Source organism: Lissotriton helveticus, chromosome 7 (genome assembly GCF_964261635.1).
Source record: "Lissotriton helveticus chromosome 7, aLisHel1.1, whole genome shotgun sequence".
In the NCBI taxonomy this organism is placed as follows: domain Eukaryota; kingdom Metazoa; phylum Chordata; class Amphibia; order Caudata; family Salamandridae; genus Lissotriton; species Lissotriton helveticus.
In genome coordinates this window covers 483,658,335-483,730,423 of record NC_136068.1, presented here as the reverse complement: position 1 = coordinate 483,730,423, position 72,089 = coordinate 483,658,335, and the positions used below count along the sequence as shown (strand labels likewise).

Sequence of the window (72,089 nt, the reverse complement as noted above, 5' to 3'; positions counted from 1 at the left end):
GGTCAATCCTGACCTATATGTGACAGCCGCACCCCCCAGGGGAGTTTCCCCCAGCCACTCCCCCTTAATACATCATTTTCAAAAATTACCTCATACTATTCAAGAAAAGCTCAGTTATTTCTTTGTAATAAGAGCTACTTGTTTTAAGCTTTCTGCACGATCAGATTGTATATTCCGATCCCTGTGTGTTCTTTCTTCTCGAAGAAAAGACAGATACTCTTGCGCAGTGATTTCAGAGAAGAAGACTCTAAAGTGGCCATTAAAACCTACTTTGAGGCGGGAAGGAAACAATAAGTAGACCTCACAGCCTATGTTCTGAAACGGTACTATGAGTTGCCGCATACGCCATCTTCTTTCCACTGTTGTGGAAAGAAGTGGAAAAAGTTGTGTGGCAAAAGTCTGGTCGAGCAAAAAAAGTTATGTCTTTATAAGTTCGCTTCTTCATAGGTTTAGCCTTCATTATCACTTCCTCTCTTAATAGATAGTTTCCGACGTACACAAGGATTGCCCTTGCTCTTATGCCCACACTACCCTTTTTCTGTGTGAGGGGAAATCTGTGCGCGCGTTGCACCTCTTTGTCCCAGTCCCATGCGTCCATCTCTGGGAATGCGCCTTTCAGCAAATCTACAACAAAAGCTCTTGTATCTCCTCCTTCCTTGCCTTCCTCCACTCCAAGCAGTCTTATATTGTTTCTCCTCTGCCAATTTTCGAAGTCTTCTAACTTCCAGAGTATGTCAGATTCTGTTTTCTCCTGAGTCTGCCTAAATTCCTGCATCTTTGCCATATCGTCTTCGATTTTGCCAGTCCTCTGTTCAACCTCGGTCAATCTGCCTGTGGCTTCAGCACACATTTCCTGAACTTTGTGGAGAGATCTCTGTATTTTCTTGTTTGCCCGCTTGGCTCTTTGGCTCTCCTGCCGGGCTTCCCCTTGGATCTGTTGCATTGTGGAGAGTATAAGATCAAATCTGTCCCTCTGTGGCTCTGTACCCAACTTATCCTGCTCAGGTTTCTTAGATATCCCCCTTTGTGGCAGAATTCCTAACTTGTTATTTCTTACACGGGATCTTCCCCTGGTCTTTTGAGTTTTGATTAAGGGTTTCGTGTTTGTTTTTGTTACTTTCACCGCACTGCTCTGCCCTTTCCCTAGACACATGGAGCCAGTCTCATACTCTTCGGATTCGCTCATTGAGAAATTCTCTGAATCCGGTTCTGATTCTTCCGAAGAGATAATCGATGACTCCATAATTGATGACTCCCACTCATCCTCTTCGCCCTTCTCCTTCTCCTCGCGCTCTGCCAATACACTATCATTACTGTCAGTATCAGTGTCATTGCTATATAGTAGCTTTTTAGTCGAGGTATTGTTGAAAAAAGAGCGTCTTGGGCTATTTAGCATAGTTACCTTTTTTTCCTGCTTTTTCCTATAAAAGTCTGATGTTGTAGCCGCGCCAGGTATTTTAAAGAGTTTAGTTTCATCCTTACCCTTACCCTTACCCTTACCCTTATCTTTAGGAACTGCTCCCTGATTTAATACTGGTATTTTTTTAACTCCAGTTGCTGCAGGGTTTGGTATTATAGGTTGCGGGCTATCAGCTTTACCGGCATTCAGACCCTCTCCTATACTAATGGTGGTTTCAGTAAATTTAGTTGAACGCCCAACACCAACTTTCACAATTTCAGGATCCGGGTCTGGACCAGAAACAGTTGCAGCCTCCCTTGTAATTTTACATGAGCTACCCCCCTCTGCGGGTTCTTGTTGCATACTCTGCTGTTCAGTGCGCCCTATACTTAAAGTTTGCACTTCCCCCACAAGTGTATACTCATCCAATATTTTGGGCAATGCAACTACCAGGGTTTTGCTCATACTTTTGCTCAAAGTTACTGGATCTTGCACCCCTGAATTCTCCGCATTTCCCTCATTTCCCGCATTTCCTGCATTTCCTGCATTTTCCACGTTACCGTTACTTATTTTTCTACTTTGTTGCCCGGTACATTCAGCCTCTTCAGCTCCAGTTCCAGATCCAGCTCCTCCTCCATCCTCGTCTCCATGAGACCTCTCCCCCTCCACCCACTCCATGACCTCGACTCCGCCTCCGCCTACACTTCCGCCTTTGCCTCCGCCTCCATTGGACCCCCCGCCTACTAATGAGCCTTGCGGAGTGCGTTCTGTAACCTCCGATGAAGCTGCATGCTGGATCAGGACGGCTCCCGTCTCCGCTCCAGCCACTTTGCATGGCCCAACATTTTTCAACCCGCCCTCTACGCCTTCTGCATCTCCCGCGTTCTCCTCCGCCGCCGCCGCTGCCGAGCCCTCAGCGGCCACCGGCGGCAATACTCCCGCCACAGGTTCAGAAGGCGGTACCGATTCAGGCAATAACAACTCCAGTCCTGGATCCATAACAGCGGGTACACTCATTACTGCTGCTGCAGTTTCAGAAGGCGGTACAGGTTCAGGCAACAACAAGTCCAGTCCTAAGTCCGTGACAGCGGGTGCACTCTCTGCTGCCTCTCGCGGCGGCGGGTCCATCGAAGATCCTGATCTCGATCCTGAGTCGGAACCCCCGGCAAGTGCAGGTGCAGGTGCAGGAGCCGGGTTAGCCTCGCCTCTCATCGTGCCCCTCGCCGCAAAAGAGGAAGAGGGTGATAGTCCACGCGCCTGAAACGACTCGAAGATCAGGGGCTGTCGCAGGATCGCTTCCCTCAAAGACTCTGCGGCCAGGTCTGATGCAGGTAATTCCATATGCCTCTCTCCCCTCCTCTTCTGACTTGCCAGTAATCGCTCCTCTTCGCGCTTCCTAGCTGCTTCTTTACGGGCCTGTGCCCTTTGCTGTGCCTTAGTTCTCACACTTGCCGCCGGGACTTCAGGCTCGCTGGATGTCTCTGCTTCTTCGTGCCTTCGGGTGCTCTTGGTAGTCCTCACCACCTTAGGGGCCATGGCACACTTCACAGCCAGCCACCACAGGTTAATCCTCCTCTTGGCCTCAGACACCGCTTCTCGCAGGAGACTACTTGACACCCTCGAGGACCCTTGCTTCCTGCTATGCCATGCGAGTGCCTCAGCGAGTATCTCAGCCTCCGTCGTCGCTAATGCCCAAATAGATGCGATGACCAGCATTTCATGCCATGTAGCAGGATAATGGTACTGTAGAACAGCTCTGAGCCATACCAACAAGCATTAAGCAGTAATGTGGAGAGTAGCTAGAGGGCTGCTACCCCCTACGGACTGTCGGTGGCCATCTTGCCAAGTGTGTCGCTCCTTCCTTTTTGGATTCCACCGTCTATGCCTCTGTGCTTCACGTTTCTCACTGAAGTTATGTCACTTATCACAGACAGTCATCGTGCAGCACTATGTTTGCATATCGTCTGTAATATGACATAGCTTATGTGGTGAACGACTTATCTATCTGGTCCAGCACACAGAGGCTAGCTGTCAGCATTTGTTGACATCATGCCCCATCAAAGTTTATGTCAAACACACAAAAGGTGATGGGAGGAATGCTTGCAATAAGTCCTAACCACTGGCAATTGCTTGGGTAGCATTTCAACTCATCGCTCTTTTGCACACTAAGCTACCTTTGGACCCAGCTATATGAAAATTAGCCTTGACCCTGCTTCAATAGGAACAGCCCATCCCAAGTTGCCAGGCCAAGTTCTCCTTGAACCGGAACACTGGAAACCCAAGATGGGTTTTGTCCTGATTGAGGCTCATCAGTCAGGAGTAGCTTGGTTCTAGTGGCACAGCGAGCATGGGATTCACCTATGAGCATAGCCTTGCCACTTAGGGCAGTACACCAAACACACAAAAGGGGATGTGAGGAATGTTTGCAACAAGTCTAAACACTGGAATTTGCTCTGGGTAGCACTCTCACCCATTGTTATTTTGCCCTCCAAGCCACCTCAGTTAAATGTAAATGTAAATGTACCGGTATTTATAGAGCGCACAGCTACTTCCCTGAGGTAGTGTCCCGGCGCTGTCCGTATACCGCTTAGGAACCCTTCCTGGTTTTCCCTGTGAGTGTCCACTCCTGGGCATCCCCAGGGTGAAACCAGGTATCCCAGCGCTTTTGGGGCGGTTGTGGAGATTAAGCAAGCTATTGCCCAGAGTCGCAGAGTGGGACCCATGATTAGAATAGGCACCGACACGAGAATTATCAGGTCCAAGGAAGTTGAGCCCAAGACCAGCCAAGGCGGGTATTGAACCATGGTCCCGGGCCAGACCTCTGCATTAGGGTCTGCCGCTCTAACCATTGAGCCACACTTCTCCACCTCAGTTGGCAACTGGTCTCGAATTGCTTGTGTTCTAGTTCAGGGAGGATCTGGCCTGGCAGCGCAGGCTGGCCTAGTCCTATGGAAGCAAGGTCAAAACTGGTTTGCAAATAGCTGGGTTTCAAACTGAGGTGGCAAGGTGAGCGTACTAAAGAAGGACTGGGAGTCGCCACTAGTAATTACCAGTGGCAGAGATTAATTCAAGCATTCTATCCATCCCTTTTTTTTCATACTTGAGTGTGACACCCTTAGTGGGACGGATATGCACAGACGTGTGTCCCGTTTGCACTGAGCAACTGGAACCAAGCAATACCCGACTAATGACCCCTAAAAGGTGAAACCAATTTTAAGCTTCTTGTGTTCCTGTTCAATGACGACCTGGCCTGGGAGTCCGGGCTGCACTGTTCCTAATGGAGCATGAGAAGACTGATTTACATATGGCAGGGTTCAAATTGAGGTGGTTAGGTGCACAAAATAATGATGGACTGACATGCTACCCAAGTACTTAGTAATGTCTGAAATTAATTCACGCATTCCAGCATCATATTTTGATACTTTATCAAAATTTATGAGCAGGATTTGTTCTGCTATTTTTTGTGCCCTGCTGAAATTGGAGAAATGGAGGCCTGCAAGGAGTAGCACTACATTCGTGAAGTTGCGTTTGCGAAATGTGGGTTTTTCAACCCATGCTGATATAATGACCAAAAAAGTTGCACCCGTTTCTACCGACCCACAGACAATATATGCACAGTAGAAGCTGCTCACGTGGACTGCTTCTACTCTGCACATTTACCTACTGACAAGGTATTCTTTCAATGCTTTGTGACCGCAGATACAGTTAGTTGTCAACAGCAATGAGCACTCTTGGATCTTGAGCGATGGGCAGGCAACATAGTCTAGTATTAATGCACAGAAGCCGTGGTATAAGTAAAACAAACCTATGTGCTCTTAAACATTGCCCTCCCACGTCCCACCTTTGTTTGGATTCTTTTCCTACCAGACCCTTGGTCCTGGATTATCAAGCTTGTTCCGGGTAATAAATATGGCTACCACTCACTCATCGCTCACTTTTGGGCCCTGATACCACTTTTACATCTTTAATTAACAGTGACTAACTTAACTCATGCAGTCTAGATGAAATGTTCCAACCTGACAGCTTTTTATATGCCTCTGCCACAAAATTGATGGATTACTTACCGGTACTTACCGGTCATTTTCATTACTCCAACTCTTCTTTACTTGTCCCAGTACCTACAAATCGAGTTTGTCCACTCACCCTTCTCTAAGCGGTCTTCTCTTTAGATTTGCTCAATATGATCTACCTGTTAGACACTTCACTCCCCCTGTTAGCACTTTCTGTTTTCACCCTACCCAAAGCAGAGGTTGAGGAAGGAAGTAGGGAGGGAGGCAACGTTGTAAGTACTGTGAGAAGCAAGGAAGAATCAGAATAATGAAGGTTATTGGTAAATAATCCAGCCATTACTTTCTCATCTCTTTTCACGTTCCATTCCTTACGAATCGAGACTACCCAAGCAAAAATGTATCTCCAGCAGCCAAGAAGAAACAAAGAGACTATGACAGAGGTGGAAAGAATGTTATTGTCATTCTTACAAGCCTCTTAATGCACATTTATTCCAAAAAAGCAAAAATAAAAAGTAGAGGTCCTCTTCTTAGACATAGGGCCCAAGAGGGTCTGAGAAGTGAAGTAGTGTGGCTCACTGGTTAGAGGCGGCAGACCCGAGAGCAGAGGACGGCCCGGGACCAGGGTTCGATTCCCGGCACGGCAGGTTTCTGGACCAGGGTCAGCGGACTCGATAATTCTCTCGCCTCGGTGCCCACTCTGATCAGCGTTCACACTCAGCAACTCTGGGCATTAGCTTGCCTCATCTTCACTAACGGCCCCACCAGACCGCCGGGGATGCCTGGTCTCACCCTGGAGATACCCATTAAGGGACCATCTCTCAGGGAAGCCAGGAAGGGTTTCGCAGCGGTCGAAGCGCCTTGGGACCCTACGGGTAAGTAGTGCGCTATATAAATGCCTATACATTACAGAACCAAAAACCAATTCAATACCCTGAGCCATGTCTAACCTGTTAAATGTAATGAATGTAAAGCATGAGCCCAGGGGGCAGCCATACAAATATCTTCAATCAAAACATCTGCTCATTCGGTCTATGAAGCGGCCACTCCTCTGGTAGAGTGGGCCGTAACTTTACTAGGAATCTCCCTTCCCGCCTCATGGTAAGAGAACAATATGATTGAATTGATTCACTTAGCCAAGGAAAAAGAATAAGAAAGCTTTACACACCTCATGACTGGACACAAGTTGATAAATATTGAGTCAGAATTTCTGTACCCTGCTGTTCATTTGCGATAGATTGTAACTGTTCATGCTACACCCAGAAGATGGACGAGAGAATCAATCTTGTCTGCCTCAGAACATTAGGCAGGGGGAATCATTTCCTGAGTTCTGTGGACTTTAAAGGTTAAACTTTGGACGAAACTTTGAATCAAGGCAGTGGACTATTTGGTCCCCCTGAACAAGGGATTGAGAGGTGTAGACCCAATAAATCTCTGATCTTATAACAGACTGAGGGCCGCATGTTAAATTTTGAAGGAACCCTCTACCTTTTTATCATTTGGATCGGATAGAACAATGTCCTTGCAGAGTGGCAAAGGTATACAAACTAAGTTTGCCAGTAAAGGGTCTACAACCAAGAAATGGGGAAGTGCAGTTTCTTCTCTGTAATTCTTGAGACAATGGCCCCTTAACAAAAATGAAATATAGTCGTTCTGGATACAAAAATCAGTTATATAAACAGATTCAATGATCAGTGTTTTCAATTTGATTACTACAATTCGAACAAAATTTTTTATTACCGCAGCTGGAATCGTTTCAAAACCAAAGATCAAGAGAGCTAAAAACCAATGAACTAAAACAAACAATGAGCAAAAAAACAATAATGCACAGAAAACCAAGTGTTAAAAATGTACAACAAAAAACATAGACATATACAGGCAAGCAAACAGTAACCAACATCAATATAACACCTTTAGGTCACTTCTTATTAAAAGCAAAACACTACTGCACATAAAACAAAAATACTACAAAGCAAGTGTAATGGGTCAGAGTGTAAGTTGACGACGTTTCGATCCCGTAAAAATATGGTATCATCATCAGGACTGAGGGTCAGTTGTCTGGCATAGTATCAATTGATATATTACATGAAGCAACTGATTTTTCAGCAATCTGTAATTAAGCAGACAGGCTTTTTCAACACAATTAGTGCTTGTTCATAACTAAACAAACAACAGACTTTTTCAACACAATTAGTGCCTTTTCATGAGTACCATATGAAGACGAAGCACCTAAAATAAACAGGGAAAAAAGGAAGGAAAGGGAATGAGAATCAAGAGAATGAAGAAATAATTTTTTTTAAAGATATGTATATTAGGGCCATGCAGCTAGAGAGATGCGCACTGCGAAAATTTCTCTTTAAGTAGGGGAAGCAAAGGACCAAAAAGAATCTTGCATGAACGGTGAGACAAGGGCAACATGCTATCTTGTGCCCTGGCAACATATGATTACTAGTAATGCACTAATAAATAATTGTTGAATTTTTCCCAAATCCCCCACAATTTTTGGATGCAACAGTGCACTACCTTTGTAGGTATATCTGCCCTTATATTTTTCGATTCTTCACACGTGCATGGGACTGTAATCACACTCTTACCAGTCACCTTGACGCTATGGATTATTGATCAGTGAGTTACTAGTAATAATTTGTTGTTTATATTGTATCCCTCAGTCCTTAAGCTTTTGTGTTTTCCCAAAAGCCCGAAACAGTGAAAAATTCTAGCAGAGAAACACCAATATTACTATAAAGGAAGTGAAGAGGAGAGGTCTGTAACCTGCAGAGAACCAGAAAAAGACACTGGCAGCGAAAGGTAAGACGCAGATTTATAACCCCAGAAGTAGTCTTAATTCAACCCTTCTTTGCTCCCCCACCCTACCTTTCTAATTGAAGAAAGCTGATGCATAAAATCAGCACCAAGTAAGAGGGCATGAAAAATAGGGAAACAAATCCAACGTCATAGGACGCTAAAGTAGTCGCAATTTATTTTGCCCACAGTGCCCAGCTACCGAGAATAAGTACTAAAACAGTGCAGGAGACTGGAAAAATGCAGTTCTCAGCAACCACAGTGCCTAAATATAAAGATTTGCAATGGAGAAGTGTGGCTCACTGGTTAGAGGAGGCAGACCCTGAAGCAGAGGTCAGCCCGGGACCAGGGTTCAATTCCCGACTTGGCAGGGTCTTGAGTCCATACGTCCATGGACTCGATAATTCTCGCTTCGGTGCCTACTTGAATCACGAGTTCACACTCTGCAACTCTGGGCAATAGCTTGCTTAATCTCCACGACGGCCCCTCGCGGCGGGATGCCTGGCTTTCACCTTGCGGATGCCCTGTTGGGGTTATCTCACAGGGGAATACCAGGACGGGTTCCCTAAGCAAGCGCCGAGATGCCTACGGGTAGTCGTGCGCTATACAAGAGCGTAATCATTTCATTTCATCATCATCAATGTTCAATGAACTGCAGGTAGAAACGCGTTGCATCCAGCAACTGCATCCTTCATAATGAGACAACCAGCGCACAGCAGGTGAACGCAAAAAATAAAAAACAGGAAGTGCTAAAGGGAGGGGTGTCTTATAGGTGGACCCTAACCAGCAAATAGAAAGAGAAGACAGCTTTGAGAAGGATGACATAGCTAGGGGGAATGCACAAAATCACTCATTCGTAAGGAATGGGACAAGGAAGGAGATGAGGAGGTAATAAAACTGAAGCCCCCCTGATACCCAAAACAACACCAATGAGGTGTAACAAGCAAAACCAACATATTCCCTAGCAAGACAAACATTTCACACAGACCAACCCTACAAACAACGATTTGCAGCCGCGGCCTGTGCAGGTGAGAGGTAAAATTCATTATGTATTTAATTTTCTCTCATCGTCATCTGTCGAATTGGGACTGTAGCAACACCATCATCTTCAAAAACATCTTTCCATAATGTCACCTACCACAGATCATTCCTTAAAAAATAAACACAGCAAGGCAGTCACGCCTAGATAGTTTGGTGCTGTAGTTAGGAACGTTATGTTGTTTGTTTTTAGAAGTTACAAACACACCGTTGTGAGCTCCGGTTTATTATTACTGTGGTGTCCTCGTGTGTGGTTATGAGCTATAAATGCTTGTTATGACGTAGAATAGAATGAGAAAAAAACAAAACTTAATCGTTCATAAAACATATATTATGCAACATAATTGTAAATAGTAATCTTTGGAAAATGTCAAACAGCGATCTACAAAAAACAAATAGCTATTTCTAGCCTTTGTTAAGAAGCTGCTTGCATTGTGACATTTTTAAATTATATGCATGAAAGTAAAGCAACATATTACATTGAAGTTACACAGACTACTTGAGACATCTTTAAAATGTATAACTTACTTTAATGAAAAAGAGAAAATTAATTGCAAAAAATGTATGGTTACAGTAAACTTTGAATACAAAGGTACAGCAAAATAAAGTCTAGTATATAAACAGTTACAAGTACTACCTTGCAAAGTTAATTCATCCTCAAATATCGATGTTAAAAACAATGGAAAATAATTGCACCACACCCCCATTGCCTACATGAAACCGTACACCTATTCCAAATAAACAAAATGCTAAAAAATACACACCTCCAAGAACATTAGTAAGTGACCTAAAAACGACAGCTATCAATGATCAAGATGTATGTCCGTGGCATCCGTTAGCAGCGTTTGAATATAGAGTGCCACTTCTGTAACAGCCTTGGGTAGGATTGGTACCCAGGCACAAGTGCCCAGACCTCCCTGTGCCCGAGGATTCCTGCTACTTATATTAGTGACACAAGCACTGGGAATCAGGCCCTGGGGAAACAAAGGAGCATAGAATGCAACTGGAAAAAGACTGGAGTACTGATGTTCTGAGCCTCGTTCACCACCTGTAATCGAAAAGGCAACAAACAATCATATTTGAAGAGGTTCTCCAGGTATGAGCAACCTAGTTAAGGGGCCGATTATGATGGCGGTTTTCCCGCATCCTCCGGGCCGGCGTAAGCCACCGTCGGCCCGGAGGATGCGGGAAAACCGATGCAGACTGAAAAAGACCCCCCGCCAGATTAGGATGGCGGGGGGATCGTCCGCAGCTTTTCTGCCGCGGTCGCCTTCCGACCGCGGCGGAAAAGCTATAACATGACTGGCGGTGTCTATCAGACACCGCCAGCCATATTATGATAGAGTAGAATGTAAGCTTTTCCACGACGGCTTTTCCGATGTGGAAAAGCATACGGACCTTCACTGCGGGGTCCCGTTGCGGGCCCCCTGGGTGAAAGGGGGGTGTGGGGTGCACATGGGGGGTACCTATGTTACCCCCCAGCATTTGCGTGAACAAAGCAGCAGGCACCTCGCGGTGCCTGCCGCTTTGTGCACGCAAATGCGGTGCATGCATTTTTTACATTGCCGCGGGTGCAGCTTGAAGCTGCACCCGCCGTAATGTTAAAAATACAGGATGTGACCGCCAGGGTGGCGGTCACATCCTAATTTGCACGGAGGGACCGCCGCTGCCCCTGCGGACGGTCCCTCCTACTCTATGGTGGCGGACGGACTCAGGTCCGTCCGCCATCATAATCGGCCCCTATGTCTGAAAAATTCAACAGAGCATGTGTGATGCAACACACATCCTGGACGCTATTGGACAGTTTTGCCGACAGTGTGAATCCAAGAATTAATTGATGACTGGAGTTGATGGAAGAAAAGCAAGCGGTAAATAGGTAACACCAAAAGAAAATCCCGCCTAAATAGCATAAGTAAACAATAAGGTTGAAACAGGGGGTAAGCCCTCTGCAAAGTAAACAAAGAGCAAGGGAACCCACTAACACACATTTGCCATAAAATGTCCATTTGGAAGTGCAACATTATTACACTGCTCTGCTTACAGTGGCCCAGAAGGAGAAGCCGGTCGCCATATTGGATATGTGTAACTCCTATTTACTACTCAGTGAATCTCTGCCATTGGAGTGGTTAAGGTGCCTATATTTGAATGTATGTTTGCCAACCTCAATTTCCCTCGTAGCCATGGAGGTCATAATAACTTATCATTCTTCGATGTACCCCTAATTCTCGAAGCCCCCACAACCCTGGAATCAGAAACGTGAACTTTGGCGCTTGTATTAGTGTGAGGTTCGAGGGTACATCGAAGGTGACCCAACAGCAGATGATGTTTCCACTCTCTGTTGTGACTCTCCTTGTAGGGGTTACTGGCCCTAATAAAGATAGAGTAATCTGGAAAGAAGGAGAAACATAGAAAATTATCCAACACCGTTAGGGAAGGTAAGTGGTTTGCTATCTATTTCTGTTTCATTGTTGGATATTCTCAGATTTTGTTGGCGTAAGTACTGGCAATTGTACAGTTACTTGCTTGGCATTTTAACATTCTTTGTATTTTTAAAGACGTTAATCTGAAGGTGCAACTCTACTCACACCGAGATCACCGATAAATTAACTCAACTGCGATCTTGGTTTGTGAAGAAGTCAGGACTGAGGGAAGATTACCTTGAACAATGTGATTCCTTGCACACTGAGAATGGCAAACTGACGATTTTGTTTTTTAGATTACTAGTGTTCAGAGAATTGATAAACTTTACTTGCAAATATCCATTCTGTATTCAGGATACTCCTGGGAGAAAGCAGGAATTCAGTGATTAAGAAGCTCTTCATTCTAAATAAAATGATTTTCTGATTTCAAAGCTCATAGCTGGGGAATGTAATAGTGAAATAAAACAATTATATTTAACAGACATTGTTAGAAATGGTGGCTCTCGTTGGCAGAGGTAGGTACCTTTGTCCAAATAGGGACCCTTGCTCTAGACAGGGTAAGGGGGAAACACACTTTAGATAACCCCTACTCAGCCCCTTGGTAGCTTGGCACAAGCTGACAGGCTTATCCCAAAGGCAATGTGTAAAGTATTTGTACCAACACACACAGTAACACAGTGAAAACACCACAAAAGGACACCACACCAGTTTAGAAAAATAAAATATCTGTATTTGAACTAAACAAGGTCAAAATAAAAAAAATCCAATATACACCGTTACAAATATGACTTTCAAAAGGTTTCAAGAACTTGCACCATAGAAAAATATGGATGCGTGACTTTTACACAAACAAAGAGATGCGTCAACTTTTGAGACCTTGGGGAAGTGATGTGACAGTTCTGCTGCACGCAGAGGAAGAGTTGCTTCAAATCAAGTCTGTATGGAGAGTGATGTGTCGATTCTTCGTGATGGTTCCAGTCTGCCAGCGATGCGTCGGGAAAGCTGGCCGCACAGGTGCGATGCTAGGAAATCCGGGATGCGTGAGTGGTCGATGCAGTGGCGTTGAGTGGTGCTGAATTGGTCCTCTTCAACTGCAATCCCTCGATGTATCGATTCTTGCTGCGGCCACAGGTGCTGCATCGGTTTTCGCAGTGGCACGGCGACGAGTGGAAATTCTTCTTGCACCATGGAGATGCAACGTATAACAGCCGCTAGAAGAGCGATGTGTAATTGTTTGCATTTCTTCAAGTTTTTTCTTTCTACCAGCTCCCAAACAGCAACACCCACTTCCAAAGGCCCAAACTGGCACAGGCATCTCTTGGAAGCACAGAACTCATAGTATCAGAGTTGACAGTAGCTAGAGGTGAAGTTTTTGTGTCCCTGAGACTACAGAACAGGAGGCCAGCACACACAGGCCCTTGGAGCTCTTATTCAAGCAGGGGACACATTACACAGCAAAGTCCTTCTTCTTTCCTTGGCTGAAACAGCAACTGCAGGCCAACCCCACACAGCAAAGGCGCAGTACTTCTCCTCAGTCTCTCAAGCTCTTCTCCTTGGCAAAGGGTCCTCATAAATTCCAGGGATGATCTAAAGTTATGGTGTCTGGGCCCCAATATTTTACTACAAAATCGTTGTTCTCTAGTGGCAGAGAAGCCCTGTGCTCAGTCAAAACCAGTTCTGTCCTCTCTGGTGCAGCTTCCGGGCAGGAGGGGGAGACATCATTGTGGAAGGCAGATTAGGTCCATTTACGTGAAAGGAAATCTCCTCACCCTATTCTAAATGCAGCCCGGGTCTATTCAGCCCAGCCCTGAATCATCCAGACACTCTGGAGCCACTGCCCATTCCCAGCCCCTGTCTCCAAAGCTAGACAGTCAATACACATCCTAGCATTTTCAAACACAGAATGTGAAAATCACCCTCACTAATAGATGCATTTTAACATTCTGAGTTCAGGCATACCAAACTTTATTTTCCTACCTTGTTCCCAGGGGTAGTTAAGCTTATAAGATGTTATAAGCAAACTCCCCGTTCTATTCTACAGGAACAGGTAGCCTTGCAATAGTGAGAAACTAAATTGGCAGTAGTTCACTATCAGGACATGCCACACACACCAGGGCATGTCCTACCTTTCACATACACTGCACCCTGCCCACAGGGGTACCTTGGCCCTACCTTAGGGGTGACTAACATGTAGGAGAAGGGAAGGTTAGGGCCTGGCAAGTGAGTTCACTTGCCAGGTCGACATGGCAGTTAACAAACCGCGCACAAGCACTCCAGTGGCAGGCCTGGGACATCTTTTCAGGGCTACTCATGTGGGTGGCACAATCAGTGCTGCAGGCCCACTAGTAGCATGTGATTTACCAGCCCTGGCACACTTAGTGCACTTTACTAGGGACCTACTTTGTAAATCAAATATACCAATCAGGGAGAACCAATCATAATAACAATTTACACAGGGAGCACTTGCACTTTGACACTGATCACCAGTGGCAAAGTGCCCAAAGCATCTAAGCTAGCAAAAACGAAATCTAGCACAGCATCAAAAATACAGGAGGTAGAGGCAAAATGTCAGGGGAAACCACGCCAAGGATGCCAGGTCCAACAGGCAGTATTAGGAAATATTGAATGTTTTACTCCATTGCAGCATGACTCAGGAAATTGACTTATAGGAGAATTGAGGGCTGAAGAGTGAGGCTAGTTCTTGCCAAGTATTCCGGTACAAGTCTTTGCAAGCCAAGATGATGTAAATATTGTGAATGCAAATACTTTATAGCTAGTGGTGGCAGGCAACTGTGCCAAGTGGAGGGGTGGGCAAATAGGTACGTGGGTGAGTACATAAAATAATATTTTAAACTAAACCAAATAAAACATTAATTATTGTGCTTGCTGCATCCTCCTCACTCTGGTCCTGTTCTTCCATCGTGATGTCCAGGGCCCCAACCAACTCCCTTAACCAATATTGGCTTCTCTCATGCTGTCAACCAGCATGAGAGCAACACCAGGATTGGATGAAGCGGCCCCTTTCAGCCATCCCAAGAGCACTGGAGGCTTTTGCTTTCTCTAACCCAGGTGTCTCATAATAGCTGTGTTAGAAAGATTTAAAGTGTGCATGTGTGGTTGGCCCGGCAAGACGGCCGGCCAAAGTGACAAGCACACTTTAAATAAGTGCAAAGTCAGCCAACTCTCCTCCCTGCTGCTGCTAATACCATTCAGTAGGCCCCGCCCTCTCCTGCCAATCCATTAGGGACAGGGTGACAAAAAATAAAATGGTTATGAATTACCATTTTTTGTCTCTGGGGCATTTCAGTGGGGCGACGCTCTTCTGCTATAACGGAGGAGCTGCCCCGGCCAATTATAGGTCTTGTGACAGACAGGTGCAGGGAACAGAAAAGCATTAGGTTCTAATCACTGTTAGAAGACTGCATCTCACCAGCTTCTTTTTCCTTTTTCCCAATCTCCTTTACCCCAGAAGTTTAAATAGTGCACACTGTAATAGTGTTGGTTGCACTGTGAGCTTTGGTTGGGGGAAACGGATATCACATCCAGCCGCGGCAGGTGCAGGTACGAGCGGTGGGGTGGTGGGGCTGGGGTTTCGAGTGATGGCCTAGAGGAAAAATTAATTACTTACTTAATTTTCTCTCCTGGTCGTCACTCAACATCCCCCCCACCCGGCCCCACTGCTCTTACCTGCAGCAGCTGCGTCTGATCACATCAGATCTGTGACATCCTTGCGTAGATTGAAATTTATTGCACTCTCTCCCTTTGAGGTGGTTTCCAAAGCCTGCCTGCATCAGAGCTGAAAGAGGACTAATAGGGAGAAAAGGGAATAAAGGAGAGATAGAGAGAGACAGGCAGCTGCGGCCGGCACCTTCAGGAATAGCAATGGTGGATCAGCCAGGTCACACAGGTCTCATTAACACCATGTTATCTGATGGGAAAAGAGGACAATTAGTGATAAGGATACAAGAAAGGAAAGAAATACACAACTTAAAGACATATGGTTTTACCTCCAAGAGCAGTGGGCGTGGCTGTAACTGGTCTGCTACCTGCAGACCTCCGGAGAACTAAAAAGGGACTTCACATGATTGAAACAAGCTCAGCCGGAGCAGGTGCAGCACGGCCCACGCCACCAGCGAAGAGTTAAGAAAGGAGGAAGTCTTTAAGAGACACAGCCTAAGGAAACAAACATGTAGCAGTCAATACATGAATAATAAAGCCCTACCCACAAAACCGACCCAGGGTACAACAGAAAATGTGTAAGGACACAAGATGGGTGCAAACTGAGTGGCATGAGAGCAACCCTCCAATGCTTGTTGAGTTCTACAGACCTGACTTCTTATACTGAATATTCTCCAGAGGCCGCAGAAGTTTTTCTGTCCTACTCTTCCTCAGAAGTGCCCTAGTCCAGGAGAGGCCTGTGCAGATAAGAGCAGTGGGTGGGGTGGGGGTGGGGTTTCGACAGACGACACAGAGGGAAAATCAAATAATACATTTTCCCTGGTTGTCGTCTGTTGAATCCCCCATCCCACCCTGCCCCACCGCCCACCCCACCGCTCTTACCTCCATGGGCCACTCCTGCCTTAGTCTGAGCCCCTGAGGCCCCACACAGTACCTTTGACAAGTGTGGCAACTGCCATAGCCTCCTTGCTGCCTCTTGATTGACCAAATCCTCTTTGACTGCCATTTTGGCCATTGGCCAAGTCCTATTTATGATTTCTAATATATACTGGGATGGACGTTCTTATGAATCTAGACAGCGAGTCATGACATCTTTTAAAATTTAAGTTCAATTTCAATACACTTTATTGCATTTTAAGTTAAAACTGTAATACAGCAATTATATGCTTATTATCCATCATTACATATCCACATACATCTATAAACATGTATGAAAATGACTTATTGTATGTGTTGGGCTCATGTAACAGAAACTGAAGACGTTAGTCGCCAACACATAAGGAAAAATGGATTAAAAAACAAATAAATCAGTAGAAAAGTAAGTAAAGAAATATACATTTTATGATATGTGTTGGACTTGGCCCTTTTTGCAGGGTCATCCCTGAACTTTTTGCCTTCCTCCTGTATTTTGTCTGATTTGTTTTTGTCGGTTTTATGACTCTGGGCACTTTCCCACTGCTGATCAGTGCTAAAGTGCATATGCTCTCCCTATTATAAATGAATGTATGAATTAGTGATTCCATGATTGGCTGGTTTGGTTTACCTGTCAGACCCTAGAACAGTGCACCAGGAGTGCCCAGGGCTGGTAATCCAAATGCTTCTAGTGGGCTTGCAGCACTGGTTTTGCCACCCACAGAGGCAGCCTATAAAAGCGTGTCTAAGGTCTGCCATTGCAGAGCCTATGTGCAGTCTTGTACTGCCATGTTGACTGAGCACGTGCACCCACTTGCCAGTCCCTAAACCTTCCCTTTTCATCATATCAGACACCCCTATGGTAGGCCCAAGGGCTGTGTGCATTGTAAGTATAAGGTAGAACATGCCCTGGTGTGTGTGGCATGTCCTAATAGTGAATTACAGCCATTTTCGTTTTTCACTATTGCAAGGCTACCTGTTCTCTATAGGCCAGAATGGGCAGTTAGATTATTACATTTTATAATCCTAACTGACTCAGAGAACATGATAGAAATTTGACTTTAGTATGCCTGAACACAGAATGATAAAATACAGCTTTTAGTGAAGTTGATTTTAACATTCTGTGTTTGAAAATACGACTTTTAGAAAGTAGGTATTTTCTTGTCTAACTATCCAAGCCTGCCTCTGCTAGGTTGTGTATTCCTTGTCTGGAGTTTAAGTGACAGGGCTGGGGGAAGCCAGAAGACAGAATGAGTCAGCCCAGTGGTGAATAGAGAGATCTGCATCTAGATGGGTGGGAGGAGTTGCACCTGGGACCAAATTAGGACTGTGCCTGTCCCCCACAGTGCTGGCTCGACCCCCTGTGGTGTGTCTGATGTCTCTGCCCTGCACTGTGAAAGGAGAAAAGGAATCATGTCAACATAGTGCTCCAGGGCTGTGCTTTCCCTCCACAATGCTGGCTCCACCTCCTGTTGGGCGTCTGATGTTTCTGCCCAGCACTGTGAAAGGAAACAAGGAGTCTTGTCAACAGAGTGCTCCAGAACTGGTTTGGACTGGGCAAAGAGCCCTCTGCCCCTAGAGGACAAAGGATTTTGGGGTATGAATATTGGGACCCTGATCCCAAGAAATTAGATCACTTTTGGACAAACAAGAAGAAACCTTTACTGAGGAGAGGAACGTGAAGAAACTGAGGAGAGACTATCCCTGAGCTGAAGTGCTGCTTGGGGGATTGGCCTGCAGTGATTGCCTGACTGCCAAAGGAAGGAGAAAGGAACTTTTTGTTCTTTTATTTTCAACTTGTAAGGATCTCCAAGGGCTTGGAACAGAGCTTGCCTCCTGCTGAAGTCTAAGGGACAACAGACTTCAACCTCCAGCTTCCCAGAGTTCTTTGGAAGTGCCTGCTGCTGTTTTGGGGTCTTCTGAGGGACTGCGTGTCTCATGGAGCTGGAAGCGCGACTCAAGTGTGTTGCCGTTGCTGCTGCTGCCGTCACATCTTGGATGTCGCCGCTGTAGCTGTCATATTGCACCGCATCGAGAGAAGTGTCTCGCAACGAGGAAGAAGCGTGTCGCCGTCGCTGCTGCTACCGTTGCATCGTGGCTGGTGCCGATGTTGCCGCTGTTGCTGTTGTTTTGCACCGCATCCAGAAAAGCTCCTCGCATCTACGGAGAAGCACACCACCGTCGGAGCTGCTGCGGTTGCATCTTGGATGTCACCGCTGTAGTTGCCGCATTGTGCAGAAGCCTCTCGCAACGTCGGAGAGGAGTGTCGCAGCCGGGGCTGTTGCCGTCGCATCGCTGAACCTGGGTGTTGCTGCTGCAGCTGACGCATCGGATTGAGACGTCTCGCATTATCGGAAAAGCGTGCCGCATCTAGATGATCTTCACATCTTTATTTCTTTGCACCGGAACTTTGCCGCATTTCCATCGCTGCAACATTGCTTGTTGTGGAAGCGCAACACATCGTAAGGTACATTGACGAAAATTGTCACATTTTAAGAACTGAACTAAGCTAAAACTACCATCTATTGTGGATTTTTGTCATTTATGGTCTTGTGTTAAGTCTATAGAAAGAATAAAAAAAATTTCTGTCAAAAATATTTTTATTGGAAAATGTAGGAGCATACAGTTCACAGGCATTGCGAAAGGTCCCACGCAGGGGAGTACACGGACATGATGAAAGCTTGGCATACAAAGAAAGTGAAAACAAAAAGAGAAAAAAGCGAGACGGCAGGGGAGGGAAGCTCTTCCTCGAAGTCCATTTGCTAGTTGAGAGTCACAGTTGCTCAAGTATCGGAGCAAATCCCCCACTACAATGAGGTTGCCGGTCCTCAAAGAGCAGGTGCCTGAATAGTCAGTTAGCCAAGCCTCGTGTAGCCAAATAAGTGGCCGCATTGTCATGTCATCTGAAACACGCTCCCCTAGTGCAGCCAAGTGGCGAAGGAGGCCACCGTAGCTCAACAAGCCCGCCCCATTATGGGCAAGCAATAAGACGAGTAATAAAAGAACAAGGCCCCACCCCCCACCCTAACCCATCCCGACCCCCCCCGTGGTAGCGGCAGCATTCCTAAAGAAGGGATGAAGAAGTGAAAAGTACACTAAACACCAGTATGTTGGTCAGAGTTGAAAGAGGTGTAGAGCTCTGACGGTGGAGGGACACACAGCAGAGGGGAGGCCCCGAGAGAGGAAAGCAACCAGCGGACCCCATTTGGATTCAAAGTTCTTGTAGTCGTCCCTGAAGATGTCAGCCATACGTTCAAGGCTCAAGAGTCCCCAGAGGCGGGCATGCCACAGGGATGTAGCCGGAGCTTCCATTTTCTTCCAGGCAGCCGCCAGGGTGACTTTGGCCGCCCCAATGCATAGCCACATGATCATCTTATCTGCACGGGTCTGATGTTCTAGGGAAGGGTCACGCAGCCCCAAGTGAACCCCCGCCATAGTAGTAGGAAAAGGGTAGCCCAACATTTCTTTTATGTGTGCTAAAATTTAATTCCAAAAGGGTTGGATAGAATACTTATTTTTAATATACAACGGTGTGGTGTCCATCTGTAGTGTTGTCACTGGGTTACTGTAAGTACCTACCTGTGCCAACTAGAGTCCCCCAAATCTAACAATATGGAAGTTTCCCACCATACTAGATATTCAGATTCTATTCAATGCACCATATCCCCACCGCTATAGCATGAGTGCTTCCAGTACAATTAACTACTAATTCTGTTTGATTAACTAACTGGTACTTGGAGCATCAAAGCTATTTCCTATGGAGAAAAATATTTTAGGCACGCAGTTTTTTGTTATGGCCTTGATCAACTCTCTTTTCAGCTATTTCCTCTGTACGTCCATTGATTCTGGAAAAATACATAGGATATATAATAAATTTTCCTGCATGTCCTACAGAGCTTGCTTGACTGTTCCTTCAGAAACTAGGGTTTAAAAGATAAATTAAGTAGTTCACTTAGACAAAATGTCATAAATTCCCCCTTAACACAATATGCTAAAGGTACAGCAATATATTTTGGGGGTTTTAAATCTGCATATCTATCAGTGAGATTAGGTAAAAAACTTAAGCTCCAAAACAACTTCGAGCCTTTGCCATAGTTAGTTCTAAAATATATTCTTTCAACTGTTTTGTAAGAATTGATTTATGGGGGAAGACAATCATTTCCTAAAATAATAACTTAATAGTGGTTGTAATTTCCAGATATGGGATAATGCACCATTATTGAATGGAACAAACATCTACTTAGCCACTTCATTTTTACACAATAAAGTGCTGACATCTTAGCTGCACTTAAGCAGCTAAGATGGCAGCTACACCAAACTCCAACCTCGGCAAGTGGTAAATGAGAATGTTCAACCCCATGGATTCAGAATTCTGTGTGGTTTTACGGCCGGGGAAACAGGGTTTGCAAAGTACTGCAACTGCTGGGGTGTTAACTCCTTCCATGCTCAGGATGGCTCCCAGCCGTCATGAGTCACAGTAGACGTGTGCTCATGACGACCGGGAGTCGTCCGAACGTTGCAGCTCCACCCACGCGCGATTAATTCCTCGCCTGTGCGGGAGAATTAATCAGTGGGCAGAGTTCGGATGGCTCCCGGGAGTCATGAACACACACCAACTGTGACTCATGACGGCCTGGATCCGTCCCGAGTACCCGAGCGCCACGGCCAGCCCCGCCCCCTCACACCACGGCAGAATTTGCCGTGTGGCGAAGTGCCAGTAATTATAGCTGCTGAGTTTGCACCTCGCCAGACCTCATCATGAGGGACATAGAAGGGTAACATGTTCAATCAATTGCTCATGAGAAACAGTGCAGTCCATCTCTGATCTTGTGCCTCTCACACCATGAGAGATGAGTGACCCAAAGGTCCTATTCTTGGACTTCACTGATCGAATCATCTGATCCCAAAGCTGTCCTCTGCATTTAATGTTAGCTTAAGCTATGCAATTCCTTAATACACATTTATACACATTTAAGGGAATGTGGTTTGTTATCCTTATATTTCACTGTTCTGCTGCTGGCCCTAACATTACTACTACGTAGCACTGTGCAGTTCGTGGCAAACAGCGAACAAGAGTTTTGATTATGAAATCCAACTACTGCTTTAATTGTGACTGGCCATTTTAATATAAATATTTCCAAAATTGCTCTACCAAAACTCCCCAAATTACCCATTGATTGGCACTATTCGCCTAATTTCTAGATTTATGCCAGCTCTAAAAGTTAATGTTTTAAAACACCATTGTTTTAGCGCTATGCCACAAGAATTATACACAAAAAACCTGGTCTCCCTTGTCTGATTTCCACCAAACCACCCAGAGTTTTAACTTGTTTACTTCTCTTGCATGACGTATGCATCATAACAATCTAGGTGCAGTGGTCACTAGCAATACTCACTACTTCCATATGAAATGTGATGATTAAATTGTAGATTTTCTGCATTAAAAGGTGCAATTGAAAACCCTGTTTTGGCCTCGGCTCGAGAAATGGCTGTAAAGAGAAGGAATAGCCTGTTGACATTGACAAATTACAAAGCAACACAGACTGGAGGGCTGTAGTGCTAGGGGCACTGTTGTGGTCTGACACCCTGAGATGACCTTTGACTACCATTATTTTAATTGACTTTAGTCTGTTATTTTACCCTAGCCTGAATGTACAACATCCTGCATATGCCTTGTTTCTTTCTTGTAATCTTGCAGTCTTTCAGTGGGAGCTGTCATGGAGTAGGACATCCTTGCCAAGAACAGAACGTGTGGGATGTGCATTTGAAAGCATGAGACAGAGAGAGAGGTGTGAAATGTACATTTTGGCCTTGAAGTGCAGTGTTGTGAGCAGTGATGCACAAATGTACACTGTGGGGTACATTGAGAGATGAAGTATGTGATGCTATAAGCAGTGTGTTCACAAATGTGCATTGTGTTGTACAATGGAAGTATTATGAAGTTCTTACTATTGGCTTTGACATGGCCTCATGTCATCCTGAATTCTGACTCTGCCTTGCTTGAGCTTTATATGTGCGCACAGTAATGCTTGCAAGTTGTTTGGGTTAATCACAATCAAGGATTGTTTTGTGAGAGATTTTTAAATGTACCCTTGAAGATTTTCGTGAGCTTCGTCGAGATAAAGGCTGGAACATGCGAGATTGGAGAAGGGGACGTGGGGACCCCTTCCTGCCATTGGAATGCTTGCTTGGAAGTTGTCCAGATCTGGTAAGATTCCTCTGGCGTGGGGAGAGGTTTCTCTAGAACCTTCTAGTGTGTTTTGAGATTATAAAATGGAGGGTTGTTGACTTAGTAACCAGGATTTTGGAATCCGAACGGGGACGGACACATTTACTTCGGTGATCAGCCCTGGTTGCTGAGGCTCTTATCTGTTTAAATACCCCAGTCAGGAGTGGGCTAAGATGCAGTGTTTGCACCAGGTGAAGTGTTGAGTTTTGATTACTGCCATTGTGATGTTTGGACTGTAGCTTTCATCATTTGAGGTGTTTTATTTATGATGTGTGATTGAGGTGAGGTGCACATCCAAAGTAATCATTTGATGTATCTAGTGTGTATATATCTTTCTGATCTCTTGCAGGACATCTAGCATATTATATTTTATTGAGTGTTATCTCATATTATTTGCTGCTTATTTATTCATGGTATTATTCATGCATTTAACTGTTGCATTCACCAAGTGTGTTATTATTGCTTGCATATATACATATGTATATATATATATATATATATATATATATATATATATATATATATATATATATATATATATATATATATATATATATATATATATATCTGTATTGTAATGTTCGTGCATTTGGCATCTTGAAAAGCCTTTCTGTTAGAGAGCATTGTGTAAAATAAAACCCCTAGCCTTATTCTAAAAGAGAGAGCCTTTGCATTTTGTAAAATAAAACCCTTTTCTAAAGGTGTTATTTGTTTTGTGTTAATGTGTCCTGTTTTGTTGGGTTGAGCCACTATGAGGGAGATTCTGTATTATCTGATAGGTGAAGCAAGACAAGGGCCCCCACACCAAAGCCCACTTCTTGCACTGTGTCCCATATGGTGTACCTGTCGGATCAATACCATGGGATTTTTCTATTTTCAATGTTCTTATATTTTCAATGAAGATAAGTATAGCGCTTAAATCTCTGGTTAGAAGGAACATTTCTTTTTCAGTTCTGTTTCAATTTATTTTCAAGTTAATTAAAAATATGGCAATAAGATGATCATCACCATCAAATACTTTATTCTGCTCTACTGAGCCATAGAAGTCAGGGCAAAAAAAAAGATAAAAACAAATACAGTATTAAACTTCATAAAATGAGAAAAAACATTTGTTAAGAATGCAGGCAATAAGATCAGTTCATAAAACAAAAAAGTAAAATGTTGATTATTTGAAAGAAGCTGGTTTTAGCAAACTAAAATGCCTATTGGGCACTTTCCCATCTCACTTTCTTTATGTACAGGGGCCATTTACAATGCCAGACGGATCTTAATCCATGTTCGGTCGCAGTCCTATACTTTGCTATGAGTGCATGCATCCTGAATTAAATGCATTCTCTCATACCAAAGAGCAGAGGTGCAATTGATCCCTGCACCCTGTAGCAGGCACATCAAGGTGCCTGCCACCGGGTGCAGGGATCAACGGTGCCCCCTAGGCCGCAATTCGTATGGCTGACACCCATGGTGATCGGTGATTACGATGCGGGTAGGAGGGCTCCGACAGACGGCCAGAGCCCTTCCTGCCCACATCGTAATCAGGCCCTAAATTGGGATGAATACAATGACCAACTCAAAATCTGATTTCACAACCTTTAAATAATGACATACGCTCAAAGGCTTCCCCAAAAAAATAAGGATTGGGATGTTTCGTACATTCTACTATAAAGTCAGCAGTAACACAAATGTGCATTTACCTAAGGTACGATAACAAACTTTTTTTAGTTCTATATTCAGAACTTGACTGATACGCCTTAAATTACCTAAATCCACTTGTCTATTAGCACATCTACAGTACACACAAGTGCCAATTAAAATTGGCTGTGACATGGAAAACTTCTTAATAGACAGCACTAGAAGCTTAAAATTAAAGTATATATCTATATCAGACTATTTTTTTAGTAAGATTGTAGATATCTGAGTTAAATGACACAGTTATAAGATCTGTTTCAGTACAGCCTTCATTGCTTGTGCAAAGCCCTGGCAGTACTCAGATTTAGGTAATAAAGTGATACTAACTGGGTGGCCATACCAGCAGTCTAAATCTTGATTAGGACAGCAAATAATTAATGCCAGATTAAAATCTTCAAGATAATTACTGGGGCTCTCTATTAAGTCCACAATGGACAAATCAGGCCAGATTCTAAACAAATCCTTCAGTGGGGAGTTAAGCAAGAAGTTTCAAGATATAACAATCAGACCAGAGAAAGGTTGAATCTAAAAAGTGACCTAATGCCCCATAGGTGAGTACTGAAATAAACGTAACTCTGTTAACCGCAATCTGAGGTGTAATAGAAGGGGAATGCAAACTGGCGTGCATTGTATTTAAAGCAGGATATATTGCATTACATTTCAATGTTAGGTTGTTAGTTCTCCTTATATTTTCTACCCAAATGCCGAAATAATTATATCCCTAACTTGTTCAACAGGATGATCACCAAAGTGCCCCTGCTACTTCCATTTTTTTCCTTGCGAAAGAGATAGTTTTAGTTTTAGTGTAGTTCACTATCAGGGGCTGTATTAAATACAGTGCCCTGAGTGCGCCCTCTTGCTGTGCTTCCGGAAAATGTAGTATTAAAGAAGAGGCCACAGATGCTTGTGCATCCATTCTGTAATACTGACAGTGCTGATGCACATGTATTAAAAGTGCTATCGTGAGATGGCATGCCCTCATTTGCATAGGGATGTGGCCCCATGCAAATGAGGGAATCACTTGTGTGTGCTCTCGCACCGTACTATGGATGTGGGCGCAGAGGCGAAGAAGCCGCCAGATTGTGTCCTGATTGTGTGTCACAAAGAGTTGGCACCCAACCAGGGTGCTCCCTGAGGGCAGCCCGCTGGAGAGATTAAAAGGGGTCCCAATGATGCCCCAGACATCCTCCTGCTGGATGGTACAGTCACTCACTGCATCCTTCTACAGTGGGTCTTTGTCTCATCTTTAAAGTGCAGGTAGGTTGTCACCTGCACAGAGAAAGAAAGAGCAGCTGCCACTGCTTCGAGAACAGCATTATATTTGAAATAAGGATGCACTGTCCCTGTTTGTGCCCAGTCCTCTCTCAATTTTGGTGGAAAACGTCTTGTATTATTTTTAGAAGAGCCTGTGTCCACAACGTAGCAGCCAAAAATGAGTGGATGCCAAGACTCACCCTTGCATGCAGATATTGCAGACTCATGATGACACATTTTCATTACTTTGACCTGTAACTCCTTAGTAGGAATAACAATAGATTGTTGGCTGAAATGTGTTCCTTTCATTGAACTGAAGGAGTCTTCGTATGAAGATATTCCTTGTCTTTTGGACTTAACTTTCCTTGCGCTACCTTACCTATTTCTAAATGACTGAACTGCTGCAAGAAAGTGTGTTGAGGACTTATAGACAGTTGATTTGTGAGAGCAGATTTCAGATACTGACAGGACAAGTCATACACCAACACATTTTTTTGAATGTGAAATCATCTTGTACAAAGACAATTGCTCACCTCCCGTAACGACTGTTTCTGAATTCAATGTTTCTCAAATACTGTAAATTCTGATTGTTTGTAAGTATGAATCTCAAAAGTTTCTTTCGATCCCATCAAAATTGAATCCTTCCATTATGAGCCATCATCACCACCAGGAGATCTCTTCTCTCTGAGGCACTGAACACTTTTGTTCAGATTCTAATATGATAGGCAAAATCCTGGATATTCCTTGCCATTATCTTCCTGTGTCTGAAATAAAACTGCTGCCACAGCTCTTGCAGAAGCATCCATAGCCACAATGAAATTCTTTGTGGCGCCTGGATGATGCTGAAAAGGAGTCTGCACAAACATCTGTTTAAATTCACTGTCTGACTTGCAGCCAGACTCTAAAGTCGCACCTCCAACACCTCCTAAAAAAATTCTTTCACACCAGATGCCCAACTTGCGGAAGTTGAAGCGGAAAAAGCAGGTGCGAGAGAAACTCGAAAGACGGGGCATCATCCCCAGGAAGCAGCGGTTACTCCAGGCAAAACTGTTGAAGCCGCCCCGGGAGCCCAAGCCAGCAGCAGCTCGGAACCAGCCTGACAGAGAGTTCTATGACATCTGGGCAGAATCCAATCCCTTGATGATGCTCTAGCAGGCAAGGACAGCTTTTACTTGGAACAGACAAAAAACTTTCCAGTGGAGCGACCTGATCGCATGAATGCAAAGCCTTCTCAGTTGCCCGCTGTTGAAGTGATCTATTCCGGGGGATCATACAACCCAACCTTCGAGTCTCATCAGGCATTGATGTTGCATGCTCATGAGGTAGAGCTGAAGCGGGTGAAAGAGGAGGAGAAGCTGAAGAGGTAGCTGAGCTATCCCACTATTGCCAAACCCCAACCAGTGTAACCGTATTTTGAGAACTATGTCAAGGGGTGTTGGAAGATTCAGATGATGAAGAATCGAAAGCCAACCCTGTCAAGGCCATGGAGGACAAAGAGGACCAAGAAGATGAAGATGTGAATAGAGGGAATCCAACATCAAAAGCTGCCATTGGAGAGAAGAAAACTGAAAGGCAGAGGAAACGAGAAAAACAAGAGAAAGTTTTGGTAGCCAGGCGGCAGGAGGAGAAAGCCTTGCCGCTGAAGAAGCAGGAGGTCTTCAAGTTACGCTCGATTCGCTCCAAGATGAAACAGCGAGAGGACATGCTCGGCAAGCGCAAAGAGAAGTGGGTCGTCAAGCACAAAGAGGCGGTCACGCAACCGAGGTGGCTCGGAAGACTCAAGTACGATGAACCGGACACAGACGTGCAGGTGAGTGAAGAACTGGCTGGATCCTTCAGGGCGCTTAAGCCCGAGGGCAGCATCCTGAAGGACTGATTCAAGAGCCTGCAGAAGAGAAACCTGATTGAACCCAGGGAGCGCACCAAGTTCAAGGTGAAATATGTGGAGAAGCGAGCCTTCCGTGAAGTCACTTTATAAACCCTCGCCCTAGAAAGGCCTCCTTCTCTACCACTGATGCCCAATGGGAAGCTGTGTGTCCTACCGCCATTTGTTAAAGAGTTTATAATTGTATTAAAATATTTCTATTCCAAAATAAAATAATAATAAAACATTACAAAAATTCACTGACAGTGCTGTCAGTCAGATCATCTAAACAAAACCCTTTTTCAAGCTCTCCTTTCTAAGGACTTGAGTAATACAACCAGCAAACTCTGCAAAGTCTTTGAGAGACTGTTTATATAACCAATTAGGAATTCACAGAAACTTTAAAGCTTACAGGACATGGTTAATCCAAAATGGCAGATAATTTATTAGGATCCACAGAGAAGCCAGTAGCATTGAATCTAAATCCAAGAGATTTAACTTCTTCCTTTTCAGAATCACAATGCATTACTTACTCTCTACTCTTTAATAAAGACAAACAGATGACATTGTTACTGGGTGCAGTCCAAGCCGGTGATACTGAGTTCATGCCCTGGACAACCACAATTGCTGTAAAAGATATGGTAACTGTTCGGTATGGAGAAAACCTCAATGACTGTTGCCAAAAAGGAGAGGAATACACAAAATTATAGCAACACTGTCTATAATCCCTCACGTTGGAGTTCAGAAAAATCCCTTTTCCCTATTATCTCAGAGTCTTTAGGCTATTAGGCTGGCACTTCCAAATATAAAACTTTATTTTTGGACAACAACCCTTCTGTATAATCTTACTCTTTTTTTCTGATAAGCCTACAGATAACTCCTTGGGAGATATACCTACCCCCGTAGAACTCATAATGGACAGAAATGCATAGGGATGGATCTGGAGATTTCTGAATGATTCCCACTATAAGAAGGTCCATTTCAAGACGCTGATAGCTGGGTTCAAAACCATGAATTCGGCCCGCAAAATGCTAGGACTGGGTCGTTGGAATTATTATACCCCAATCTATAACAACTTTAACCTGCCAGAAATCTTTAAAGATTTAATAATAAAAAATGGCAAAATAAAGGCCTGACAAAACTTGGTGATTTTTATTCCCTATCCGAGATAGCTTCATTTGAAAATCTCAAAGAAAGATACAAATTGGATTGGAGAGATTTCTATAAGTACTTGCAAGTAAGCGATTTTTTAAGGAAAAAATGCAGCGGTCCAGCAGGATTTATAAGGAATCCCTTAATTGATAACTTGAGAAAGAAACATCTAACTATTGGATTTGTGTATAGTTCCCTCAACTTATAATGCCTGATGATTTGGCATTGCGGGCTAGGAAATGGGAAGAGGAAATCAATATTTCTGAAGACCTATTTCTCCACTCAACTGAGTTAGCACAAAGTTTGTTAATCCCGGCGCTGCTTCAAGCCCAGTAATATAAATCCTGTTTTTCGCTTTATTACACCTCGAAAAAGATTGCAAAATGGGGGACTGGGAGAGGGGTCCTCTGCCCCCGATGCTCTTCGTACCAGGCTGATCTTAGTCACATGTTTGCCTCCCGTAACAAATTAAGTAGCCTGAAACTAGAGATCGCAAACTTTATTAAAGAAGTGCTAGGGAGGGACTTCAATCTCTCACCTTCCTTGATCTGTCTCAGGGTGGATAAGGAGATCCGAGGGAAAGCGGGAGAGCAATTGGTCTTCATTTGCATGGCGAAATACCGGCTCTGCCTAGCCTCAGCTTGGTTAGATCCGTCGTGCCAGGATACCATCAATGGTTAACACGATTAGTAGCGAATTTATAATTTTGAAAAAGCTATCTATGGGAATTGAGGGATGCGTTCCTGCATGAAAGGCTTAAAGATCTAGGAACCATTGGCTTGATGGCTCGAGAGGTAATTTATTGGGTTGGATCTGCCAATGTTAACTATATATAATTCTACGTCCAACCTTAGGGAGGGTGGAGTGGGAGCGGGGGCAAAAATTAAAAAATTGTGCATGATGAAAAGCGCTAGATCTAATAGGATTTTGCCTTCATTTTTTCCCTTCTTATTTGCTTTTAACAAATAGTGCATTAGAGTAGTTGGTATGTGTAATTCGCGTTTGCTGATCTAATGTTTATATGTCCTTTTTTCTTTTGTAAACCAAATGAAATCCGAAATGCCATATTGTAAACTGTAATCATGCACTAATAAAAATTATTTAAAAAAAAAAACAGAGTCCTTAGGCTAACCGAGCTATGGGAGAATGGGGATGGAAGAGGCCTACCTGGGCAAAAGGGATTCCATCGGGAGGCAGCCAGGTGGGCTAGGGGTCTCAAGCTGGACATTGGAGGAGGGGTCAAGGCTGCTGCATGGGTACAGAAGGTTGTGTGGAAGGGGGGGGGCGTTTTGGATATTGTTGAAACTGTTCCGCAGATGCATGCATTCTCTTACCCTTCAGCACACAGAATCTAACCCTCTGGCCTCTGGGAAGTGGGCAGAGTATGTTGTATCCTAGTTTTCTCCAAAAACCTAATAAAATAAAATTGATCCTAAAAGAGGCATGAGGTGGATTTAGGACTATGAATCCTTGGTATTCGGCATCTCTATATTCAATTGCACCGCCTTGGGTTTCGGAGCACAGACCTTGGAACTGGCACTCATTCTTTTACAAGATAAGCACTGAGGCCAGTTAGTTACTGGTAACATTCATTACTCCAAGTCCACGTCTTCCTCATCACAGTCCTAACGTATGAGTGTATCTCCATTCATGCAGAACCTAATTACCAAACTTGACTTTTTTTCCCAATCCAAGATGGCCCCCATACCAAAGGGTATAAATACATCACTTCCTGGGAAGGACTTTCTGAAATACAAAAGCCTAGAAAGAAAGCAGTCGAACAAAAGGGACAAGCAGGAAAGAACTCAGGACTCTTATGAGGAAGGCATGGACTCATCGTAATGAATATTACCGATAAGTAGCTGGGCATTACCTCCTCATCTGTCTTCCTCTCATAGTCCTTACATATGAGTATGTGCTCAAGCCAACAACTGATTTCGGCAAACCCAGCACAAGAGAATTAAAACAAGCAGAACCAAGGCAATGACCCAAACACATGACACCTCCAGAGGACCCACGAAATCCTCAACAGCAGACCCAAATGCAGAAATCCAACGCATCCCGATGGCAAATGGCCATGGGACATGAAAGGCTGAGGCAAAGCCCAAACGACAACAAAGCAAAAGCCCCAAAAAGAAGCACCCTGAAATGCCGCCCAGAAGGCAGCAGCATTCCAGGCCAGCATCCCCATCTCCCCTGCAAAAATGCTGAAGCGGGGAAGCCAGTGACAGAAAAGGAAAGGAAAAAACAACCCAAACTAATGGGACCAAAGAAAGAGAGAGAGAGGGTGAGCTCCCCCTGCCGCAAAACCATGAAGGGCCAACAAAGCCTCTGACCTGTAAAACAAAGGAGGGTGTGGAAAAGAAAAGGAAAGAGCACCAATGACACCCAGGAACAGAAACACCCTTCAGCGATAGACACCTGAGGAAGACTAAAGGAAGGCAAGACCACGCAGACACCAAAGGAAAAGAGGAAACCACCTCGGCTGGAAACTAACTGAAAGAATGGAGGGGAGGCCAACAAAGCCCCAAGCACCCCCACCCATCACCCCAAAGAGACAGCCAACAGAAACAGAAGGTAACTAGAAGGCAGTCAACCCAAAAAGCTCTATTGGAGCATGCTGCCAACCAAGCCAAACTAGAGCAAACCCTACCAGGCACTGGGGATGGACCAAATGGACACCGAAAAAAGCAAGGCCGCAGGCAGAGACCTGCCAGAGTAGCCCACACAGAACACCTGCCCCCGAAAAGCCCAAACAGCTGCCTCCAAGAACCGGGGCAGACTCATCCTAAGGCAGCAGAAATTTTTTCTGAGTGGACTCCAACATGGCTGCAGGAGCACTCGAAGAAGCAGACACCAGTCAGAAAACGTTCACCAAAGTTTACCAGAAGTCGCAAGGGTTGACGGCCGACGGGACCACAAGAGCAGGGCTGTAATAGCCAAAGAACACCCATGTACTCTGATGGTCAGCCACACAAGAGCCAAACTGTAAACCTCAACCAGAGAAGCAAGGACAGAGAAAGAAGCATCAGACATAGCAGGGACAGAGGAAGCACCACCACACAACGTGGTCTCACCAACAGTTGGAAAAACCAAGGGAAACAATGGCGCCATAAAGTATCACCAGGCCCACACCACCAAGGGAAGCATTCAAGTGAGAAGAATAACTGACCAAAAACAAGTAAGAATACCCTGGACCAAGGAAACAGCCAGGGTCACAGTCCAAGCAGCCATGAAAACAATAGAGGACAGGGAGCCACACACCAGAAGAGAGGCAGATCCGCTGGATAGACTCCAGCCCAAAAAAACAAGAGGGAGAAACCAAGGGATTCCCCTGAAGTCCAGAACAGGGTGGACACACCCGAAGCCAACTGGAGCCAGAAAAATACAAGGATAAACCCCCAAAGGAAAATCCACCAAGGAGGGAGGAAGGCAGCCTAATGGACCTGCGTGAAGCAATACCTGCCAGCAGAAAGCCAACCCACAAGAAAGAGGGAAAGGTTACTGCAAACGTCCCCAGTGGACACCATGTAGAAAGAAACCAAGGAAACAGCCTTATTAATTTCTTATAAACAATAAGAAAGATAACAAATCACACAAAGTGCTAGTGTAAGAGTATTTATTGAATAAGTTGGGTTGCACTCAACAATTTGGATACAGGGATCTATACATTTTGTGAAAAACTGCACCAAAGTAAAAAGAGTTCAGTGATAGAACCTGCGTAGGGATACTTCTGTAGATCCTGGCTGTACAACCTATGGTAATTTGTGATCTGGGAGGTACTTAATTGCAGGGACTTTATATTGATTCCAGCCTCCCCAGTCCTTAACAGAATCACTCCCCTTTAGGAGACCCCAATGAAGAAACAACGGCATCTCATCAAGCAGGTTAGCTGTAGTTTATTAATGAACACCTCATCCAACGGCCTGGGGTGTCCAACTGCCGCTTTCTCTAACTCCCCGTAACCAACCTCCGCTTAAAAAATTCTAAGTTCCGTGGCTGATCTCATCATGCTAGAGATTCCACACCACACTACGCCCACCATGTGTCGCACCGTCAAGCAGGAAGGACAAAAATGAAGTGGCAATGAGACCCTGCACACAAGAGACCCAATGTGACCTGCCATAGCTGCAGCAAAGCGCAGACCGGTATCCCAGATACCCAGCCTAGCAGAGGTGTGTGAACACCAGCACCAGGAGTTTCCTAAGAGCAAGCCACCATGCCACAGAGCCAGCCCCACAATTGCCCAACGGAGTGAGAAGCAAAAGACAAAAGACAACAAATGGCAGAAAGAAAGCCACTGCAAGAGCAGGCAGCTAAAACATAAACAAAACAACTAAAAACATAAACAAGGACAAAACCATGCCCTGCACAAATGGCCGATAAGATCCATAGCATCCCAGCCAATGGGGGAAGAACCATCGCATCACCCATGACGTAGAGAAAGGCCCACCATGGAAAACACCAGGAATCCAACTCATAACTGCTGACCAGAACCTCTCAGACCCCAGTGACTCAGTAACAAACAACACTCCCAATGCGAGGAGCATTGAGGCCAATACAAACTGCAACTAGCATGGTGCCAGACAAGTAATCCCTGCCAAAGATGACCAGTTGCTGGGACAATGGCTCTCGCGTCCCTGGAATGCCCCCACGAGCAATCCACTGTTGAATAATACAAGGCCCCACAACTGCCCAGCAGAGGGGGAAGCAAACATTGCAACAAAAAAATTAAAACAGACCAATATGGCTTCCCGCATCCCCAAATCAAGGATCAACTCAGGCCCATTAACAGGAGGAAGAGGACCCCCCCAGCCCAAAATCCATCCTCCACCGCAGCCGCAAGAATGGCCCAGAGGTCGGGGACAAGCAACCCTAGTAGACAGCCCAGCTACCACAAGAAGGGCCACTCAAAGAAAATATACCAGCACCAAAATGCTGCAGCAACAAAGCGATCACCAGACTTCCGAAAAGCAGGTCTGAAACCATGAGAACATGCCCTCTTGTCGTGCGCTCCCCCCCTCCACCAAGGACAGGGGGAAGCCACGAGACGGTCGAGCCGACAAAGCGGGGTCACTATTGTGAGGTTGGAAAGACTCCGAACGTCTGTCTATACTAGTCAAAATGCTCATCCCCTAGGCCGCCAAAGGTCGCCCAGCACACCACAGACATCCTCCATTATCCTGTTTGCCCTGCATACGAGTGTGATCACAAAAATAATGTCATAAACCACTAAAGCAGGTCTGAAGAAAAAAATAAAAAATAAGAATACACAACCCTGAAACCAAGATGGCAATCAGCTGCAGAAAAAAGAAACAGTGAGTCCTTCCCAGGAAGTGATGTATTTATACCCTTTGGTATGGGGGCCATCTTGGATTGGGAAGGAAAAGTCAAGTTTGGTAGTTAGGTCCTGCATGAATGGAGATAAACTCATACGTAAGGTCTGTGAGAGGAAGACGGGTGAGGAGGTAATGCTTTCTAGTGTTCAACTGTAGCTACTTATATTACACAATTCTTTTTTACATCGCATATGGCACAGCAATCAAGCTCATGCATGGGGGAAATGCACTCACACAAAACGAGAGAGATGGAGAAAGAGAGAGAGGTGAAGAGAAAACTAGAGAGGGGGAGAGAGAGGGAAAACAGGAAAACAGGTAAGAGAGAAGATATACAAGGAATGGGGAGAGATGGAAGACGTGATCACGGGATATAGAAGCACAAGTGGAAAAGAAAGATATGGGGAATCAAGTTAGAAATAAAAGGAGAAAGTGGGGACGAGAAAAGAACAATACTGATTCCGCAAGAGAGTGGTTGTGAAGCAGAAGCAGTAGGGGGCAAACTTAAAGCATGACAGACATCTCTTTCAGAGATCAGTCACCTGTCAGAATGCTGGGGTTCATTGTTGTGAGGTAAGTCCGAGTCCCTTCATTTAGAGAATCACTGTTTAACACACATGCCAACATTCAAGAGCAGGAAAATGTGAAATTTTATTTCTAAAATTGGGGGAATATATTTCCCCCACTTACTTCTATTGAAGCAGCTGCAATTTGAGGCAGGAGTTTGGGCTGTTGGTATCCAAGTGAAGGTTTTCTACTGGACCAAGAACGCCAGTTTATTTATAATGTACCAAGTGAGTCTGATCTGAAACCTGGACATTGCAACAGGCTAATTAATGTTAAAAGCTAGAAGGGCTGGAGGCAAATCAGTAACAAGAATATGACTCACTGAGACTGCCTGCAACACCGGTCAATTAGGGGCACTGTCCTCTTTCCGGTGGCCTTAGCTAGGCTCTTTCTCTAAATTCCCAGGCTTGCTATCCTATACAGACCAAAAGACCTGATTCAGGCAGGAGACTCATTAATTATGAAGCCAAAAATTACTCTATTTCACATGTTTCTCGCCTAAAATTGCCTCTGTTTCAGTGTATGTCAATGGGTAAAATACATTCCCCTGTTTGTTTTCTGAAATCTCCCACTTGCCAGCTGTCAAATGTTACATCACAAAATGAAATGATGGACGGGGTGTTGAAACTTTTCAAACACTCACCCCCAGTCACAGATCTGGGTTTAATCCATTGTTATTTCAGTTTGGAACCAGCCATATGCAAATCAGTCTCGATCCAGCTGTCAACTGTTGGCAAGTATGCTATCCGGAGGACTTGTTGCACAGAGGGAAATATATTTCCTGTCGCGGCAAGACCTATGTTGGCACTCTGTTGATGAAGAAGGCAGAGGGGACATTTAGGAAGGCCGCTGTATGTGCGATCTGTGGGTTCCCTACAGGGCACGCGCATGGCAGGAGAACCCAAGTGCTGTGGCTGCTCTAATTCTAATGAGTTATTTCCCTGTTTCGCATTCCAGCTCAGCTGTCTTGATCTCACCAGTCTTGAAACATTTTGTTCCTTCATTTCTTCCGTCCTTCTGTCTCTCTTCAACCTTTATCTTCCCTTCCACTCATTCTTTCACTATATCAGTTTACTGCGCTGCTTTTCCAGCTTTTACTTCGTCCTACCTTCACCCGGAGTCACCTTTATTTCTTTTTATCAGGTCTTTTGTGCCTCTGGTGACTCGGAACCTCGCCCTTCCTCTCCTCCAGGTCCAGGCTGCCCTCCTCTGAGCCCTCTCTGCAGGGGGTAAAGGCAGCTCCTTCTTTATGGATAATAATTCATACATTGTGCAGTTTTTATGTCATCACATTACAGCCATTGTCTGGCAGCAGGGGGTCAGAATGTATGCCAAGAGTGCGAGGGCCTGCCCCTCCCATTCCTCTTTCTCACACCTCCTGTCAGCTCACCTCCTTTCACCTTACTTATGACATTATGCTGTTACTGCCGCCTCTCACCTGGCCTGCCTTCACATCAGTGGCGGTTGATGGCAAATCACAAGGGGGACACAGAAAAAATACACAGAAGATATACACACACATATATATATATATATATATATATATATATATATATATATATATACATATACACATAACACATGCACATAATACACATAAGATATACACATACACACACATGCACATCTACACATATACACATCATACACAATAATATACACATTAACATAAATATACCCATAAAAATTCACTTACCTTACATTGCTGCTCGTCCTCGTTGTTCTGCAGCATGTCCTCCAAGCACAAAGCCCACAGTCAACTCTCTCATCCAATCAAGACGCTGTTCTGAAGCGTCTTGATTGGGTGGAGTGGACTGGCTCCACGTTCCAAAAGGCACTGTAGGCCTGTCCGTGCTCTCCAACCCATCTGAACAAAATAGATGGGTTGGAGAGGTTTGAATTGCGCATGTCGGTTTGACCATAGCAAGGTAGCCGGACAAACCAGCTTGGGCAATGCAAACTTAAGTGGCCATTCCTCCTCGGCTGTCAATCATTGGCAGCAGTAACGCCCTGGCTTCGCCCTGCCCTGCACTCCATTTGCTGGCAGAAAGTGTCCAAAAGAAAATTATTTGTATTACCATTTCTTTTTTGAGGCTTTCTGCCCAGCAGTGTGGGGGGTGGGAACAGCAGTCAGCCCTGGCAGGTTGCTGCTCAACCGGCCCTGGGAGGAACGGTGTGGTGGGATGTGCTAGCAAGAAGTACCGCTCCTGCTGTTATAAGGAGCAGATATTACAGCACAGCTGCAAAACCACCCTCCAGTGACAAAACTGGCTCCCACAGGCACAAAACCTGCCCCCTCCCATCCAGTCAACCAGGGAAATTCCCGGTGCCCGCTATGGCCAGTCCGGCCATGGGCTTATCTCCTCTCTGAGTCCACAGCCTGTTGCCTGACATTGATCCTCTCATCGGCAGTGAGGTGAGCTACGCTCTCAGGGGAGTCTTTATTTTTTTCCATTTTCTCCCTGGGTCCTGCAGGTCATGGGTTATTTTCTCTAGGGCCATTGCTTGCCACAAGTTACAGATCCGCAATACCGCTGCAGAGGCTTCTGCGTTTTTTTCCCAGTAAAGTGTAGTCAGTCTTTTTCCAGCACCGAAGAGATGGCATCTCAGTATTTTACTGGAAGCGGACCCACCCAGACACCTTCACTCGTCAGTAGGACCATTGATGGATTTCTCTCTGCTGTTTCTACCACAATATTGTCTAGGTGGCTTAGCATTTCTTTCAGTACATTTTGAATTTATCACACTCCCGCCGAATATGCTAGAATGGGCCTTTCTCAGTCCCACATCGCCAGCCCATTTCCGATGTGTTAGGGCATATGATTTTACATCTGCTAGGAGTCAAGTACAACCTCAAGATTAGTTTATATTCTGCTTCACTGTGTTGGAAGCTCTTAAAATTATTTTCTTGTGAATAATTCTCCATTGAACTGCCCATTCTGTATCACTATAATCCTTTCCTAGTTCCATTTCAAAGCTGTCTGGAACGGCCATCTCATTTTTGGACCTCCCTCTCTGAATATCTGAGAAAGTCTCATAATCCACCCTTTGGTGGTGTTTTATGTGTCTAGAAGCTTTTTGAATGGTGTCAATGGTCTGGTTGTATCCAGCTTTTTTGCGATCCAGGAGCATGACCCAGCGTCTTATCTGGCTATATTGCATTCTGCTGTTTCTTCAGGTGAAAATCTTGTCAACACACTTTCCAAATAATTTAATTTGGTCTTTTTCGAATAGATCTTGAATTATGAGGAATCGCTCCCAGTTCCCATGGCACAAACCTCTCTTTATCTGTGCCCAATGTGAATCTGGGGTTCAGGTGTATTGGTGTGTATGGGGCACAGTTCCTGTTTGATTGATATGGCGTCCCACATCAACAATATTATCTTAGTAAATAAATGTAAATGTTGTATTTGTAAAGCGCACGGCTGCCCACGCGACTGGGCGTCCCGGCGCTGCACTCATACCACTGTGGAACCCTTCCTGGCTTTTCCATGTGAAATGTCCACTCCTGGGCACCCCCAAGGTGAAGCCAAGCATCCAAGCGCTGCTGGGGCCGTTGTGGAGATTAAGCAAGCTATTGCCCAGAGTCACAGAGTGGGACCCTTGATTAGACTAGGCACCGAGGTGAGAATTATCAGGTCCGGGGAGATTGAGTCCAAGAGCCGCCGAGGCGGGAATATAACCCTGGTCCCGGGCCAGACCTCTGCATCAGGGTCTGCTGCTCTAACCATTGAGCCACGCTTCTCCACAAGTCTCAAGGACCTAAGTATCAATGGGAGGTTCCAAACACCTCTAACCGCCACTGCACTTTCTATGAAACGTCATCTCTTTTCTGATTTGTGTGCGCAACACTCTATTCAAATTCTGCTATGATCGGCCTGGCGATATCCAATCATTTGCAGGAGTGCCACGTTTTCCTCTGTCAGTGGGGTAGTCAGTATTTTCTTGCTTAATCTTGCTCTTTCACCTCCCCATACATATTTAATGATGTGCTGTTCCAGTGATTTTAGCTCTGTAATTGGTATTGCTGTAGGAATTGCCTGAAATAAATATAGTACTCGCGGCAGCACATTCATTTTTATTACGTTAATTAACCCCATCTACAAAATATAGGACCTCTTCCATTGAATGAGCTTTTAAATGGGGTTCGTTAACTCTACTCCAGATAGCAACTATGTTTATGATGTAGATCCCTCAGTATCTAATGGAGCGTTTAGCCCATTTCATTGGCCATACCGCCCTCAAGTGTATTGTGCTCCCCGTTCTTTTGGGATTAAAACATTCAAGATCTCGGAATTATCTGTATTGACCTTGAATCCTGCTCTTTCTCCAAACTCTTGTAAACACACTAGTATCATTCTCAGGGAGATTTCTGGTTCCGTCAGTCGTCAAATAGACTAATCTTAAATTCCTCCCCTCCAAATTTACCTTCCATGGTCAGTGGTTTAATTATGAGGGCGAAAAAAATCAAGTGACAGTGGGCACCCCTGATAGGTGCATTTTTGTAATTGAATTTGTGTGCAGAGATTCTGTTAACCCTTATACTGGCCTGAGGGCCAGTGTAATCAGTTAGTATCCATCACTCTGCATATTGGCCCAGTCCTATCATATAAAATGAGGCTTTTAAGGACCTAACCCAGTCAAACGCATTCCCTGCATCCATTGAAATCAGGAGATCATAAAGTCGTTTTTAGGTCTCGGCTGGCGTGGCTGCACACAGGCGCAGCTCGCTTGGTGAGATTTTATGTTTTTGAGGACTTTCAGTAACAAGCTTTACGCCCCGCCCCTCTTTCCCATTGGCCAGCGTCACCATTTACGCTAAACGGTGGCCAGCCATTGGGAAAGAGCTCTTTGTGACGTGCTCGTTTCTCTTTTTGAGCCGTGCCACTTGGACGGGCTCCCCTACCTTCCTTCCGTCACAAAAGGTTTCTTAACTTTATGGGACTATGTGTTTCAAACACATGGCCCCATAAAGACAAGCTCCGGCGCGGAACAAAACTTCTCTTGTATCCCTTTTCTCCCGCCCTCTGCCTCGCCCCTCCCTGCTCTCACCCTCCCAATCTTTGTTAAATGTTTGCTTTCGGTTTCATTCAGGCTCTCCTCCAACTGTTGTCACACCGCCCCCCCAATTTATGGGAATTCCAACACTTTATTTACACTGCCGATCTATTTTGCACAACTGCAAGTGTGCATGTATTACTCACTTCTACTTTTTAACCCGACATGTTCGTGCTCAGGCTTTAACTTTCACCACTGAATTTACCCATTTGTGCTCATATTTCGTAATGGTACAAAAGGGGGTGGTAATGGACGGAGCATCTGAACCAATCAAACACTCACACCCAGTCAACAGATCTGGGTTTAATCCATCACCGTTTTTTTAGCCCACTCTGCCACCCCAGTTCAGACATGGCCATATGCAAATCAGTCTGACCCTGTGCCTCATGGGAACAGTCCAGCCCGAACTGCCAAGCCATGCCTTCCCTGGACCGGAAACAAGCTTCCGAGGACCAGTTTCTGGCATTTCAGCCGTCTTCAGCCCGGCTTGCTTGAATCCAGTGGCAAAGTGAGCAAGGGACTCACGTCTGAGCATACCCTGCCAACTTATGGCGAACAAAGCGGTACAAAAGGGGGTGGTGATGGACGGAGCATCTGAACCAATCAAACACTCACACCCAGTCAACAGATCTGGGTTTAATCCATCACCGTTCTTTAGCCCACTCTGCCACCCCAGTTCAGACATGGCCATATGCAAATCACAGTGCCTCATGGGAACAGTCCAGCCCGAACTGCCATGCCATGCCTTCCCTGGACCGGAAACAAGCTTCCGAGGACCGGTTTCTGGCATTTCAGCCGTCTTCAGCCCGGCTTGCTTGAATCCAGTGGCAAAGTGAGCAAGGGACTCACGTCTGAGCATACCCTGCCAACGGTGATGGATTAAACCCAGATCTTTTGACTGGGTGTGAGTGTTTGATTGGTTCAGATGCTCCGTCCATCACCACCCCCTTTTGTACCACTTTATTTCGTAATGAAGCAGTACACTATGACACGTGACCAGTTTTATCCAGCCAAACTTTCTTATCGTGAAATTTCCTAACTAGGCGCTCCACGTTAGGTGTGCATGCATCATCAGCGCCTCCCATCTTTCTAGCTACGCACCACAACAGCCCCCAAACCATCATTAATTCAATGTAAATTGACGGCCTGATCCGGGAGTCCTAGGACCCAGCAAAAGCATCGGGACAAATGCTGGTTCCTGGCTCTCGCACAGCTTCCTGCATCTGCTGCCTCCCACCACTTGGTCTGTCAACTCTTCCTTCTTTGCGCCCCCCTCTGCGAAACATGCAATGCTGTGCACCTTTATTCCAATCTCTTGCTTCACGTCCTGCGTCCTCGCTCTCTCAACTGCTTTCTCCCTTCCTCTGACATGTGTCTTTCTTTCTCCCCTTCTTAAATTCTTACCAAATTCCTCAATTCTCTCTCATCTTTTTTTTTCACATTCTCTATTCCGCCCCTACTTCAGCTATTTCCCACTCATCCATCTTTCTTTCCAGTTCTTACTCTGTCACTCCTCGGAAATTCCACCCCCTCTTCCGCTACTACTTGTCCCCACTCTTTCATCCAACGTCTGTTCTCTCTTAGAACCTCTTCCTCCCTGGTTATCTGATTACTTCCCCGTTTTCCGCCTTATCTTCCCCGCCTTCTCATCTTTATCTCTTTATTCTTAACTGCTACTGCCATCCGTGTTCTCTAGTCTGTTCCCCACCGCTCCCCAGCCCCCTCCCTCCTCTGCTTTTCTTTTATTCTTTACTGATCAAACCCCACGCAACCTTTGTCATTCCGCCATTCTCTTTTTTCGCTTTTGTTTTGCCCTTCTGTTCCTCTACCTTCCGACAAAATTCGAGTACTGGATCTGGTGGAAGGAATGTCAACTCTAGGTATGATATGACTGTATAGGTAAAGGAAATGAGGAATATAACAAAAAAAAACAGAAGGAAATAAAGAAGGCGAGAGTGAATGTTTAAAAAATAGAGGAAGGAATGAAGACCGGAAGACATGTGGGGGAAGGGAGGAAAAAGAAGGAAGGAACATAGAAAAGAGAACAAGATTAAGTACTAGAGGAGTCGCTGGGAAAATGGTTTGGAGAAAGGAAATGGACAGATTGTTGCAAAGCAAATGGCTTTAACTTAACGAAAGGCGAGACCTATTGCATTTTTAATGCTTGTTTCTAACATTTCTCCACTATGTGGAACACTTTTCTCTCGTTGTCTGCTCCTTGCCTCTCTTTTACAAAACCAACTTGATCCGGATCGACTAGACCTAGCAAGAGCTTCCCCTGGTGCACAGCTAATACTTTAGTAAAGATCTTCACATCTGTTTTTAATAAAGCTTTCAGCCTATACAATTTGTATTCCTCAGTGGGTTTCCCCGGCTTCAGGATTACTACCCCTTGTGTTGTTCAACTGACTTGTGCTTCTGGTTTTTCATTGTGTGCCATTTTACATCTCCCTCTCACCTGCCCCACTTCCTTTCCCCACCTACTGCCATATCACCTGATTTTCTGCGGAGGGGCGACTTTTCTGCAGTGATCTTGCAATCCAGGGGGAAGAGTGATACAGATTATGTACCAAACAAAGAAACTTGAGAGGCGGGACCACCTTTCCAGGTATGTTTTTCCAAGAAGCCTGCTCTCCTGATGTTCACTGCCCTGTCCTGGGGCTCCAGGCCCCATGGACCCTGGGTGCAGCGCCACCGCAGATGTAGCATCACATGGGATACAGTTGTTAAAGGGGTCGTACGGTGAGTGACGTCGCAATAGCTCTCAAAACCCAAGCAGGCATCACTATACAAAGGAGCACTTCGCAAAGCGTAGTATTGATCGTTGTTAGAGTTCACAGACTAAAAAGAGCTTTTTTTCTTTTCACTGGAAGGCTCCTAAAAGTAATAGGCTCTCCCAGGGTCTAACTACTCACAAAGAGCTAGGAATGCCACCTCACCAGCCCAACACACAAGATGATGGACGGAATGTTGCACAATGGCAAAACATTCAACCCCAGTCACAGATTTGGGTTTAATCCATCGTTATTTTGCTCACCAAGCCACCCCAGTTCAGACATGGCCATATGCAAATCAGTCTTGGCCCTGTGCCTCAAGGGAACAGTCCAGCCCGAACTGCCAAGCCATGTCTTCCCTGGACCAGAATCAAGCATCCTAGGACCGGTTTCTGGCTATAAGCCGTCTTCAGCCAGGATAGCTTGACTCCAGTGGCGTAGTGAGCACGGGACCCACGTCTGGGCATACCCTTCCCACATAGGGTGAACAGCAAAACACACAAGATGATGGACGGAATGTTGCACAATGGCCAAACATTCACCCCCAGTCACAGATCTGGGTTTAATCCATCGTTATTTTGCTCACCAAGCCACCCCAGTTCAGACATGGCCATATGCAAATCAGTCTTGGCCCTGTGCCTCATGGGAACAGTTCAGCCCGAACTGCCAAGCCATGTCTTCCCTGGACCAGAATCAAGCATCCTAGGACCGGTTTCTGGCTATCAGCCGTCTTCAGCCAGGATAGCTTAACTACAGTGGAGTAGTGAGCACGGGACCCATGTCTGGGCATACCCTTCCCACATAGGGTGATCAGCAAAACACACAAGATGATGGACGGAATATTGCACAATGGCAAAACATTCACCCCCAGTCACAGATCTGGGTTTAATACATCGTTACCCGGCAGGTATTTAATTCAAAGACAGGTAAAAAATAAATCAGATATATCATTAAAGGCTGGCATTTTTTCATATGAAATACAAAGTTAAGCAACACAATCAAGACAAATGTATCAAATGTATTTTAGAGCTGTCTAGACTATTTCTAAATTATTGAAGTGCTTTCTTAAAAAGAGTTAAGATGCTTTTACACACAACAGTTATTTAAATACCATTTGTGGATCCTTCCAAAACTTTAAAACATGCATAAATGGCTGGTACTTTTTTTCCAAGAAACGTGGCCACTCTTCCCATAAGCTTGTTTGTTCCTTTCCTCTGATGCCCTTCCAAGGATGCCCCAAAAGGGGTTCCTTAACAAGGGGAGACTTGGCACGTTGCCCTGGGTAAAATGACCGTGGTGGGTTAATAGGGAATGCTAGTTTCTATTCTTCAGAAGATTGTGGGAGAGGAGTGGAACAAGCGTATGGCACTTGTAGGGGTACAACAGAGGGACAATTTGGAAGGAGAGAAGAAAACACTAGGGATCATGGTTCATGAGTATGGGGGCATAGCATGGATCATGGGTGCACAGGTGCATGGGTAAGAGAAATGAATTTGAAGGAGGCAATAGAGGGACAAGGGTACTAATGGAAAAGTGAGGTTATAGATGTGAGGGGACGGGAAAACTGAGAATCATGGTGCAGTGGAACTCAAGAGGGACTGAGGAGCGGAACTGGGGTTTTCTTGTAAGGAAGAAGTCTAAGAGCACCTTAATGGGTGGCATTAAAGAGGGTCTGGGACAAGGGAGGTGTTTTTTGCCTTTTAGGGTGGCTGCTGTGTGGTCTTGGTGGTGGCAACAGAAGCCTGAAAAATTATGGGGATTATATAGGCCAAAAGTGACCTGGTGAATTGTAGGGGGAGTTTATGGAAGCAGAGAAGATGGACATGGCTAGAACTGAGCAACAAAGGGAAACAGCCAAGGATTCAAGGGGATGTGAAAAAAATTCAGTTGGATGACTTAAGATTGCAGCAGTACCACCAAAGTTTTTAAAAGGGCAGTAAAGTACGTGAAGTAACCAGTCAAGGGGTCTTTGTGACCATTAACTGGGCGAAAAACACTGAATGACTTATAGGGACTGAACACCTTATAAGGACTGATGGCTTTTAAGGACTAAACCTTTCAGCTAGTTTCATGACGAGGATGGGTTTTGCCCGATCGGTATTGCTAAGACGTCATCCTTAAGACATATGAATAAATTATGAGAACACTCTCCAGGGGGCATACTTCACCTCTCCTATCTACGCATACAAGTTTAATCCCCAACATCATCCTCATACTGAACAATGGATAACACACGTACATAGACTGTATAAATACAGCACCTCTTGCTATCAGTAAGCAGGAGGGAACCGAGACTTCAAGGCCAACACACTGACCAGAGACACTGCGGCTCCGGCATGCCATCGCTCCAGCTGACAGTTGTCTAACCATCCCTTGCCGGGTGTCCAACTCAAGTCCAGGACTAAGTCCCACATTCTCACTATTCAGGTAAAGGGGTTCGACTAAATCCTAGTGGGATTCTTGGCTCTTAGATTCTAGGCTCTTAGTCTATTAGACGCTTAGGCTTGTTAGCTCCTTCGCACCTACTCACATGCTAGGTACACTCAAGTACATCTAGTCAGGCATCTTAGGAGTACGCACTTTATTTTATAAATGCATTTTATATTCATGTATATGTTCATGACTATTGGGAAATGGTAGAGCTGTACTATTCCTTTTTATTCACTGTACTGCTGATACTATATCTCTGCTACTGTGTTACAGTTGTAGCAGCACATATATTATACATGAGAAGAACATGAGAAGAACAACAGTACAATAAATTCTTATTTTAACATGCCTGACTGTTTCTTCTGTGTATCATTCTGAGAGAAAACGAGCAAGCACTATTGACTGGGTGAAAAGTAGTATATTGTTTCCACGAGTCTGAGGAATCAGGGTTTGTTGTGTTCTGAGGTTGGCAAAAACTAATCTCTCTGATAGAAGGAGATTCAAGTGGCACTGTGAGCTAGCTAATGCAAAAACATAGGCTAACATACTCGACGGGGATGTAACAGAGTCAGTCTGCCACCAGACCCACAGTTTATGTTATCCGTAAACAACGCAGGTCCCTGCATGAAGGGTATTAAGGAACTACACTACACACTCTTCTTCAAAATGTATGATAGTTTCAAACATTGTTTAATGCCCACTACAAGGTGACAAATGGGTGCAGTTAAATGGCCCACATTGCAATATTACCGAAAAATAAATACAGTGTTAAATGACCCATTATAAATCAAACGAAAACACATGGAACACAAAACACCACTTTCCATTCACTTTGTTCACAAACTTGACAACACTCTGACCAAAGAAACATAGGATTTTTCAGATTTCAAAAGCACTTGTTACTATAAAAAACAGAAAATAACATCACGTGGTCTGAAGAAGGGGAATGATTTTATGGGAAATCACCTCCCATTGGCCCAGATCAGAGGAAATGGCAGCTTGGAGTTTGACCCATATGACATCATAATAAATACATGAAGTGTTGTCAATAAGTGACTTTAGAGCATTGCTGCATCCATCGCCTCAAAAACGTGCCTCGTAAGCAGCAAGGATGTCAGTGCAGAGTTGTCATTTAGTAACTCCGGCAGAACTGCGAGGCCTGCATTTCAAAGTACAACTTGGCTGTCAGAGGCTTGTTGGGTATTTTGATTCACCACAGGGAATTGCCTTTAACCTCTCAGGGCCTCAGTACGAATTGCCGGGAGTTTACAAGGGGGGTTCTGTGGCCAGAAGGAACTGTGGTCAACAGTATTTCCCCACCAAATTTGGTCCTTTCAAGTTTCTGTCCCTAGAATAGGGAATAACCATGTGGACCTGGGATTACCAGGCTTCTTGATATGGGTTATAACCAATTCTGGAAGGTTTCTACTCAGATTTGTCACCTAAGGCGGGCAGGTGGAGCCTCTTCTGTGGCTGAATAGTGTTGACTGCCCCCAAGCTGTTCGAGGAGGTTGAGTAGGGGCAGGTTAAAGCCTCTCCTTTCTCTTGGACTGGAGCCCCAGTGGATTTAGTGGGTGTGTCTCTACCCCTGATAGAACAGGGCCCAGTATGTCTGCAGCAGGTGTAGAAACAGGTAATATCAGTGCAGCCTGCATGTAAGGATGGCCTTAACACGTTCAATGCACATCTTCTCTAGAAGCAGTTGGACTACTCTTATAATTCTACAGGCTGCTGGTTTTCCTAAAATGCAGTTTTCTACAGCCTGAATGTAAAGTTTAATGTGACTCTTGCTTTCCTGGTGCCTAGAGTAATTATTGTGCACTTTACAAGAGGTACATAACATATCTAAATAAGTAGGTTTTACATGTTCTTCGCTTCCTTTGCTCATTTCCATCCATGTCACTCCATCCTTCACTTCACTTCCTCTCCATTCTATTCTCTTCTCTGTTTCAGGAGAGCCTTAGATGCAGTAGGTCAGGGAGGCAATAGGAGATGGGTCCAGATGGAGGTTGAGGTCTTATCACCTTGAAGTGAGAAAGGTTCTGTTATGGAGGTTGAGGGAAACATCCTTTACAACGAAACTTTTACCACGCAGTGCCTTTACAATGCAGGTGTTACAACGCAAGTAATTACAACGACTTGCGCTGGAGGGCGCTGTAGGATAGGGAATAGTTTAATTTACTATCCAAAACCTTCCTTACTATCCACGGGGACTGGAGATGGAATAGTAAATTAAACTATTCCACTATCCAGCGCCCCCCAACGCAAGTCGTTGTAACGACTTGCGTTGTAATACCTGCGTTGTAAAGGCATGCGTGGAAAAAGCATACGTTGTAACGACATACATCCAGAGGTTGAGGATGTAACCCCCCAATGCTATGTTCTTCAACAGTAATTTATTAAGGGTAACTTTGGGCAAAATGCAAGCAAGGAAAATCGCCTTCCAGGTTGGGAAGTGATAGTCAGATGTAAGAGGGATGTAGTGGTGCCGTCCCTTGAGACCTGGTGCCACAGCACCTTCTGGACTAATGATAGCCACACCGCTGCTCCTCCAATAGCCAAACAAACAAGATGCTCAGTATCAGCTGAGGAACAAAAGCTTCAATTTCCTCAAAAGTACTTAAAACCTTTTTTTAAAAACTACCTAATTTGTGAAAGCCCAGCCAAAATTTTATTTTTACGTATTCGAGCCCATAGGTACTACCTCATTTTTCCATAGACACGGAATGGAAAGATCCCTTTCATATATCAAGCCATTTGTTTTATAACTGACACTGAGGTATCCAATGGTACAGTCCTAAGAAAACGCCCTCAATGGGGTTCTACAAAGAAAGAGTGAGACGCAGCTGAAAGGAGCACCAAGGCACTGGTGGCCCTCACCGGACAGCATCAGCACCACGTGCTGCACCTGTGAAGACAGGGCATCCTCAGTGTCTTCCAAGCGCTCCACCTAAATACCACCAACTGGTAGACCACGGGTGGGTTCAGGAAGAGAAGTGCCAGCACATTGTTTTTCCTTTCTCAGTGCCTCTTGAGACACTTGCAGCTACTTTTGGAAGACAGTTTGTTTTTCAAAGAGTTTAAAGATAGCCAATTAGCAGCGGGAAACTGTATTTGCATTTGAAAGGCTGACACTGCACTATCACCTACTAGGCTGTTTAACCATTGATTGCCTCCAAGAAAAAAAGGCAGAAAGTCAGGAACTATATTTTATTTTCCAAATCTATCCAGTAGCACTGTCAACAGCATGCTTCACTGTGGGCCTTATGGTTTTGTTTTTAATGCTTCAAATATGGGCTCAAAATACCCTCATGCAAAGCACTGCTAGCTAAAATGGCAGAATGGTCCGAACATTTTATTCATGGTCTAGTGCTACTTGTCAGCTATATTTAAAAATGTTACATAGTCATCTAGTCCATTTTAAAAACGGCTCATTTCACACATACAACTAAAAAACCAAACCCTACTCACATAATTGTTTGGCTTCACCCTTTATTTCCCATCACGCATTAAAACAAGCATTTTCAATGCAAATCATTTTGGCCTAGATGTAGGTAATTTTATTTTACCACTTCTTAAATACCGAATTTTACCGATTCGGTATTTAAGAAGTGGTAAAATAGAGGGGGGGGATGTAGGTATTACAGATTCGGTATTTACCGATTCTGTAAATACCGATTCGGTAATGCCCATTGATTCCTATGGGCATTGAAGCCCATAGGAATCAATGGGCATTACCGAATCAGTATTTACAGAATCGGTAAATACCGATTCCAGCAAGGGTGCAGGGGGTGTCACTTTGACACCCTCTAGCACCCCAAATACAGGCCACAGACATGCCTTAAGGGCATGTCTGTCTGTCACATGGCATAGGTGTGCACGCACACATGTGCAAGCACACCAGGATTCGGTATTTTACCACCCAATTGGATTGGGTAGTAAAATACCGAATCTGAAAGGCCTTTGGGACTCAGAAGAGTCCCACCTACATCTAGAAGTTACCTAATCGGTAAAAATACCGAATCGGTATTTTACCGATACGGTAAATTTACCGATTCGGTAAATTTACCGAATCGGTAAAATTGGCCCCCTACATCCCATAAACCCATTTACCGGTCGGTAACGGCCGAAATTGGTCGTTACCGGCCGGTAAATGGCCACCTACATCTGGCCCTTAGTCTTTTGTGGAGTGTAAAGTTTGCTGCTGAGTTTAAAACACAACAGTGGTATGAACACAAGAATTAATAAAAGACAGGTGGCAGTAGCAGGAGGCCCATTCCAAAGCCCTTTCACACATACAAAACAGGTCCAGCACAGGTAGCTAATATACTAAAGAGGGAGTGAAGGAACTTAAAGAACTGTTCTTAGTAAACAGGCATAAACACATAACTAGGAGATGAAGCCAAACCTCTTATGGAATGACCATGCGTTGATGTATTCACATAGGATGATGAACCCTCGCCTACCTTGTTTCTGTGCTTCATTAATGTGTTACACAACTAGCACTGGGAAGCATACTATATTTCACATGTTGTGCAGTCTCTTCGTTATGAGTTACCTGGTTTGGGCGAGGTTATGTCCCTAATGCCAATAAGTATGTCTGCCCTTTGTTAAAGTGTATACCGCTATTAGAATTGTGTTTGGGCGAGTTAGAATGGGGTTTGCTGGTGATTCTCCACTACAAGAATAGAAACAGGAGGGTTGAGCAGAAAACCCTGGTTCTCTTTTTCGTCAACACGTTTCAGCACTCAAATATTGCTTCTACTGTGTCAGATGCCATCCAGAGGACTGCAGGTTTTGGTATCTCACATTAAATATTGTGAAACGGTCCCTGGTTCTTGGGACAGGTTATGCAAGTGCATTCCTTATATCCTTTGTGTTTGTCTTAAGATGAAAAATCATCAGTGAGCTAACCCCTTTTTGAAAGAGCAGGTACTCCTGGGACAGAAACAGTGTAGGCTTCTGTTGTATCTGTATCTTTATTTGACTTGTTCTATAGCACATACTGTATTCTTTATATGACGTATCTATTGTTCTATGTTCTATGCCTGAGTTCTGCTGTCGTGTCATTCTTATCTGTTACCTGGACACGACAGCATCGCTCATCCTTAGCTTGTCTTGTGGGTTAATTTATCATATGGATTTATATCTAAATAAATCACTCAACTGAACTCCTACTTCTATTGTTGTTATTCCGAAATACAACATAAATATGGCGACGATGGATTGGGATCGTTTGAAGACATCTCGAATTTGAATTTTTTTTTAAAAAAGCAGTTTGAGTTTGGTTTAACTTAACCCACCTAGGATATTCGCAAGGCTTAACAGAACGGAACGAGGAATTTCTCTTCGACAACTACATACCCATGGTGAGATTTATTTTTGCCAATTTTGTGTGTCGCTTGAAAAGAAAGACTGTTACGGTTTAAAATTACCTCGTGTTCCGTTAGCCCCGTTGATGTCATTGCGCGAGTGAAGGAGAGCGAGCTAGTGTACTTCTACCACGTCATAAAAGCCAGCGCGAGTGAGGCAGAGCCAGTAAGCTGACAGAAGTCATCGGCAGCCCAGTGCGAGAGCAGAGCGCGAGTGAAGGAACAGCGCGAGAGCACAGCGCAAGAGGTGGAGCGCGGGTTTTGACTAATCACAGTGTTTACATGTGAAGTCGTCATCGCGCATCACGCTAGTTCAATCAACGTGACCCCACGCAGCGGCCATTTTAAGAATATGTAAACAGAGAAACAATTTTTAGTTTTCACACACCGGATTACGTGCATTTAAAAAGAAAAGTTAATGGTGATAAAATTTGCTGATTTCACACACCGGATTGCGCGCACTCTCCGTGTGATACGAGAAGAAAGGAACTGTATTGGTAATTATTATTTTAATAAAAAATAAAATCAGAACAGTTCATTTATCATCAATTCTGAGGTTGAAAGTTAAAAAGTAAAATATATATATAACACCTAATAAGGGATTTAAAACAATGGCTTATCAGATTCAACCATATCAGATTAACCCTTTCCTTCAGTGTTCTGGAAAACCGCCTGTCAGGTGGGAACAGTGGCACAAATCTTTTGAAAGTTATCTAGTTGCAATTGATGGAAAAGATTACTCAAAGGAAAGAAAAAAAGCAGTTTTGTATGGACTCTTAGGTGATGCAGGAAGAGAGATTTTTGACAACATGCCAGAGAGTGAACCACCACCTGGACAGTTCATTCCTTGGGATGAATACCATGAGGCTGTTAAAAGACTGGAAAAAAGGTTTCATGAACAGCCAAATATAATGGTGGAAAGACATGGTTTTAATAAGAGAAAGCAGTTGCAAGATGAAAGTATAGAAGACTATCTCTCTAGTTTGCGAATTTTGGCATCAAAGTGTGATTTTGGTGACATGCTTGACACTTATTTGAGAGATCAATTGGTCTTCCATTGTTTTTCAAACAAAGTTCAAGAACGTCTTCTAGCCTGCAGAAATCCAACCTTAAACGAAGTCATCGACATCGCTGTTGGAATCGAAAGGTCCTCAGTCTCTAAAAAAGTTATTTCTGGAACAAGTAATACGGAACCGGTTTGTTCTGTAACTAATAAGAGTCAGGTACAAGACTATAAAAAGGAAAAAAGTTCCTTTTCTACAAAGAAGAATTTGGTTTGTTATCGTTGTGGTTCTAAAAATCACATTGGAAATAATCCAATTTGTCCTGCACATGGAAAAAAATTTGCAAAATGTAAAAAATTTGGACATATTGAGACTGCTTGTAAAACTATTTTTAAGAATAGGAATGCTTCTTTTACCAGTGTAAATGCTCTAGAAGACTTAGAGTACGAAGTTAGTAATTTAGTAATTAATGTAAATTTAGATGAATCTGAAATTACTTTCAAGGCACCTTTGGGCGAAGCTTTTATTCATGGTGTAAAATTGGAAGTAATGGCCGATTCAGGTTCGCCAATTACTATTTTAGATGAAAATACTTATGATAGTTATCCTTTTCCTACTAAACTGTCTGCAGCTGATATCAATCCTAAAGCAATTGGTGGTCAATTTCTGAAAATGCTTGGATATTTTATTGGTTTAGTTGAACTGCTAGGCAGAGAAATTACTACAAAAGTTTATGTAGTCAAAAAAGGAAAAGATATTATTGGTTGGCGTGACTTGGGTAAGATGGGTATCATGCTAAAACCTGGTAGTGACACTCCTATTGTTCTTGGTGACATTCCAATTGCTTCTTTAGAAATATGCAAAGAAAAAGTATTTTCTAATGATCTTGATTCAATTCTCTCTAAATACAAAGAAGTATTTGAGGACAGAATTGGTTGTGTGAAGGGTGTTGTGCATGATATTAAGTTGAAGGATAATGCCATACCTGTCATACACAAAGTCAGAAATGTACCTTTGAGTGTACGAGCAGAGTTAAAAGAACATTTGGACAGTCTTTGCAAAGATGGAGTTATTAAACCAACAGATTCTTCTGAGTGGGTTTCGGCTGTAGTATTAGCCAAACGTAAAAATGGTAAGTTGCGCATGTGTGCAGATTTGCGCTCTCTGAATAAGAACATTTTGGTGGATTGCCACCCTTTACCATTGATTCAAGAAATGCTCATGGCTATAGGAGAATCTACTCACTTTTCTTTAATTGACTTAAAGTCAGCATACCATCAAGTTGTTTTGTCGGAGAAGTCACAAGATCTCACTACTTTTGTCACTCCCTTTGGTGCCTTCAAATATACGAGACTCCCTTTTGGATTAGCTTCTGCAGCGAGCGTATTTCAGAAGCTAATGGACTCGTTGTTTGGAGACATCAAAGGGGTGCAAGCATTTCAGGATGACATACTCATATTCGGTAAAGGAGTTGAAGACCATAATAAAACTCTTGATGTAGTATTAAAAACTTTAAGCAAAAGAGGGATGACTGTATCTAAAGAGAAGTGTAGCTTCTTGGTTCAAGAATTAGAGTATTTAGGGCACTCAATTACCAAAGAAGGAATTAAACCCAAACAAAACCTGATTGATTCCATTATGCTTGCTCCTTCTCCAGCTGATAAAGACTCACTTAGATCCTTTCTAGGTCTAAGTGAGTACTATGCACGTTTTGTGCATGGTTATGCATTTGTAGTGGAACCTCTCAGGTGTTTAACGAGAAAGAATGAAAAGTATGAATGGTCTTTGGTCCATGATGAAGCATTTAACAAAGTCAAGGAAATGATTAAGAATGCACCAGCTTTGAAACCATTCTCTTGTGGTACTAAATGTATCGTCACCGTAGATGCTAGTTGTATAGGTCTTGGAGGAGTTCTCACACAGTTTGTTAATGAGAAGGAAAATACCATCGCCTTTATTTCACGAACCTTAACCACTGCCGAGTCCAATTATAGTACCATAGAACGGGAAGCTTTAGCCTGTTCATGGGCTGTTGAAAAGTTCAGGTGCTATTTATGGGGAACTCGTTTTGATCTTGTTACTGATCACAAGCCGCTCATTTATTTGATGAACGGAAATGGTACAGGGCAAGCAACTTCAAGACTAGTTAGAATTATTTCTAAATTACAGGAATATAATTTTGATGTTAAGCACATTTCTGGAGGCGCAAATTTTAGAGCAGACTGTTTGTCCAGAATTCCCCTTAAAGATCCAATTGAATCTTCTGAAGTTTTGGATGATGAGTGTGTCGTTGTTTCGGCTTTAGATGCTTGTGAGAATTCTTTAGGATGTTTTACTGAGAAAGATTGGTTAGACGGATATGAGAAAGATCAAGTTTTAGTTAAAATTAGGGAGTACATTAGAAAAGGATGGCCTCCAGTTAGAAATCTTGACAAAAATGTTGTACCTTTTCAACAAGTATCCTCTGAGTTGAGTTTGGAGAACCAGTTCATAACTAGATGTGGACTTTTTGTTCCACCAAATGTTTTGAGAAAGGGTCTTGTTGAAAGAGCTCATTCTGGGCATCCAGGTATGTCAGGCACCAAGAAAATTTTGAGAAAATATTATTGGTGGCCCAGTATGGATTCTTTTGTCGACAATTTTATTAACCAATGTCCTGAATGTCTCCTATCCGACAAGCATTGGAAAAGTAAAAGAAATTATACTTCTACAAATTTGTTGCCCGAACAAGCATGGGAAAAACTAGCCATCGATTTTTCAGGGCCATACAATATTTTGCCGGAAGATATGAGATATTTAATTGTCTTAACTGACTATTACTCAAAATGGATCTCATATGACTTTGTAAAATTTCCTTCTACTGAAATTGTAATTGGTTTTCTAGAGAGGATTTTCCATATTGAAGGTTTTCCTAGGAAATTAGTTTCCGACAATGGCACACACTTTGTATCCAAAAATATGATGGATTTCTTGAGTAAATATGATATTAAACATATTAAGAGTCCATTGTATTTTCCAGCTGCCAATGGACTGGTTGAAAGAGCCAATAAATTTTTCAAAGAAGGCATTCAAACAGCTCTGTCATCTGGAATTGATGTTAAAAAACACATTAAGGAAAAAGTTTGGAGTTATCTAAATACTCCTCATTCTATCACTGGTTTTACCCCTTTTTTCTTGTTGAAAGGTAGAGATGCGAACGATAATATTAAACCTATTTTCGATAATAAGTCATCTTCACTCAATAAGTTAAGTCTTTCAAGAGCTAATTCTGTTGATGAGTGTGTCAGGCAGAATTTTGAAAAAAAATATAAGTTGAAAGATAACATTTCCCCTAAAAACTGTGTTTTCAAGAATGGTGATTGGGTAATTATCAAGAAACCAAAAAAAATTGTCAAAGGGGAGTCTAAGTTTACTTTGCCTCAACAGGTTGTTAGATCTTCAAACTCATCTGTGATGATTAAGAATAAAGGATGGTGGAACAAAAGTGCGGTTATCAAACTTGAACCATATCAAAAAGACATCATTATGAAAAAAGTTGTCAAAAAAAATCTGTGTAGTGAAGATTTCATGGATTTGGTGCAGAATAAGGATCTGGTAGCTCTTGAAGATTCTCATTTTCCTTCACATGACAGTGAGACGATTTCTCAATCTTGTTTAAATGAAGGAGTGGGTGTGACTGATGAGTTTGAATTTGAAACAGATGCTCCTTATATAAGTAACGGAGCAGAAAGTAATTTGAAGTCTGATGCTCATTCTTTTTCCAAGGTTGTTGAAGCAACTGAAGTTTCTAATGCGAATTCTGTATCTAAGGACGTTGAAACTGGTAATAGTTCTCTTTCGTTATCTGACTCCAATTTAGCTACAGTCAAAAGAAACATTGTTTTTCCTTCCAGATTTAAAGATTATTATTTGTACTGAAAATTGTTAGGATCATTATTATTTGTTTTATTTTTTCTTTTTCTTTCTTGTTTTCTTTTATGGAAAGGAGATGTTGTATCTGTATCTTTATTTGACTTGTTCTATAGCACATGCTGTATTCTTTATATGACGTATCTATTGTTCTATGTTCTATGCCTGAGTTCTGCTGTCGTGTCATTCTTATCTGTTACCTGGACACGACAGCATCGCTCATCCTTAGCTTGTCTTGTGGGTTAATTTATCATATGGATTTATATCTAAATAAATCACTCAACTGAACTCCTACTTCTATTGTTGTTATTCCGAAATACAACAGCTTCCCCCCTCCAAAGGCCAGACACAGCTAGGGCAGCAGCAGACCAAGCTTTACTTCCTCACAGAACAGGTAGGGCATGGCGTTAGCAAAACAAGCTTTCCTATCTCACAGAAGGCAGCAAGTGCAACTTTCATTCCCTACAGAACAGTTTCAGCAGGGCAGACTAATTCAAGCTTCCATCACTCACAGAACATGTAGAGTTATGGTTACATATAGGTTGTAGATAGATTTCTTGAGCTGAATGATAGGGAAGTAAAGGTGGATGAGTGAATGAATGTGCACGTTCTGACACCATTCACCCGTAGGTGATATTACACATCAGCATGCTGAAATGTATGCTCGTGTCACTCTGGCAACTGACGTCACTGGTGTTAGCCTGTAGATTCACCTGCTGCCATTCCCTTCACATTTGTCCATGACCAGAGATTTTAGAGGTTGGGCCCCTGTTTAACAATACAGACACCTTCACTAGTCATAGTGAGAAATTGGATGGATGGATAGACATGTGCCCAGTACCTCCATTTAAAGACAGAATGACAAGAAACACAAAAATAACCTTTGCAGAGATGCTCTTCAGTCTCTACTGTTCAAAGCCATCTTCTCTCTCTACATTCCCCCTCTCTCTTCCAGATATTCACTTTTTCTCTCATTCTCTCTATATACAGGCTCTACGCCTATCAATTTCCTCCCGTTCTTCCTTTACTCTCTTTCTGTTTCTCCCTCCCATGTCCAACTCTTAGATTTACAGTTTTCTTCCTAATCTCTCCTCATTGTCCTCTTGTTTCTCCTTGATTGCTCTTTTCTCCATGTTTTCTTATCCCCTCCTCCCGCACAATCTGCATTCAATCTGCTTCTATCTCACCATCTCCTAAGCCAGCTTAGTCTATTATGCATACCTTGCTGTCACAATCTTCTCATTTACCCAACTCTCCCACTCCCTCTATCTCACGCCTGCCCTGTCTCTTACTACCTTCTCTCCACTTCTTCTATCTATTTCTGCACCATCTTGGGCTAAGACATTAAGTGTTGCCATCCTAGTTCAAGGGGCATTTTGTGTATCCTGTTTGATGTTTGTACTGTAATATGACACCTCTGCTGGTGGCATTCTACGCAGTCAAGTATTCTGGACCCCCTAAATTCTCAAATATTCTGTACTTCCTAAATAGGTCGTGCTAGCTTCTGATGGAGCCCAATAGGACTCTTCTTGATGGTCCAGACCTTAAAATACACTACTTACAAATAGCACCACTGAGAATCCTCCAGGCTCCGGGGAAGGTCAGATGGACCTTTTCCTCTGTGTAGAGAATTAGAGCCATTTACAAAGTAAAGTGATTAAACATCATGGACATTTAGGATTACGTTGAGTCAATGATGAAAGGTTGGGTTTAGGTTTAAAGGCTTTACTATCCATATGGTTAGAATCTTGAGTATCTCAAATTAGAAAAAGACAGAAATATTAAAGAAGGTTAGAAATCAGCAATTAAGACGTGTCCATAAAGAAACCCAAAGAAGTGAACTAAAGGACCTATTCTAAATAAGTAAATACCTATAAAGAGTTCTTCTGGAACAGAGCAGTGAATAGAAAGGCGAACTACTCTTGAAGCGTAGTTCTGGAACTCAGATAAATTCCCTACAGCTGCAGTAGCAACTTTCAGAATAATGATCTGTGCAGAGGCATCGATCATGAAATTAATAAAAGAAGGAAACTCAAAAGTCTAAAGTAAATCAACTCTCCAGGAAGAAGAGTCTCGGGCAGAGGAGAAAATCAAGCAACAAGACTACCAGGCTGGTAAGAGGTAAAGTAGAGTTGTGTTGTCTAACTAGCTAGGAACACTTTTTTTATAACCTTTCAACATGTATTGATTCATATTGACGCCTTCTCCTGATGTCCAATCAGAACGGTTCGTAAGGTGGTGTTGTCAGTCATACGATGCATCTTCTTCCGATTCCCACAGTCTGTACTTTCGTCATCCAAAATGATACAGTCCTTTGGTACAATTGTTAAATGAAGGAAAGTTCCCATGAGAACCCTCTTACCTAAGCTAAAGACACATTGTGAGATTCAGCTCAGAAACAAAGACTAGTCAGCAAATGTGAAAACATATATTGAGTTAATATTTGAGCATTATAAGTCTACATCACAATTTATTCCATTCAGTTTCAATAAGCTATTATTCTTAAGGGAAATGATCTAACATGAGGTGAAATTAACTAAATGAAAATAATACTAAAGTCAGCACATTTCTTTCTTTTCATTATACACATCTGGCTGCTATCTCAGTCCCTCACAACAGCCTCAGGACTTGCCCAGAGTATCGACCCATAGTTAACATCTTCAATTGCATGTTTTCTTGCTGAATGTGCTGTACAATTTCTATTGAATCATTAATGCAAATAAATGCGCAAAAAAACAAAATCAAAAAAATCATGGCAGCGACAGGCAGTTGAGTGTTATACCCTACAGCATCCTGACTCAGAGAGGTGGACTTGGATGCATACTGGAGTCTATCTCCCCTGTGTCCTAGGGCAGACACCCATCTCCCTCAATTACTGGGCAACAGGAATGCAATGTGGGGGGTCGGGCTGGAATGATGTCTATCCGCCAACATAGGTGCTTAATCTATCTAATACGTAACAAAAATCTTGCAGGTGCCCATGTCTCCGTTTCACATAGGTCCACTAGATTCATGTCTTGCCTCACTGCAGTCGGTGATGCACGGACTGTCTGCATCTCCCAAAGCACGCTCCACATTTACAGCCGTCACACAATGTCATTTAATCAGTTGAGGGACCACTCTCCGGCATCCACGTAGGCAAGGCGGATCCTGCCATTTTGGATGAAACCGATGCCACCACTTCCGTCTTCTCAACTGTCAGCAGCTTCTCCAACATTTTTGCTCAACCTCCAAATCATGCTCTGCATTCTCATCCATGCAAATTAAGCACAGATGACCCTCCTCAGCCATGCCCAATTCACACATATCAGTCCTCCATTTATCTCACCGGTGAGGTGCAGTGTGTGTCCATTGTATGGCAATACGGTGTGTGGGCAGCACGAGTTCCAATAGGACAAATCTGTTTCACATACGGGGACTCAGCTTGGGGACCGGATGAACCCCAGGAGGCAATGCTTAATTGACACCTCAAAGGAAATTCCTGTGGTCCTCCGCAATATGCACAAGACCGCTGATTATTTTGTCTGGGGTCAAGTACAATCCAAAGTCATGTGTAGGAACGTTGCAGGCTCCATACCACAGCGGGGACACGCAAATATTTGTGATGCAAATAATAAAATTGTGTAAGTTTAAAGCGAGCGTTGCTGGCAAATGCTCGTTGCCACTCCCCCTCCGTTAGTGGCGATGTCAGGTCTATTAGCCATCTACCCATCAATCCTACGATCAGCCTTCAAGGTTTTAGACAAGCAGGAGATCAGTCCCCTGAAGGAGTCTAGGCCAAGTCTTAGTCCACAGTGTGTGACTACTCGGGTTCCTCCTGGAAGACCATCCATTTCTTGCGTGCTCTGCATGATAGTTTTGCCAAACTGCCCCCCCCCCACCCTCGGACCTGATAACAATCTCTTGTGTCAGCACAGGAAAGTCCAGAATAAGTCTAGGTCGCTTGCAGCCACACATACCCCCATACCACTTTTCAAGGTCCATCACTGTTTGCATGTGACAGAAGCTGTGGAGCCAGCAGAGTGGAAGCAATTGTGCATATGGAGCTCTATGCAGGACCAGGGTAGCTGTTGGTTCCTAGGCCTCTGCGACCCGATGAACAATGAACGGGCCATGAACCCATCATGAGGTATCTCGGGAGTTCTACCCCCACACGGCAATCTACCAACAACGCCTTCTCTGTGTTTAAACCCTCAGTGCACTGCAAATAATCCTGCAAGATAATAGAGACTAAGGTCTGGAGGGACCAAACTCCCTAATTACATATCTAATTTCAGTCCCTCCAATTTCACCCTGCTGCGTTTTCTGGCCCACACTAGGGAAACTAGGAGGCTATTTAGGGTGGTGAAGGTAGCTCTAGGGACACAGCAGAAGGAGCTCTTGAGAGCATAGAGGCAGCGGGGAAGCAGGACCATCTTACTCAGAGCCAAGTCAGCACATTTCTAATATGACATCAATGTTAGGCTGTTTGCAGAGAACCTTTTACTATGAGCAAAGGTCAAAAAGAAGCTTCAGGCCTAGTCGCTGCACAGGCTAAAGTATAATTGCTTGGTGCAAAAATAAAAAAATACATACAAAATCAGTGAAGCATTTCCAATAGCATTTTTCACATGTGTTTGTCACTCTACAAAATGTTTTTTTAATTTACTTTTTCTACTAAAAAATATACACACATTTTGTAAGGCATTACTAAATATGCTTTTTACTGATGTTAAAATATGCTCTGAATTGTATTTCTAATTTTCTAAAATATGTTGATTTTTATATATGCAGTACTTTCTCTCAAACTCCCCCCCCCCTTTTGATGGTGTATATCATCATAATAATTGCTGGTTTCACCGTCAAAACCGAATCTAGAATGCAGTTTAGACTTTGAATGTATCCTGCTTCTTTCTCTTTACTCCTCTTGTGTGTTGTAGTGTCTTTCTGTTGTCATCATTCATTATTCCCACCATACCCATGTGTTTTTAAAAACCATTTTTGTTGATAAACATGTCTTTTGCGAAGTATATATTTACAGGCCAAATATAGCACACATTGTATGATCAGACAGAATCCGACAATTAGTATGGCCATTAATATTGCTTTTATTATTCCCTTTCCAGCTGTTGAAAACCAGTTGCCAATTGTAGTTAAACCCTTCCCAAAATTTTCATACAGACGTGGTGTTTCCAATTCTTGTAATTTAGGTCTCAAATTTGTTATGTTCCCCGTGAATTCCTGTATCTGTCTACTCTCGTCTTGGATATATGAACAGCAGTGAGTTAACTTTAGCTTGTGATAGACTACCTCTGTTTGCCAAAAGGATGTCTAATGCGAGTCAGTCTTGCAAAACCATAGACCGTATAGCAATTAATTCTGTGTTAATTAGTAATAATGCTCCAGATGTACTGGTTGCCATTTGTTGGAATAAAAATGTTTCCGCTGAATTTTTCATGCATTGTACGTCTTAAATTATCATTCACGGTACTGTTTTGTATTTAGCCGCCATTTTGTACCATGATCGAAACAAAACTTCTGTCTCAATCTGTTTGCCTCAGCAGAAAGTAGCTTCAATATTTTTTTTATTTCTCCAAGGCTGAGCTTCGCTGCACTAAGGAATAGACTGTGTTGTCATTAAATACCTTTCCCGTTAAATAGGCCTGCTACCACCCTTAGAGTGGTGGGCATGGGCAGAGTAGCCTTGAAACAGATAGCATGTACCTGGTCTCAGGATTGCAGCTCACCCCTCTGTTTCTCCTCTGTTCACTAGCTCCTAATTGGAAAAATCCAGTCTGAATGCATCCATAGGAGTACTGGAAATGTATATCATGTATTACTATGTTGGCGGGGGTCAGTCCCACTGCAAAATCCAAGGAGGCTGGTCAGACTGGACTCTGCTCGAGTGTATGATTAATAAATGACTTTGGTTTGTATTCTCTACTGTCTGACCAATTCTTCATTTATGTGGAAGGCTGATAGGTGGTCGTGAGTGACCCGGATGGCCCTAATTGGATCACTTCCTTCAGTTGGCACTTGAACAGGGAGCCCATCGGGTGTGCCCTTCCTCACCCACAGAGAGGTGAGGAGGTCGGGCCGCTTTGGGTTGGACAGGCAGACCGGGGATCCCTGTATGAGAGAGTCTGGTACTCGCAGCTGCCCCTTCTGTCTGACCAGGCGGAGCCTTGCCCAGTGGTCATCCTGGCTGGGGTCCTGAATGGCAAAACCCTTGAATTTGACCATTTTGTCCAAAGAGTCTGAAGTGGAGAATAAATGTGTTAGGCCTGTGTGAACCAGGTGAGCTTGCTTTGATTATTTGTGGCTTTGGCACCATTTTGGTTTGTGTTCAGTGTTCAGTACGGTCTAAGGATTGTTTTTGGACAAGCGCTTGAATTCGTTTGAGTTCCTTGTGAACATGTTTGACAGAATGAAAGGTTTAAATGTCAGTAAAATATGGGCGCACTGCTAGAGATCAAGCGCGCATGAGTATACAGAATAGCAACCATAGATTGGTGGTGCAACTGGGTGAGCGGAAAACCTGTGAAACCACTCAATAGTCTAACCAGAAGGCCGGCTAGACCCTAAGCATTTAGAACAATTACCCTATGCACACACATTCGAAAGTACAAACAATAGTCATATCATTGGATAAGTACAAAAATACAAAGAGTAAGGTAGCAGAATGACGAAGGAGTCTCGTGTAGACTGAAATCCTCAGTACTTTATTTTCTTGACATAAAAACAGCAGCCAGCCGACACATGTTTCATCGCTCACGCGAATCTTCAGGGCTTAAACGCTACTGTATACGTAAAGGAGGTCGGTCTGCCGGTGATACTTCCGACCCCGTGGGGCCCTTGACCAATAAAAGTGAGAGTAGAACAGTAAGGAAGGTCACTTCCGACTAAGTTGCGTCGGACAGGACAGAAGAGAAATATTGAATGGAGACCGTGGCGATGCCAGAATGTTTCGAAAATGAACCCACTATCAAAAGTCGTAAATCCAACCCGTTTCAATTCTTGTGTAAAAGTGAAGAATCCCCAAAAAGTAGTGTAGCAAACGCGATCAAAGGAGGAAGACGCGAAGTGCGCGCCAGCATCTCGATCTCCCGGGTCACAGAGTTCCTGGTATCGGACTCACAGCTGCCCCTTCTGTCTGACCGGGCGGAGCCTCGCCCAGTGGTCATCCTGGCTGGGGTCCTGAATGGCAAAACCCTTGGATTTGACCATTTTGTCCCAAAGAGTCTGAAGTGGAGAATAAATGTGTTAGGCCTGTGTGAACCAGGTGAGTTTGCTTTGGTTCTTTGTGGCTTTGGCACCATTTTGGTTTGTGTTCAGTACGGTCTAAGGATTGTTTTTGGACAAGCGCTTGAATTCGTTTGAGTTCCTTGTGAACATGTACCACTTTGGTTTGTTTTCGATGAGGTCTGTGGACCAATTTTGGGAAGATATTTGCAAATATCTGCTCGGCATAAATAGTGAACTTGTTTCTTTTTGAAAGATGCCGGACTTTAGCAAAGTGTTTTGTTTGGGCTGTCGTTGTTGTTCTACTGATGCTTGATTGAAGAAAGTCAGCAAGCGCCACCAGAAGGCACTCCAAATTTTGACATGTATGTGAAACATGGACTTGGCCCTAGTATGCTTAGTACGTTATGGCACAAATATGTACGGGTCAATGTCGAGTTGCAATGGCCGTTGACAGGCACTTTTGAGGAACAGGAAATTCATTTTCTATAGGATAAATTGTTTGCTAAAACAAGTAGGCAATCGATGTTTGATTTCCTTAGAACATGGCAAAAGGAAGCTAAACAAAGCAGAGAAAGAGGCCCGGAAGGGAAAAATGCAGACAGTGACTCAGAAAGCTGTAGCTTATGATGTAGAGAAAGGAATAGAATGTGCTGACAGGAAATTATGGTTGCAATGTGTAAAGTTTGATGTTGCCCGAGAAGAAAATGATACATTTGTGGAAGAATTGTTAGATACTCGACCTCCACCCCTATACACCCCGCAGAAAATATATCCTGCTGTTCCACAGCCTCAGTCGTCTGCTCCTTCTGTGTCTGCTGTTTCTGTTTCTCCAGTTATTGATTCAGTTGCTTCAGCTGCAGCGCCTCCCGCTCTTTCTCTGGCCTCACCTATTGCGCCTGCGATGACTGCAAGTCTCTCTGCTACGCCTATTGCTTCAGCATCTTTCGCTCCAGCACTCACCCCTACGATGCAGCCACTAGCGACTTTGATGCCTGTTCCTTCTGATACCACTCCTTCCCTGTTCCTCCATTCCCGACAGTTCTGAGTAGCAGTACATCGATGCGTAGACTAGGGGACAGAGACTAGGTGACTGCTAAGGAGCGACTGGGATGAATATTGATACGATCTGATGTGGGCGATGAAGAGAAGAAGGTGGTAACCAATCAGGCCATTCAGTGGGCTCGTCACCCCATTTACAGTGTGGGGGGTGTGTGGAGTGTGATAAAAGATTATGTGCCGTTTATGCAGCAGCATGCCCTTAAGCTCATGACGGCTACTTTGATTGGACTGTGGGAACAGTGTTTCAATGATACCGCACCCCAAATTATTTATGATATCAGGGACAATGTGTATGCTGCTGGTCTTTGGTAATGTAGCAACGCTGGGCGCTTATCGAGGTAGGCTGCTTGAGAAGAGCCCGAAGACAGTCTCCCAGTTTATGATGAGGGAAGTCTCTCCCATATATCACCCTGATTTACGGGACCAGCAAAATGTTGTTGTTCGACCAAGGATAGGGGCCCATTTCCAAGAGCAGTGAGTTTATACTCCATGGAAGAGGAGTGAGGTTTTGTTCCTTAAGACTGAGTTACCCAATCCTAGGAAAAATCGTACTACATATTATAAGGAATTGACAGAGGCCGCTTCATCAACAGTGATGAGGCCTGCAGATATTGAAATGTTCTTTGGTTTACTGGTATCTATAATTATCTTCAGCAAGTGAGAAATAAAGTCAGTCATCTAAAGGATCTCAATACAAATAGTTCATCACTTATAGCATAATGAATACTCATTTGTACTGTGCCTTCACTTCTGGCTATAATCATTCACCCTCCCCACGTCTGGCAGTACCTTATTGTTATGCATGACTCAAGTGATACAAAGTATGGCCAACTTAAAGGTTATTTTTTTCTAGCTCTTCCTGTGAGTAGATGCAATAGACTAGAGTCTGTAATCCTTTTAAGGATGACTCCAATTCAAAAGTGGAAATCAATGTCTAAATCCTCGGTCTCTAAAGTTTATTCAGAATACTTCTCTGAGAACAAGATATTAGACAACTTTCGATTCAAAACTCTTGCAGCTACTAGGTATTATGATTGCCTACCAAGGAATGCTTTAAAGCACGAGGTTCTTATACTTAATAGTTCTAAGATGGTCACCACCTTTGCACGTTTTGAGTTTCACTTGCCACTCTGTGAGATGTAGTATATCTTGATTCTACTTGCATTGTTTTCTTAGTGATGGTGGTACAGGTACAAAGCCCTACACCAAGTTGTGGATATACTGTGATTGTAACAGTGACCTCTGCAGTGGAAGACTTGAGCACCACTGAAATTCAGAGGATAACATCTCTGTATCTGCTCGGCATACACTGGTGAGCGCAGGCAATGGACAATGATAGTGTAAAAGAGTGTGATCAATTTAGCTAAGTCTAAAATAGTGAAGGTGTGACAGAAGGCATTGCCTATGTTGAAAGGTTTGCCCAATTTTGATGGTCAGGGCTTAGGCTTTCTATCCATATGGCAGTTGTGGCACCACCAGATCACGGAAAGCATGCCATCTCGGAACAGTCCACAAGGAGTAGACAGTTTTATCTAGCAGTTTGGGGAATTTGCAGTCAGATTCTCGAATCATATCATTGGCTGGATTTGCCAGCTGAGTGTATTGGGCCAAACTCTGGGGGATACTGAAAAATCAGTCTTTCACGCCCTGCCAAAACCTTCCCCCCAGTAAACGGTTAGGTGTGTTGCCTGCGTGCCACATCGGAGAGATTCGTTAAAAGTGCTTTTATACCAAGTCAAAATGTAGCTAACCCCCTGCAACAAAACACAGGGTTTGATGTAGTTTCCAGTATGAGGTTACATTTAATCCTCAAACGTTATCTTGGCTTCATCACTCTGCAGCATATTCCTGAACTCTGCAGGGCTGTAAGGATGACTGAAATTGCAAGCAGTTCCCTGGAGAGGACTTATTCAGAGAGCAAGTTGATTTGGTTTTGAAAATTGCCTTTCGATTATGCAGCCACCTATTCACAGTCAAATTTTACCCAAATCCTGCAAGAGCCCACTCTCATTTGAAGCAAAAGTGACCAACCACTCCATAGGCACTTCTTGAGGCTTAATTAGTTTGCCACAAATCATTTTATGGTAACCTTCAAAGCACTAACCTTTCATCCCCTTGTGCACAAAAAAAGGTTCAAAGTATTGGACATAAGAGTTCTTCTCTGTTGGCCGATTCCAGGGATCTCTATTTTCTTTAAAATGTATTTTAAACCCCTACCGTGATTAATGTCAATGGTGTGTGTTGTAAAAGGTATGCTCTTTAGCAAAACCTACCCTGCTTCAATACAGGTTAGATCACTGCTTTTTCATGCGCTTGTGTGGACGAGTATCCCTGAAAATGAAGGTTTTCGTGACCTGCACCCAAAAAAAAAAATTCTGGATTTTTTCTCAAAGAGGTGGATATGTATAACCCTAGTCATTGTGGGAAGATTTGTTTCTGCACTGGGAGGTCCTCTACTATTTCAGAACCCTGAGCCTGCAAACAGTTTCACTGTTAATAGGGAAATGGACAGTGCGAGTCAAGGAGGAAAGGCCAGCATGCCCCCACCAGCCTCTACAGTGAGAGAAACCAGCTGAGTGGGATAGTGGTCAGCAATGTTACCTGGATTGGCGCACTCCCAGAGCTGACCTCATCATGGCATCGCTGTTTTCCTATTTAAGTCATCATCCTTCTTTCTCCATTTTCTGCCTTTCTCTCTCTTGTTCAGTGTCAACAGACATTTTCGGTACCATTAGTTCAGCCTAACTAGCATGTGTGTCTCAAATGCAAGTCTGAAACACCTTTGAAATATCTAGTCTGTGAGCCAGTCTTCCTGTGAATGAGCAATTAGAACAACAGCACAAAGCCACAAACTGCAGAGGTTAGAAAAATAATAAATATTTTTATTTGTAAAAAAATAACGTTTGAACAAACTCAGCAGCAGTGTCACACAAAGTGTACATTCACTGTGACAGCTTTGGAAAGGCAACTGTTTTTTAAAAAGTCAATCGTCATAAAACACATTGGAATAAAATAACATTCAAGTAACATTTTTGGTCGAAGTTCCTAAAAAATAAATATGAGTGCATTTTAGTAAAAAATGTCAATAAGTACATGAAAATAAATATAATCTTCAATATATTTACACAACTTTAAAAAATAACAGTTTAAAACACGTGTAAACTGCTTCCTTCATAAATTAGACACTTATTAAATATGTTATCCGCATGTACAGGACACATCATGTTAAAAGGACATTAGAAGTTCATGGATCAAGGGAGTGATTTTGTGGTGTGATTGAGTAATATGTAGTGTCCACTATTTATTGGTGTTACAGGAAAAAAACAGCATTTCCTTTTATTTCAGATTTACTTTCTGTATACCATAGTTTGGCTGTAGGAAACAGAAAGGACAATGAAACATGTTCCCTTTTCACACTCTGGAATGGATCTCGTGGGAGAGATGCAGGGGGTGGATGGATAAGCAGGGAAACTAATGTCCCTGTTACCTGCTACATAGGACACAAAAAATGAAATGTACATAGAATTGAGAATGAAGCCAGTGAACAGTGGCGATAGGTTTGTGAAGAAGATAATAGAGAAGGTCCTACATAACTGAACAAATTCATCTAACCTCACATTCCTCTAGGGATGTGATCTTCATATCAAGCATAATAATTTCCTAACTATACTTTTAAGACATTTATTGCTCACTTGGATCTGGATAGCTAGCAAACCCACATTGTAAAGAGGTGGTAAAACAATAACTGTCTGAAGGACTGTAAAGGCAAAGAGCTCCTTCACACTTTGGGGGTTGTGTCATGTGTTGAACTGGAGACATGTTGCGGTACTGATATCTGCTTCTAAATGGGATATGTAAGAAAGCCATAAGGCTTCAAATAACTAATAAATGAAAATAATTGGTAATCCTTCGAACACAGAACTATTGCTTTTTAAACTATAGCACTAGATAGTTTGTTGATTTTGTATGTTTAAATAGTTTGCAAAGTTCATCTAAATTGGAGGGGACCTCTGAGTCACTAATTCATCACTTTGGACAATATGTGAATGAAAGATCTAAAACTGTGAATCATAGAAAATATTAATGTATAAACAGTCTATTACATAACAATTAAATTCTATTAAGGCATAGTTTATAATTGTCATCCATTATTATGGATTTCAACGTTGTGCTGAGATACGATTATTGAGTCTGAACAGTGGGTTGTGGAAGAAAGCTATACCATTTAAAATTACATAAAAATAATGCTAATCGACAAAAAAACCTTAATTACAAAAAAAGTCAAAGATTTTATATCTTAGTTATTTTTCCAAGTTTAAACATTGTTGAGGATTTAAACGTGTTTAAGAAAGACTGCTGGGCAAAAGCACAAACCAGTTTTAGAAAGTCTGTAATTTTAGACTGCCTTGCATTAGACAATGCTCTTAAGATTCCATGGTTATCCTATATAAATGACTCCTATTTATAGTTTGATCTACCTGTGCTGAGAGACCCTGAAAGTAGCCTCTATATTGAGAATAGTGAAATCAAGGCCTCCTTTATGAATTATAGATTGGAGTGAAGGATGCAGGAAGAACCAGGAAGCAAACAATTATGACATATTTATCGAGCATTTTGCCAGTTCTGTGCCAATCATATCTCATCTAGGTAACCAACGGGCAACACCGTTTTGTCCTAACCAGATTGTGGTTGGGCACTGTTCATTACCTGGCTGCCTTTCCTGATATGAATAATTATCCTACAAGTGTGACCCCTTCTGATGGTGTATCAACACAAAGCACGCACCACTTTATCTTATTCTGTGTTTTTTTATGTATGTTTGAGAAAACGTTATTTAAAACTAATTTTTCTCGAACAAAATATCAGGGATTTTAAAACTTCGGCACATCATATATTTGCACTTGAGAATCCTTTTGTATGTTTTAGTACTGCACTTTAAATTAGGGGCGCTATAAATCTTAGGAAAAGCATTGTATTGTAACGCATACTTTTAGAAATTATTTGACTGTTTTAATCTTTATTGCTTTTAAATGTTATATTTATTTGAAATATATTTTATTATCTTTTATGGTACGAGTATTCGTGCTGAATAAAGAATTTGATTGGTTGCCTGCTGGTGGACTAATTTCAGATTCTGGGTAATATATTCAAGAAAGTCACAGTATTTGAAATCTGTGAAAACTAATATTGATTAAAATATATTTAGGTTTTTGTACAGTGCTCCAGACCACATTTAAGCTGGTGCAGATTTTTTCAAATCTGAGGAAGAGAAGGAGGCCACTACGAGTGCAAAATAATGTGATGGTCTATGCTTCTCGAGCATCATAGAGGAGAAGGGAGAATCCATGTTGATTTGCAGTGATTCTGTCTGGGTATGCTTAAAATGTTAAATACATGTTTGCAATTATCATGTTTGTTAATTTTACATCATTAAGGCTCCAAAGTGTTGAGGGCCGACTAAAATACTACTTGCTGGACAGTGTGTGCAAGAACGGCATATTTTGGCTAATTCTAATCGTTTTTATTTTTTAAACTGTGAATGATTTCTTAGTCTATTGTATAATTTACAGTGGTTGAAATATGAGCAAAGGTCCTGCATTTAGGCACATTGTAAACTTTATAGGAAAATCAATCATTAGAAAACCTTTTGGGTGAGAATATGAAGATTTGTAATAAGTGAACTACAAAATAAATACATTGCTAACTTAAATACCTTACTAATAAATTACTGAAGGCACCGTGGCTTTCTTGAACAATATCTATTAAAGTGAACAGGAATCCTTCATATCTTGACACGGCTCCCATTTTCTGTGCCCATCTGGTGACTGGCTCCTTGCGAATTCTGTGGGTCTTATATTTTTATTCCATTGGTGCCTTTCATTTAATGCCGTGAGAAACCTCATGATCTCAAACTAAAATGACCAGTCGAAAGTCCAATACGACTGCAAGACTAGAATGCCAGCCAGTTTTGGGTTTCTCATCTAAAATTCCTCATCCTGTGGTGAAGAAGGTGTTTTTCTTAACCAAACTTGGCAATTTGGCAAAGTTCTTCAGATGCACATCCACATCCCGCTTCAGAACTGACTCGCATGAGCTTCCAGCCCATTTGGAATGAAGGTGTCTGCACCCACCATGGCTTTTTGTTGCTTTATCTGCTCCCTGAAAGAGGGCTGAGCAAAAAGATAATCCAACCATATCTTAACGCATAAATCCAATTGGTAACAGCATAAAGCTCCATTCAGAAGGGCAGGCGTTGAGCCCACAGGCCCTCCTTTCACTGCATGATGATTCATATGGAGTGTTTGACCCTGCTGCAGATAGCAGAGCCGTACTCCTATCAGTGATCCCGTTGCCTGGTTCTGTGAACTTGATCCTAAGCTGGATACTTGTCCCTGAGGAACGAGAAGTCCCGCACAGACCGGTCAATCCAGTTCATGTACTCCCGGCAGACCACATAGCCCCTCACCTTTTTCTGGAATGTGGAGATGCTGAGGGAGGCTGCCATAAGGGGGTCGGTTAGGGGAGGCTCAGCGATGCCCATCCGTTTCATGATAGTGACCAGGTTGCTGAGGATCCCATCAATGTTGGCCTGAGCCGTCGTCAGGAGGGTCAGCAGGGAAGCCTTGTCGGGGTTCAAGCTACGCTGGTCATCCTGGACAAGCTGCAGAAACTCAGAGAGGGTGGTGTAGGCACTGAGGCTCTTTGTCAGCCGGTCCGCGTCGCTCAGGGTACGCCATGCCTTGTAGGGGATTGCAGCAATGGGCAGGCCGCTGATCTGTAACTCAGGGGCGCTGAATCCTGGGTCACTGAATGGGCTTCCTTGGAAGGTCAGCTGCAGAAAGACAAATGCAGAAATGTGTTAAATTGTATTCTCATCAAAGTAGAATTCAAGAGGCCTGTGGGCTAGCTGTAAATGAGGCTGGAGAGAGTTGGTAATGCTGGAGACTGACTGAGGCTGATAGCAAAGAGTGAGGCTGGAAACATTGGCCATAAGCGAGGCTGGAGGCTGTGAGTAAGTCTGGAGTATGTGAATTAGGTAGACGGCTGGAGTGCTGCGAGTGAGAGCGGTCACCGCCAGGCAGACCATAAGCTGTGAGGCAGAGGCTGTATGCTAATGCTGGAGAGTATGCGTAAAGGTCAAGAAGGTTGAGGTGAAGAAGCCGGATGTGTGTTAGATTGAGGGAGTGAAAACCCTGGATACTTTCTCAAACACTCATAGCTGGAGGCAGTCGACACCCTGTTAGGGAGTGACACTCGGGCTCCTGGAGAGCCTTACACCCAGGAGCTGGGGTATGCAGGAGTTCTTGGTGATGCAAGTTACGCCTTAGAAAATAGAGAAGGGGCAATAGGCGTTTCTTGTTATGATGGCAGAGAAGCGAGAGTGGAGGGAGCGAGTATGGATGTGGGAAGAATTAAGGCTAAGATGGTGCAAGAGGTTAAAAGTAGGGATAGAGTCCTTGAGTGAGGGTGTGGATAAAGTTTATTGCTGTGAGATGGGAGGCTATGAGAGCTGTGTGAAGGCACAGGTAAAGGGCGCCAAAAACCGTGCCAGGCAGAGGCATGGGGGTTGAGAGGAATGGGGGGAAATGCGTGCAAACCAGTGTGCCAAAATGGTGCGCTCACAATTGGCACAAATGGGTGACCTTCAAACTAGCCAATCCTTGGGGGGGGTAGATAAAAGCAAGTTGCCGGTAAGGCAGGTCACTCTGTGAGGGGCGGCGGCACAGCCGCCCCCCAACACACACAGATAAACAACACCTGTGTCCTGATGGAGTCTTTTAAACCCACCCTAAATGGCAGAGACATAGAGCAGGTCTTCAGTCACAGGGATCTGACGTCCAGGTTAGGGCAGTGAACAAGAGACAAAGTGGAAAAGAGGACAGCAAAAGGCAAAACCCTGGGCCGCGGAGCCCAGAAGGGGGACTGGTATAACTCCGCGGGAAAGGTAGAGCATAGGTGGGTGTTTGGGTACCAAGTAACGCAGACTCGGAACTCGAAATCCTGGCCAAGGGGCCAGACACATGAAGTAATCGGACCAATGGTAGTTGAAGCCAGGACTCTGCAGGGTACGAGAAACAGTTTGAAAAAAACACCCCAACTCAGTTGGGGTGTTTTACTGGTAACAAAGTGAAGAATGCAAAGAGACTAATGTAACTGAATCACGATGCTAAGTTTGAAATGATGTCACCGCCTGCGAGCGGCTACCCGAGATGGTGTGCTGTATGACTAATGAACAGGGTCAAAGTTACCCACGGTATGTCGCCCTTCCGAGAAAAAGAACGTTAAAGATGCGCAAAAGGTTGCGATGTCGAGGTGGGCGCGCCTCCTCGGGGTAAGAGTGAGGCCTCTGATTGTTGCTAGTGGTTGTATATGTCACCCGGTGGCCCCAAGGCTGTGAACAGACCGGGTCTGGGAGCGGAGCCGAAGGCGGAGATGGAGGCCGAAGGCTAGGGCGGGTGTGAGGCAAGGCTGGCTGTATGTGCTGGACTGAGGTCCAGGTGGCTGACAATGATGGATGGAGCTCCTCCGTCAGTCGAGGGCATGAGCATGATTTTTTTTGGTCTCACACAGGTTGGGACGGCGAGCGAGAAACGAGATTGCAAATGGTGTAGGGGCGGTGATGGAAGGCATGTGTGAACCAATACTCCGAATCAACCGGGCCGAGAGCGGGATCTGAGTCTGCGACTCAAGCTACAGGCCGTGACTGAGGTCAAAGGATGAAAATGCTGCGACAGACCCGGGGCGGAGTCAGTCTGAGGGCTCGGATGCTGTGACTGGAGGCTACGGGTGCGCTTGGAGGCGGGCAGTGAGTGGCTGAGTCTAGGCGGCGAATAATGCTGATGGGTGTGGCTCGAGGCTGTAGGTGTGAGGCCAGGACCGCGACTGGGAATATGGAGCCTGTGAGGAAGGTTGGA

The 72,089-nt window shown here is 43.7% G+C and overlaps 1 protein-coding gene and 1 pseudogene across 1 annotated transcript in view; one reads left to right on the top strand and one right to left on the bottom strand.

Annotated features, from left to right (window-relative positions):
* The first annotated feature begins 25,603 nt into the window (after positions 1-25,603).
* LOC144769124 (ribosome biogenesis protein NOP53 pseudogene) lies at positions 25,604-27,417 on the top strand (annotated as a pseudogene).
* Positions 27,418-66,119: 38,702 nt separating this feature from the next.
* LOC144766833 (cardiotrophin-2-like) overlaps positions 66,120-72,089 on the bottom strand; it is a 10,707-nt gene continuing 4,737 nt past the window's right edge. The window contains exon 3 of the mRNA XM_078650553.1: positions 66,120-70,006. Within this exon, the coding sequence (XP_078506679.1) occupies positions 69,548-70,006 (459 nt within the window). The 3' untranslated portion in view covers positions 66,120-69,547. The remainder of the gene's footprint in view (positions 70,007-72,089) is intronic.